Below are 72089 nucleotides of genomic sequence, written 5' to 3' on the forward strand. Positions count from 1 at the left end.
AGGAAAAATTGGGAACACTACTCAAACTTATTAAAACCCTACAAAAAACCAACAAACTTAGTTCAAAGATCATTTTGGGAGACTTTAATTGTAACCTACTCAGCCCCGACAAGGGTAGACCAAACAGGAAAAAAAGTTCAGCACAAGGGTCCTAGCTAGAACAACGGGACAACATAAACTAAATGGGCCTAACAATTCTAAACAGCAGGAAAAATAGACACCCTCAGCCGTGCCCCACTTACATGAGCGGCAAAGTTAAATCGACCATAGACTTCACAATCGTCAGTGCGAGCATGATAAAATCTATACTGGAATACTCTATAGTTCAGCGTTTGGAAAGTGATAATTTCCCACAAATTATACGGACGATTATCACAGTTCCAAGAGCAGAAACAATATGTTCATTTCAGCAACACCCAGAAAAATTTAACCTTCGGAAAATAAAATGGAGGGGAGGCGAAACAAAAAAAATCATGATTACAGCTATAACTTTATGACAAAAATAGGGAGCCTCGATAACGGAAATCATGAAAAGAACTGGGAAAATCAATGGAGGAACTAAAGGAAAAACACTCAGTCCAGTCGAGGGTGACTAGAGACGGAATAGGTAAGCCAGCACCATGGTTTAACGCGGAATTAAAATTAGAAAAGAGAAAATTAGCCAGGTACAGAGATTGGCTGCTAAGGGACACAACTTAAACAATATAGACATCAGAAGTATGAGAAAAAAATATCGGAATAAAATATGGATGGCGAAGGCACAATACAAAGAACGGACATGGGAAAAACTACTGATTACAAGTAAAAAAGCATCCTCCTGAGAGTTTTGGGCTACTATTAACAAATTAAATTCAGGAGCAACACTGAAACAGGACCCTGGAATCAGCCACAAGGCCTGGGGGAACCACGTGAAGAACCTCTACTTAAAAAAGGAACCACTTAGAAATAAAAACAAACAATGTTCACCCAATGACATCGAAGAAGACAGTTTTAAACTTATACTCGTCAGTCCAAGATTACACGATAACGTAAACCCAGAAACAAACGCCATTTATCAAGAAGTTTTGACCACTCGTGCCCAAATAAAAACACTGATTCAAAAACTAAAGCCAGAGGGGGCACCAGGTCCAAACGGTCTTCCAACAGCAGTTTATAAATCAAACAAAGACTTTTGGGCCGAACACTTAACAGTGTTATTTAGTCACATTTTTACAAAGGGTAACCTTCCGGCTACATGGTAAGGAAATATAATCCATCCAATTCACAAGAAAGGGGACCGAAACAATCCAGGGAATTATCGTCTAATCTCCTTAATAGATGTCGAAGCCAATCTGTATGCTTCATGCCTATTGAAAGAGCTAGCTGCAGGACTGGGAAAAATCAACCAATATAATACCTAGGTTTCAAAGCGGTTTTAGATAAGTGATGGGATCATCCACAAACCTAACCACCCTAGGCCTGCTAACGGAAAGCGCCAAAAAAAAGAAGCAACAACTATATGGTTGTTTCGTGGACATAAAATCAGCTTTCGACCACGTAAGCAGGTCAAGGCTTTGGAGCAAGTTAAGAAAGTGGGGGATGCCAGATAATTTAATAAACGCAATATCCAGCCTGTACAGTGAAACATGGGCAAAGGTTAAACAAGAGAACGCCTTACAAAAAAAATCGAGACACAGGATGGTTTAAAACAAGGCTGTGTCCTTGCCCCCAGTCTTTTTAATCTATACCTAGCAGATATCGGACGTAATTTCGAAGTAACGGAAAGCCATGCCCCAAAACTCTGCAACGTTTCTGTACCAATCATGCAGTACGCCGATGACATAGTTCTACTAAGCAAAACCCCAATAGGTTTGCAACGCTTAGTAAACATGTTATCGGCCTACCTAACACAAGAAAAACTGGAACTGAATAAAGATAAAACAAAAGTGCTCCGGCTTGTGGAGGGGAAGAAACTTAATTTCAGATGGTCAATCTACAACTCAGTCCTCGAAGAGCAGGCCTCATATAAATATATGGGGATGACCATTGAGCAGGGCAACACAAAAAAAGGCACATTCTGGTACTAAGAGGGAAGGCGCAATCATTAATTTACGCATACAGGCAACTGCAAAAAACAGTGGGCGGCCCAAATTACACGCACTTATTTAAAGTAATGGCCGCAAACTCTATCCCCACTTTATCATACGGATTAACTGCATGGCTAGGAGGGGAATCAACAATTTTCAACAATTTACAAAATAAAATATACAAGGAAGTCTTCAATCTGCCACCCTCAGCTGCGCCAGCCCAAGTTCGTTTAGAATTTGGCTTGAAGAACTAAGAAATTCGGTCAATGTCCACGTTCGAAAAATTGTGTCACAAGCTCCGCTCTGCCCCAAGTGAGTCAATGGACAACATCTGCTAGAAGGAAATACACCATCAGGAAGTCCAGCCAAACACAACTCAATGGGGAAAATATCTTAGTGCGAGTTTTACCACACTAACTCTGCATGAAGTATGGAGAAAAAAAAATCGACCACATACACTTCTGTAAAGTAGTAAATGGACTAGCAAAAAAGGCTTTCTTGCTAAAAGATAAAACAACCTTAACTAAACGACGACATGCTTGGACAGTAGTTAACTCCTATATCAACCAAAAACCGCAAGGATATATAGCTTCGTATTACAGTCAACATCTAAAAAAAGCTTTTATAGCGTACCGAATGGGCATGCATTTATCAAAAGATTTAACGCCCTCTTGGAATCAACAAACCGAAAATTTCAACTGCAGATTATGCGGACACCAGAAGGAAACATTGACGCACTTGTTAGGTACGTGTCCGGCCTTATTGGCTCTAAGAAGAAGGCATCTACGGGGAATTTTTATCACACTAAAGATCCGCACTTGCAGACAAGCGGTGATAAGAAAACAAGTTACTTACCTGTAACTACAGTTATCCAGTATTGGTATCTTTCATAGATTCACATGCCTGAATCATTCCCCGTCGTCGAGGCGGGAGTCCCACGGTAAATTATATATATATAGCAGTGCCTAAAAACCATTAGTAGTAGGCTAGAAAAGGATATAGGCCCAACTAGGCCCAAAACTTAGCAGCCTATCTACCTCATTATGTAAAAAGAACTGAAAAATGTAGCCTCAGCCAATCAGATAACCTCACCCTCTAGAACCTTCCCAGCCCAGGCAGTTCTCCTCAGATTTTCCCAGCACAAGTGAGAAGTAGCATCCATAATAAGAACTACCCAGCCGGGGAGGAGGGTGGGTGCATGTGAATCTATGAAAGATACCAATACTGGATAACTGTAGTTACAGGTAAGTAACTTGTTTTCTTATCCAGTATTGGGGTATCTTTCATAGATTCACATGCCTGAATCAGAATAGCAAGCAGTAATAACCATAAATGTCGGTAGAGGAAGGTGGGAGACAATCCAAACCATATATCCCCACACAACCTGGAAGGTACTAGAGCAATAACATATTTCAGTACATATGCATAATCATGACAATACCTTCATATAATATATATCTATATATAAAGCATTAAAACAGTATATTAGCACAAATGTAGCAATAGAAACAAGAAAACCATAAAAGGCTGACCTCAGTAAAGAAGATGCTGCAACACTGCTTCTCCCACTGACGTATCTTCATGTAGCACCGGCTGCAGGCAATAGTGCTTGGTAAAAGTATGCACACTTTTCCATGTAGCAGCACGGCAGATGTTTTCCAGGGTCACCCCTGCAAATAGGGCTGTAGACGCTGACATCATCCTGGTGGAATGCGCCTTAACCGTTCTTGTCAGGGGCTTGCTCGCTTTCTCATGACAGAAGACAATGACAGAGGAAAGCCATCTGGCTATAGTTGCCTTCGTCACTGCCTGACCACGTGTAGCTTGGCCATAAGCTACAAACAGTTGGGTAGATTTGCGCAAATCTTTTGTCTTTTGTAAATAGAATTTGAGGCATCTTTGGACATCCAAGGAATGCAGCATCCTTTCAGCTGGAGTCTTGGTGTCTGGAAAGAAAGTTTTGAGTTTCACCGGTTGATTGATGTGAAACTGGGTCGGAACTTTGGGAATAAACTTAGGATGAGTTCTAAGAGTCACACAATCTTTTGAAAAATGTAGGAAAGGTTCCGATATAGTGAACGCTTGTATCTCACTTACTCTCCGGGCTGAAGTGAGGGCCAACAAAATAGCCACTTTCCAAGTCAAGAATTTAAGTTCTGATTTATGAATTGGTTCAAAAGGCCTTTTCAGCAATTGAGATAACACAATATTGAGATCCCACTCAGGAGGAGGAGGCCGCACTGGGGGGAAAACTCGAAATAATCCTTTAAGGAACTGTTTAATTAAAGAGGAAGAGCACAAAGATGGTTTGTTGTAACTCTTTCTGAATCTGGATATGGCAGCAAGGTGAACTTTGATAGAAGAAAAAGCGAGACCTGATCTGGCTAGAGACAGCAGATAAGGCAGAATCTTCTCTGGAGGAGCCTGTAGTGGATGGACGTCATGCTCTCCGCACCATAAACAGAATCTCTTCCATTTGAAGCGATAGGTACTGATGGTAGACTGTGCACGAGCCTGAGATAGAACAGCTCTACTGTCTGGAGAAATCTCCAGGTCCTTAAACTCTAAGAAGTCAGGAGCCAGGCGTGCAAGTGCAGCGACTGAGGATCTGGATGAAGTATTTGTCCTTCCTCCCTTGTCAGCATTGAAAGTGTCGGCTTGAGGCACAGTGGAGGTTGATGGGAGAGTATCAGAAGCTCCTGGAACCAATACTGTCTCGGCCAGCGAGGAGCAATTAGGATTAGAGAGCAACGCTCTCTCTTCATTTTCTGTAGAACCTTTGGGATGAGAGGAATCGGTGGGAAGGCATACGCAAAGATTCCGGTCCACCTCATCAACAGGGCATTTCCTCTCGATCCTTGCTGGTGGAACCTGCTGGCAAAGTATATGCATTTGCTGTTCTGTTGCGTGGCAAACAGGTCCAGTGTTGGTGTGCCCCAGAGCTGGAAAATTGTTTCCACTTGGCGTTGTTCGAGTTCCCACTCGTGACATCCTGTGAACGACCTGCTGAGATCGTCGGCCAGAGAATTCTGAATTCCCTGAACATGCTCCGCTCTGAGGGAAATTTTGTGATGGAGTAACCATTCCCACATTTCCTGCGCTTGAAGAGACAGGGCTAGAGATTTTGTGCCCCCTTGCTTGTTTACGTAAAACATGCTGGTGGTGTTGTCCGTGCGCACCAGCACTGCAGAGCCTGCAATTCTTGGCAGGAAGGCTCGCAAGGACAGGAAAATGGCCCTCAACTCGAGGCAGTTGATGTGTTTGTGCTTGTACTGATGGGACCACCGTCCCTGCACTTGAAGGTCTTGGAGATGACCTCCCCATCCCTCCATGGAGGCATCTGTTGTTAGAGTAAATTCCGGTAGGGTCTGAAGAAAAGTGAGCCCCGGAGACAAATTGTTCTTCGCCGCCCACCATAGAAGAGCTTGTTTCATCTTGGGCGTGACCTTGATACGGTCCTCGAAAGATCCGTCTATCTGCCGCCACTGTCGATGCAATTCCTCTTGGAGAGGCCTCATTCTGAGTCGAGCCAGTGGAACTAGATGGAGTGCGGAGGAACACATCCCTAGCAGGGAAACAAACTGTCGGACCGAAAGAGACTTTTTTGACCGTATTTGACTTGCCAGCTTTGTGATCTTGTCCTGACGAATTTGGGTCAAGAAGGCCTTGCACTGAGAAGTGTCTAGTACTGCTCCTAGGAACGTCAGAATTTGTTTGGGTTGAAGTTGAGATTTTTTGACGTTGAGTGTCAGGCCCAGATTCGAGAACATTGATAGAGCACTTTTGACCGATTGCCTTGTTGAAGTCTTTGTTGGACTCTTTATTAACCAATCGTCGAGGTACGGGAATACCTGGATTCCCTGTGACCTCAACGCAGCTGCAACTGGGACTAGAGTCTTGGTAAAGATTCTTGGTGCAGACTTCAGGCCGAAAGGGAGCACCTTGAATTGTAAATGGACACCAGCCACTGTGAATCTCAGATACTTGCGGTGGTTTGGATGAATTGGAATGTGGAAGTAAGCGTCTTCCATATCCAGGGAAGCCATGAAATCGCCTTCCATGAGGCAATTGAGGACATCCGTGAGCGTCACCATGCGGAAACTCTGCTTTTTCAGATATTTGTTTAAGTTTCGTAGATCCAAAATTGGACGCCATTCTCCTGAAACCTTTTCCACAAGGAAGAAGCGAGAGTAAAACCCCTGATTTTTCTGGGATGTTGGGACTTTCTCTATCGCATTTTTGTGTAGCATTTTCATGGCTTCCATGTATAACAAATGAAGATGAGGAGGGGAGGGACCCCTGGGCGGTGATGTTGGAGGTTTCTGCAAGAACTCCAGAGTGTGTCCGTGTTTGACTATGTCCAGAACCCACTGATCTGAAGTTATCTTCCGCCACTGTTGATAAAAGGCGGAGATCTTGGCGCCCACGGGGAGGGAAGGAAGGGAGGATGGTGTCCGACAAAACTCACTGGCGTTTATTTGAATCGCGTCCCTGGTAGTTAGAACGTCGTTTCCCTCCTTGACGAGAGAAACCCGCTGACGATGACTGCCGATAGGACTGTTGGTAGTACGGCTTATTCTGAGGTTGATACTGGCGGTTTTGCTGATTTTGATAATGTCCTCTGGAAGAAAAACCACGGCCCCTTGCTCCTCTGAAAAAACCTCGCTTATACTGTAGTGTACCAAGCGATTTGGCCGTATCAGTATCCGTTTTGATCGCAAGCAATGCCTCATCTATGTGCTTGCCAAACAATAACTCGCCATTATAGGCCATGTCAAGTATTTTGGTCTGGACTTCAGGTCTGAAAGAAGTCGCCTTGAGCCATCCCTGCCGTCTGAGAACTGCCGCTCCGGCCAATTGTCTAAAGGCTGTATTAGATACATCGAGGGCGCAATCGATAATCTCAGAAGCTGCCCGCTCGCCTTCCATGACAACCTTCCTGACCTCTTCAACACGGTCATCGGGAACCAAGTTGATGAACTCCGACAGATCTGACCACATTTGTCTGTCATAACGTGCTAAAATTGCCAAAGAATTAGCAATCTTGACAGTAGCAGCGGCATTAGCTGAGAACTTCTTCCCAATCGCATCCAATCTCCTACCCTCTTTGTCTGGAGGCGTTGAAATTGGTGCAACCGGATTCTTGGATCGTTGTTGAGCCGCTTGTGAAATCACTGAGTCAGGACGCGGATGACCAATCAAACATGAAGGAGTATCCGGTGGTGCTCGGTACTTCTTGTCGACTCTTGGAAGAACCACCGGGATGGAAGCTGGTGTCTTCATAATATCAATCCCTTCTTTCCAAATATAGTCAATGATAGGGATAGATCTGGACACCCTTCTATACCCTTCTTTGAAATCATGAAGAAAACAGTCAGCCTGCTCAACCGAAACTGTAATTGCAAATCGAGCAGCTGCCCTGTGCATGATGTTATGAAAACCTCCTATGTCTTCTGGCGGAGAATCTGAAGTATGTGGCAAATTAGGAGAGGGCATAGGAATGATGTAATCATTCCATGGTTCCGTAGGCGTGGAATCCGGAAGTTCCCCATCCTCTCTTTCATCCTCATCTGGAGAGGAGACGTCAACATCCTGACCTCCAGTCCCGGGGTCAACATCCTGCCTTGGAGAGTGCGAAGGATGTGGCGGGGGATTTACTGGTATGTCTACTGGCACAGGATTTGAAGTAGGCAGAGTTGATGGAAACCTCTGACGATAATCAGCCAGCATGGCCTGCAAATCCTGAATTAGAAAAGACGGAAGATGAGTCGTGTCTTCTGTGTGTTGTTGCTCCTGATGATAAGGAGTAGTTAAATTTTCCTGATAGTAATGAACTTCATCATCATCCTCATCCTCTTGATATTTTATGTGTAACGGGGAAGGGTGATGGGCCACTCCAAAAGGATCGTCATCATCCCCTTCATTATCAGAATCTGCCTCCACGTAGTTTTCCAAAATATGCGAAGGCAAGAGGGGAGACAAATGAGAGTAACTCTGTCTCTGAAATGATTTCATCTGAAAATGGGTATACTGTACCCTTACCGGAGATGTGGGTAATAAATGCGTAGACGGCACATTCAAAGATGCCAGCGCTGCTGTCGATGGTAGAAGTGAGACAGATGTGTGAGTTGCCGGTACTGTCGTCGACGGTATCGTCATTGGTGTTGTAATCGTGGACGAGGGCTTGTTTGAAGGCGTCCTAGTAGACGGATCCGTCGACGGACTCTTCGTCGTCGAGCTTGTCGTCGACGGTGCTGAAACCTTCGTCGACGGGTTTGTAGTCGACGGGCCTGTCGTCGACAGGGTCTTCGTCGACGGGCTCTCCGTCGACGGGCTCTCCGTCGACGGGGGCTTCGTCGACGGGGTCTTCGTCGACGGGGTCTTCGTCGACGGGATCTTCGTCGACGGGATCTTCGTCGACGGGGTCTTCGTCGACGGGATAGTGGAAGCCTTCGTCGACGGGGGAGCCGTCGACGAGAGCGTCGACGGAAGCGATGACGAACGCTTCGTAGATGGTGATTTGGTCGTCGACGGAAGACTCGTCGACGACGAGCTTTTCTTCGATGATTTTCCCTCAGAAGAAGAAACCATGACGGACATCACAGGAGAAGTAATTGCCGAGGTGGTAACAGTACTTGAAGAAGTAGAGGACGTAGAATAGGTGGTGACAGTGAGAGAGGACACCAAAGAGACAGCTTTAGTGCGGACTGTACTCACAGTAGAAGACTCTGTTGACGCAGCACTCCTTGTGGACTCAGAGGGTTTATGAGAGAATTTAGGTTTTTTCAATCTCTCAGGAGAACACCTCTCTTTGGAACTGGCTCTCTTACTTGAGGTAGAGGCTCTGTCCTCGTCATCTGTGGCAGACGACTTTAGCCACAAAAGAACTCTTGCCTCTCTATCCCTGGTGGTCTTAGGAGGGAAGGTTCGACATATCCTGCAATCCTTCACCACATGTGAAGGATGCAAACAATAAATACAGTCCGAGTGCTGGTCGTCCACATGGACCCTCTTCTTGAAGCATGAAGCACAAGCTTTGAATAAAGCCTTCTTTTCCGACATCTTGAGAGAAAAGAAAGAAATTTTGAAGAAAACTGAGTAGGCACTCAGGGAGACTCCCTTACACACGAAGTGCGGTGAAAATCTGAGGAGAACTGCCTGGGCTGGGAAGGTTCTAGAGGGTGAGGTTATCTGATTGGCTGAGGCTACATTTTTCAGTTCTTTTTACATAATGAGGTAGATAGGCTGCTAAGTTTTGGGCCTAGTTGGGCCTATATCCTTTTCTAGCCTACTACTAATGGTTTTTAGGCACTGCTATATATATATAATTTACCGTGGGACTCCCGCCTCGACGACGGGGAATGATTCAGGCATGTGAATCTATGAAAGATACCCCAATACTGGATAAGCTGGCTAGGACGTGCCTCATCCATTCTGTCATGCCGGGAAGTAAAATGTATGACCAAGGTAACAAAACTGCTACAGGAAACTGAACAGACAAAGGCACCCACCACCTAGTGCAAACAGTGTCCAGGGAAAGAAGTACGTGGTTGTAGAAACGCCATTTAGCGAAAATTTCGCCCCGGATACATATTTTATTTGTTTGAATTTATATGGTGCACAGCTACCCAACAAAGGGTTTCCCGGCGCGACAGATCCCAGTGTCAATGGGGTTACAGGAATTAGATGTTGAATAGCCATGCTTTTAGGGCTTTCCTGAATTTGATGTAGCTTGGTTCAGACCGCAATGTGTGTGGCATTGAATTCCAAAGTGTGGGTCCTAGAAAAGAAAAGGACTTACTGTGTTTAAACGAAAGAAACATGTCCAGGGAGGTCCTTTTTGGGTCAGAACATTTTGACTTTTTATCGTCTAAGAACACGTCATTTTATTTTCATCTAAATCTCTCTCTTCTTCTTTTCTGTTTTTATCTATTCAAATATTAGAAAGATTTTTATTAATCAAACAATAAACTATTGATGATGATGATATTGCAAAATTGGCACAGTCTCAAAGAGGGGTTTGGTCCATGTGAAGATATGTAATAGTTAGATAATCCAAAAGTGGCCTCTGACTAGAGCCTTGACACTTATTATTTATTTATTTTTTACAAATTAAGCACTGCCCCTGTTTGCACTGTAGTAGGGGCATGTTACACCCCTTGACTATTAACAGGCGGAAGAACAGGTAAGTAGTGTCCCCCCTCTCGGGATTTTCTGGACTCATCAGTGGGTAATGTTTTGTCTGCAGCTTAAGGTGCCCGTCCTTCCTAAAAAATCCAAGTGAGTGGAGCTGGAATAAACATGAATGTTGTCCTCTTCGTCTTCGCGGTGGCCGGAGTTGTGCTTTAGGAATGAGTAGTAGCACTACACATTTTGGTCAGTGCCTCTCAAGCGTCTGCACCGAGCAGCCATTGTTCGAGGCTCCGCTGTGCATTGCATGTCCAGCCTCTCTGCCTGTGTAATTATTTATAATGCTCGGGGTGTGCGGACCATGTCGGTGTCATTGTTTCCAGGTATGTGCCTCTCAGTCGGACCTATCACTGCCTTGCGGCCGGTGAGAGATGACACCTAGCGCCCGATGGCAGGGGAGGGGGAGGAAGTACAGTCCACTTCCTCGCTCTCAGCTGCCCCATTACTCCTCCCCGAGCCTCTCTATCTCTTATGCTGCCCCCACCGTCACCCAGCCCCAATCTCTGCTTGATGCGCGTGGTCCCCTCCCCTCTACGTACTGCATCTTCGGCTCCCTCCTCCCCGCCCCCTCCGCGCTCGTCCATCACCGCGTCTAGTCTCTGTGCCTTGTCTCGCCTCCGAGATGCTGGACATTTTCATCTTGATGTTTTTCGCCATCATCGGGCTGGTGCTGCTGTCTTACATCATCTACATGCTGTGACCGGCGATGAGTGGCCCGGGGGCCCCCGGCCCCGGGCACACAGGGCCACGGAGGGCTTCTTTCTAGCGGCACCTAGGTGAGTGGGCACTCAGACTGACTCGCTGGCTCTCTGTTCAGGAGGAGGCAGCCGTGCAGTGATCTTGTGTTTTTTCTCCTTATTTGGAGTGACGCCTGTTAGGCTGTATGTTTACTACTGTATGTTTTTTGTGACGTCACCAGCTCGGATGGGCGCCATATATTTGGGGTTGACGCAGATCGGTACGGGATCAGATGTGAAAGGATATATATGTTTGGGGTGTGAGAGGCGCTGGGTGATGGATCTGTTACGGGTGCGTGGCGAATGCAGGCACATATTGTGTTTCGTGGAATTGCAGCAGGCATGACTCGTGCGGGATTTCAAGTGGATGGCTGTATCTGGGGGGTGCAGCAGGCCCCAACGGCTACATGTGTAGTTGATGATATCCTGGTGGCGGGTGTGAGTAGTTTGGGCTGAAATGGATGTGGGCGCGGTGGACTAGTGCATGTGAGTGTTTTTCAGGTGTCGGTGGCATGAATGGCTGCGTGTGAGTGGGTCAGACCTAGCAATGAATGGCTGTATATGGTGGGTGTGCATGCTGGACGTGCCTGGTTTTAATTGTTCCGGTGATACATGCCCTGGGTGTGCTAATGAGTCTTGTTGGGGTCACACAAGGTGGTACTAGATGTGCCTGTCTGTATTTGTGTTTGATATACCGCAGGACATTAAGGGAACCGGTTCCTGCCTGCGCTCGGACCTGCAGTACTCAAAGGCTGATTTTGAAACTGGTTTCTACGAGGGAGCAGTGCACGTTTTGGGATGGCATGGCTGCTAGTAATATGCTGTAATACATGCCTGGAAGTGGGTGTTAATGGGCTGCAGCTGGCGATGAAGGCCGGAACAGGGATGTGAATGGTGACAGCCTATGAGGGAAGCGAATGGCTGCATTTGTGGGTAATTTAGGCCTATAAAACATGTACATTACAGGCGCTTGGAGTGAAGCATGCCTGGCAGGGTTGTGAATGGCTGACTTTGGGAACGATACAAGACTAGGAGGGATGTACGTAGTTCTTTTGTGGGGGGATGCGCCCCAGGATTAGATGCAAATAGCTGTATTTGCAAGCGATGTAGACCATGTTGGACAGGATGTGAATGGCTAAATTCAGGGTGAAGTTTATCTAGGATATTTTGGATATCTGCATTTGGGGACATATGGTTTAAATCTAGAGCAATTATTGGACTTTCAAACCCCAGGTCATATGGTACAGCATATTTTATGTAAAATATTGTCTGACAGAAGTTTTGAGTCTTAAATATAATTAAAAAAAATATTGCCTCATTGGAATTCGTAAAATAACATTATACCTATTTGTTGAGAGATGTATCAGTCCTTAGCTCAACCCACTACAGTCCGACCATAGACGAGAGCTTATAACCAAATAGAGGGCCTTTATCAACATGCAGAGCCCAAGACAAAAGTGATATTAAGCTATTATAAAGTTCGCCCACTGTAAGCAGAAAGATCTAAATGAACAAGCATTGGCAAGTCTTGACTCTAACATTTTGACTCCAACATACCAGGCTCTTGGATTTGCCAGTGCTTTTTTCCTTGAGCGCGTGCAAACACATGCAAAAAGACACATGTGCACGTATGACTGGCTTTATAGTAATGGGGTTTCTATAGAATGGCAGTCGTTTTTAATTTACCTGAACAGTCCAGTTAGAGCCCGGACTAGTCCTGAGTGTGAAGTGGCCAAAAAGGATGTGAGTGACCAAACAGAACTTTGAAGCTGCCAGGCACTTGTAAAGAAAAAAAATAATAAAACAAAAGCAATAAAACAAACCGAAGCAGGAGTGGGAAGCATCAGGAAACAGAAGAGATGGTAAGCAAAAGAAAGTTTGTGGCAGAAGGAAAGACAGGGAGAGTTCAAGGAAAAAATACATAACCTTGGCAGTGAAGCAGGTAGCATCAGAGAGCAAAAAAGTCCTCAAGTGTGCAGGGGAAGGATACAAATCACCCAATCAGAACATTGTGAGAGACTGGAATGCCCCCTAGGTGGGACAAACTCAAGAATAGGGAAGAAACCCATCAAATTAGGACTAAGGGAATAAGATAGACAATTTAAAGATCCAATTCTGAACAAGGACCTGACCAAAACCTCCGTCTATGTAAATGTAATGAATTGGAAACAATAGGTTTGTCGACAAACAGCTAAAGCTGTCAGTAGCTGAGACCTAAAAAGGGAGAAACAATAAGACCAATATTGGAATGTTGGAGCAGAAGATCCATACCAGTCATGATCACACTTTTGCACTCAATTGTTTTCCACGGAGCTTCGAACATTCCAATATTCCAATAGAAAATCTACATACAAGGTAACAATATTTTTGTAAATGGTATTTAGGACACAATATTTCTATGAGAGAATGTATTTGCTAATTCTAACAAAGAACCATCTAGGTGAGCCTCCCTGGGCAGGTCGTTTTGGCCATCATTTTCTTTCGGCTAAAGCAAAAAGTTCTCATAGGAGGAAAGTCCATCGTTAGGTCTCGCCTGTCGATGCGCATGCGCATCGAGCAAGGCGAGAGTATTGGGACTTATCCGCTCTTTATCCACACTGCAAGGAATCATGGCGATTCCTTGCAGTGCACGAGAAATTTAAGCTCAATGCGCATGCGCATTGAGCTTAAATGCGCGTGCACATGCCCCCAGCCGCCTGCCTTGCCTACTCTCTCTCACAGCCTCCCCCAGCTCCGCCCCTCACTACTTGATTGCACGGCCGCTAGGCCGTGCCTCCCCTACTCTCCTCCCCCCTCCTCCTCTCCTCCCCTGCCTGCCTGCCGCTAGGCCGTGCCTCCCCTACTCTCCTCCCCCCTCCTCCTCCTACTCTCCTCCCCTGCCTGCCTGCCGTGTCGCACCTCTCCCCTCTCCGCCCCCTCCCCTGCCCGCCGTGTTACGGTGAAAGGCTTGTTTGTTTATTTTACCCGCCGTGTCGCCGTGTCTCTGCTGCTTGCCCCTGTCCTGTCTCTCCTCCTCTCCCTCTCTATACCCTCCCCCTCCCCCCCACCACTCCCATCAAGTCCCTCTGGCCCTTCCCTCCTCCCCGGACCACACAGTCCAAGGATGCGCCAGCAGCAGCTCGGATTCCCGAAATACTTCCACTTTTTTCTCTTTAAACATAAAGCAGCTCGTGGCGTCCTTGGGGGTTTGGGGTCTTGGTGGAATTTTTCTCTTTAAACGCTGTCGTGTGAGCTTTTGTTATTCCGACCTCCCCCCGCCTGCTCCTTCCATGGCACAGGCCGAGGTCTCGAGCACAGGGAGGGGGGGCGCAGGCGGGTCCGACCAGGCCCTTACAGATGTTTAGAATGTTGTGCAAAACTAGAAATCGTGCAAAGGGGGTTATTGATTTAAACAAGTTTCAAGTCTATTTTTTTCCTCTCAAAGTTCGATACAAGATTTTATAAAAAGATAATCAAACACACCCCCTCCCCCCCACCACTCCCATCAAGTCCCTCTGGCCCTTCCCTCCTCCCCGGACCCCTCCTCCCCTGCCCCCTCCACCCTTTCTTGGTGCTCTGCAGCCCGCGGGGCCGACAGAGGTACCTCTTCTTTCGGTTTCCGCTCAACAACAAGGACCCGTTCCCTTCAGTCCCGGGCGCCGCTGCGTCTCTCCGTGTGATCTTGCTCCCGTGCCCCTTGCAGCTGGCAGTGCCAGGGTTTCTCCGTGCCTCTCTCGCGCCTGCTCTGCTCGCACCACAACAAAGGAGGCAGAGTTGTATGGATGTCTGGAGCGGCGGGCAGGGCAGGATGTGACCTCAGCTGCAGGCAGAGAGGAGACCCCCGTGCAGGGAAGCCGGAATCCTACACACGCTGGAGCCCAGCCAAGCCCCTCCCGCCTCACGCCCCCAGGCCGGGGGGCTCAATGTGCATTCCATCATAACACTCTATTTAAGAGTAACAGCATAACTCTTTGCCTGATGTCTGTTTTGCAAAGGGGCTCTACCGTCAGGTAGCACCGTTTACAGGTTTTATCTTCCTTGATGTGGGTGGGGAAGGCTCTCTCCTAAGTTGTTACAGCTAAATGTGGAACGAGCTATTTAAAGAAAATCTTCCCAGACAATGAAGCAGGGTTTTCCGCCAAGGCTATTCAACTAACCCTTGTATGGTCCTGACTACACTTATAGAAACATATACATTGGTCTGGCCCAGTCCTACCAAACTGTGACTTTGGACATATATTAGGGTGTTATCAGGGTCAATAGTACTTACTATCGACAGTGGTTGTAATTTAAACAGTCTATAAGCAGTCCTCTGAAGTCATTAGATGTAGCTCACTCACCCTCACCCTCACTCACCCTCACCCACACTCACCCTCACTCACCCTCACTCACCCTCAACCCCTCACCCTCACTCACCCTCACCCTCACTCACCCTCACTCACCCTCACTCACCCTCAACCCCTCACTCACCCTCACCCACACTCACCCTCACCCACACTCACCCTCACCCACACTCACCCTCACCCTCACTCACCCTCAACCCCTCACTCACCCTCACTCACCCTCACCCTCACTCACCCTCACTCACCCTCAACCCCTCACCTACCCTCACCCTCACTCACCCTCAACCCCTCACCCTCACCCTCAACACCTCACCCTCACTCACCCTCAACACCTCACCCTCACTCACCCTCAACCCCTCACCCTCACTCACCCTCAACCCCTCACCCTCACTCACCCTCAACACCTCACCCTCACTCACCCTCAACCCCTCACCCCCACTCACCCTCAACCCCTCACCCTCAACCCCTCACCCTCCCTCACCCTCATTCACCCTCAACCCCTCACCCTCACTCACCCTCAACCCCTCACCCTCACTCACCCTCAACCTCATGCTAAAGATTTACAAAAAAACCCATTAACAATTCTAAAAGCACTAACTCTAATGCTGCGAGACCTATTGCATTTCTAATGCTTGTTTTTTTCATGTGTCTCTGTACAGTTCTGTCCTTAGGCACTATCGTTGTTTGGAGAAGGGCAGTAAGTGAAGGATGAGCCATTGCTGGACCCAAGTGACTGCTAAAGATCATACCCTGATACTGAGCCTTCCAGCAGAGTGCAACACCCTTTAAGACAATGGAACAAGCAGCAGGGAGAGCCAAGTCAATTGTAAAGTGTTAATACCCTGGAAGTAACATCGGATAGAAGTCTGATGAAGGCATTCCATTCTTGAGAAGGAACTGCCTGGATTGTGTTTGAACTGCTGGATAACTGAGGTAAGGAGAGTCCAGTGCCCAACATACCTCTCCGAGTTTAAAATGATTTCCTAAGCTGATCAATGCACAATACTGTCTTCTACCTCCTACAGTTCTGTTGTCACAAAAGGATAAAACAGCAGTTATTTGATCTAGCCATAAAACAACTTGTATCTGTGTTGTGTTTGAGCTGCATCGCTTTTACTGCCTACTGTGTTTACAGTCACATATGTTTCCAGGTTGTTAGTGGGAAATACCTGAGGGATAATCGCTAAGCAAGATGGCAGATACATTGTAAAGCTTTCTTAACCCCTTCGATGCTGCGGACTGCCCCCGCCCGTCCCGCGTGACGGTGGTCGTGTGCGGAGGACGGCAGTCCGAACCCCGCCCACTGATTAGAATTCCAGCACCGGGGCGGAATTCGCGCCGCGATCAAGAAAAAATTTCGGGGGGGTGCTGAAGCATTAAGCAGTAGGTAGAGTGGCGCTGAAGGGGCTCTTAGAAGGGGTGAAACATCAAGAAAGCCTCTTTAACATGCACATGGTCTTTTAAAGACCTCTGAAGTGCTCGGGTGCGGCTGTGTGTGTGCCCGGGAGCTGTCTGAGCCCGGGCTGCCATACAAGACTGGGGGTGGGGGTGGGGCTTGGGGGGGGGGGGGGTTAGGACGGGGGCTGATGCCCTTTGATTCCAATGGGTGTTGCGCGCCTGGAGTAAAATGTAATAAACAAAAGAGCACCAAAACAACAGCAATCTAAACCGGAGATATGAGTTTTTAAGTTTTAGGTGAAGATAGCACCAAAAAACACAAAGCTTAATGATTGGATATACTAGTACCTAGGCAGAATTGTAGGCTGGCCATGATGAAGCCTGGGTCAGATACACCAAGTCGATTGGAATTGAACATTTTGGAATAAAAAAGTTTCGATGTTCCGCTTCAGAAAGGGACTGTCACTTTCTTAAAGAAAAACATTGACTTTTTGTCTAAGCCCCAGGGCAGAAGGGACATTGTCACTTTTTGAGAAGACGAATCCTCCCTGTGAGAGATGCTGTTGAAATTGCAGTCGCCACGTGAAATCCAAGAATGGAGAACAGAAGCAGGTTAGACCCGCTGAAGCTTTAGAGATTTCCAGATGAATACCTTCAAGGCCCCAACACAGAATGGGACTTTGTAACTTATTCAAAGATGCAAAAGTCTCCATGTGGGACAAAGCTGGAATTCAGTCTGATGCTGTGGAACTGCCGGTCAGGTACTTCTGCTGGCAGGTCCCCTCTTAAGCTCTAGAGGCAAAGTTTTCAAAATTTCAAAACTTTCCTTTTGTGCCCAAAGAACAACAGGAATACTTTTTTAAGGCCCCCAGAACTTCAGGAAACGGCACATAGAAACTCTCAGGGTGTCAATCAGAGGCCAGTAACAAAGTCCAGTCACGGTCAGCTGGTTAGCTGGACACTTCAGAGAAATGCCCTTTTTTGATGCTTAAGTGTCCCTGTGGACATGACATGAGGTCAGCCAACTGACCCTTTGAGCCCACTTTTGTGTCCTGGTTACAAGAGAGACCCCGTTCAGACCTGCAGGGCTCTTCCAAAGTCACAGACTGTAGATCCAGGCCTCTTCTGATCTTCCGTTGATTCAGAAAGTGTTCTGACACAAGTGCCTTGGAGTATCACATTTATGGTTGGCACTAGTTAGTAGGTGGGGTGACTCTTGGGCACTCTCTAACCAATGGGATAAAAGTTCTGAGGCTCTAGCATACCTACTTTTTCGGGAGTTCCTGTTGCTTTACTGCAAACTGTTCCAAAATGCAGTGGGTCAAGGCAATTCCAAGATGGCCTAAGTGTTCAGCCACATTAAACCTGGTCTCTGAACTGGGGGAATGTAGCAGAGTGTAGTTTGGAAATGACCAGTGTCCTCACACATTTAACTCTAAAATCTAGTTTGAAATAGGCCCTAAACCCACAACAAAAAATGAGACATAAATCTGGTAAGAGAAAGCAAGGCCATTCAGCAGCTAGATATGGGGACACACAAGAATTGTGATCTGGTCCTGTTTGATCCCTTTCAAGAGCACACACGTTTCTCATGTGCCTCACAGACCTTTTAGGCAGGAGTTTATATTGTTGTGCCAAAAGGAGAGGCAGCAGCCCCCACCCTGAATGTCTAGATGGGCTCAGAGAAACATCCCAGTGCATTTAGGTTGACCTGTCAATCTAAGTGGTCTATGGTGTGACTCCAGGAAGGAATTTTACACCTCCTTAAAAGCTAACCACAGACTAGGTAGCTGCTGGAAAGCTAATACAAACTATGCTCATCGAGGCAGAATAATTACTATTGTTAAAATGAGGCTTCACCATTGAATTTGACTTTCCATAACTATAAAAAATATAAGTTGCATTATTTTTCTCGCTGGTCCTAAACTTGGGATATCAAAATTGATATTTTACTCGGTACTTTTTCCATTGTAGGACAGCCAGGCCTACCACAGTAAAAATATCACTGTAAGGACATGGTGCAATTAATTTTCTACTGTGTGGGCTATGCCAATAAGACCTACAGAGGGGGTGATTTAGTAATATTTATTTGTGTCAAAAAGTGTTCTTTTGACAGCTTGCACTGCAGGTTCTACACTTCAATAGTCAGGCTACAATGGTAGGTCTGAAGGCATGTTTTGTAGGCCCACTCTATGGATAGCATAATAGGTGCTGCAGTCTACTTGTGATATTTAATTTCCAGGCTCTGGGTATATTTTCTACAGCATACACTAGGGAATTATAGGCAAGATACATGTTTTAATTAGGAATACGCCAATGTAACCATTTATAAAGGGGGAGAACAGGCCCTTTGTACCTGTTTAGCAGAGCTAACAGTGCACAGTCTTTTAAGTCCAGCAACAATAGGGTCCAAAAAAAGCGACAAATATGGGGTGAGCACACAGAAAAGGCTGGTTTCCTACAGTTGCACTCCACTATGAGTACAACAAAACCTAGGGACCTGAAAAAATAGCATAGCACCTTTTCTGATGGATGCTAATAATTGCAGATTCTTCACCAAAGAATACTTCTCAGTTGCCGGACAAGACCCAGAAAAAATGTCTCCATAGCAATGCTCCTACACATCGCTACGTGGCACCATGCTGCAGCACACTGAATCTACACTGCGCAGCAGAGCCGCATATAAGGGCCACCTCCGCTGTGCACTGATGTCAGTAACTTTCTTTCCTCACCTTCCAACGTGGATCCAGAGCTCTGCTCCTAACTCTGTCAGTTTTTTCCAATAACTACTAAACGGTTCACGCTTGTGCTAATGAACAATGTCCCAACCCAAAACAACTGATTTCATGTAATGCCACAACTACAGGAAGCAGATGTTGGTCACAGACCTGTAAAAGGTGTGTCTTTGGTGTGTGGACTTGGGCCATGACTCTTAAGTTATGCGTTAAGTCCATCTTCATGCACTCAAAGGCAGTCCGTGACCAGGGTTTGAAGCTTTATGTCGTTGAACATAAGGAGGAGCCATTGCCTTCAAATGGGTCACAGTCCCACGTAAGCTCATCAGCACGGACCCAGTGCTGGTCCTGAGTCTGTTCCCACAACTGCTCAACTTCACACTTAAAGTCCTCTGGTAAGTCCAAGCATAAGAAAGCGAAGCAAGCCTTGACCCCATCTCACCACTGAAGACTCCAGAAACAAGGCACAAGGACATCACAATGTTAGTTTCACCTTTTTAAGGTCTCTGGCCGCAGAACCATCTCCTCAGCTGGTCTCGATGTGCCATGAGTTTCCCATGTCACCATGGATCCTGCAGCAGATAGAGGCATTCAACAAAGACATGCTGCAAAGTTTCGGTGCACTTCCATCTCTCTCTGGTGCACCTTTGGGCCCAATGTCACCACAGGGGTCCACAGTCAGGTTACTATGAGCGGGTTCATCCCTATTGCCGTCCGTAACCCTGGACCCATTAGTGCGCCCATACTGTCTCCTGTGCTGACTTCTACTCTGGCTCTGTTACACCAGGGCTGGTGTTGATGCCAGTGGGCATGATACCTCACTTGAGACAGAGATTATCTCACCACTTGCCTCACCAATGGAAGAGAGTGCTTCATTTGCGATGGTGGTCCAGTGAGCAGCTGAGGCACTAGATTTACTGCTACTCTCCATTGACATCAAAACAAATTTGCTTACAGAGATCTTACAACCGGGGCCAGCTACGTCTGTGTCTTTGCTTTCCTTTAACTATGCTTTCACTGATACTTTGATGGCTACTTAGTTGAAGCCTTATTCTTGCCCACACGTGAATACTCAGGTGGCCAGACATCACAGACCGATACTCAGTGACACGGATTTCCTCATCAAGTATCCCACACCCAAGAGCCCTTATTATGTACCTCAAACAGTAATGTGAATCTCAACTCATTTTCAATCACTTCTCCAAACAGAGAATTGAGGCTTTTGGAAAAGGCATTTTTTCTTATGCCAGCCTATCATTACGATCTGTGAATGCTGTTTGTTTGCCGAGTCGTTGGATACATGTCCTGGAGGGTTTTAGGGTCTCTATGGCTCAGATGATTCATGATAGATATGGAATGGCCAAATATGTTATCTGCTTGGGTATGGATCCCATTGATTGCCTAGAAAGGGCAATCAATGGGATCCAGACCCAAGTGGGAAAGTGTTATACTTCATCAACATGCATGGATACATTCCACAGAATTCTCCAGTGACATACAGGCTTCCCTCATGGATATGCCCTTTGATGGGTCTCGCCTTTTCTGTGAAAAGCGCTTTAGGAACAGTAGAGCTGTGGCATCCTCTTTGGTGATTTTGACCCATGCTAAACAGGTACCACATCAGTTCAGAATGTTTATAGGCTATTCCAGAGCACATGCAAATAGACAAAAACATCCTTCACAAACAGAGTAGCAGGCACTCCACTCCACGCTGCAGAGGGCCAGCAAAGGCATCAGTCCAGCAATTCCTGTTCCCTTGCTACAATTGTCACTAAACCACTTTAGGTTGCCCTTGGTGGGGAAAGCCCAACCGGTGGGGGACAGAAGTAGATTTGTTTCCCCGAATTAGATTTGTTTCATCAGACTGATCGGTATTACGAATAGTTTGAAATGACTACGTGCTACCTTTTCTTTCTGCCCTGTCCAATATTTCTCCAAGAGAAGCAGCATTTACACCCCAAAGATGCTACTGAGAGGGTTCCTGACTTGGAAAGACAAGGGAGTTGTTGCTCTCTCTATTTCCTAAGCGTATTTTAGACAACTATCCTTTAAATGCCTTCCTGGGGTAAGACAAATTTCAAATGCGTGTGCTGGCTCAGATCCTGTCTGTCTACACATTTTTAGAAACCTTGCTGTGGTTTCGCAGACACTATCTGTGGTTCAAGGTAAACCAGGAGAGTTTTCAGTTTGCTCAGCTCAGTTTTGGCTACAGCAGCATCCCTCAGGTTTTCACAAAAGTGATGGCGATAGTCGTGGCCCAACTTTGGAGGTCAGGGATACCAGAATTCCAGTACCTCATTGAATGGCTGTTAAAAGTAGGCTCACCACAGCTAATTGTGGGCCATCTCCGGACTATGGCGAACCTCTGGACATTAATGGAGCTCGCTATCAATGAGCCGAAGTCCCACCTGGCTCCTTTGCAGCGGCTTCCATTTATTGGAGCAGTCTTGTGTTCATTATAGTCAGGGCTTTCCCTCCAGAGCAACAAGTGTAGGCCATGCATGGTAGATCTTTGATAAAAGAGAGGGCAGCTCTGAATGGAATTTCAAGTTGCAATGGGGTTAGCATCAAGGCAGTCTGACCGATACCATCCAGGTTTCGTCGGAGATAACTTAAAATCTGTAGTGGTAGCTGCACAATCGCAATTGGTCCCGTTGCAGGTCCCGCTCCCTTCCTCACCCACAGCTTATAGTGGTGACTGACGTGCCCAGGCTGGGCTGGGGAGAAGTGGAGATCAGGGGACTCTGGTTTCCAGTGGCGAGTCGGCTCCATGTCAATTTGCTAGAGCTGTAGACTATTTATCTGGCTTTGAAGGCCTGCTTGCAATCCATCAATGGGAGGCTGATACATGTTCTCAAAGACAACACCACTGCCATGTGGTACTGCAACAAGCAGGGTAGACGGGTCCGGAGTCCTGTGCCGGGAGGCTCCATGTCTCTGAAGGTGATTTCCAGAGCGGATGAGCTGAGCAGAGGGTGTCTGGTGGATAACAAGTAGCACCTACAGCCGTAGGTTGAGCAGGGCATTTTTCCAACAGTGAGGAAAACCCAGACAATTTTTTTTGCAAAGGTCGATTATGTTCAGTGTTTAACTTTTTAGTTCTTTGAGTTTCCTCAAAAATCTCATTAGGAGATACATTAAGACTGAAATGGAACACAGGACTTCTGTGTGTCTTTCAGCCTCTGCCTCTCCTGCAGAGAGTCCTAAAAAAGATCAGGAATGCCCGAGCACTGGTCATCTGAGTTCCTTCAGATTGAGCTAGGAGAGTGTAGCTCCTGGACCGTCTGGGCTTGAGCATCTGCCCTCCGACCAGACTACCACATCATGAGGACCTTCTGTCTCAGTATCATGGCAAGGCCCTCCATCTAAATCTGCACAATCTACACCTACACTAGTGGAGATTGAACAACAGCAACTGGGACAAATTTATGGCGTGGTTTTGCATTCACAAGACTGAAAAAGGTACCCCCTAAATATTCGTTATATGTCTGGCAAAGGGTAGAAAAACAAGAAAAGTTGGTGGTCGAGACGTTGGGCACTAAGAGTCAGTTTTGAAATTATACAGGTCTAGTGGGAATCTTTGTACAATTTTCATTCAGTCAGGAGACTGACCCTTACAATCAAAGCTGTTGGGCTGCCTTTTGTTTGATTTATCTTTGGCCAAGCAAGGTCTTGCAGTAGGCACTATTAAAGATTATTTTTTGCACCCTTCCATCTTTCTGCATTTGCTAGTCCAATTGTCCTTCCTTAAATCATGAGATGTGACGAGATTTATTAAAAGTTTGATATGTTTCCTCCCAAACATTTTGTTATGCCAAAGAGGTATTTTAACTTGGTCTTGAAGTTTGTCATATGTATATACTTCGAGACGATGCCTAGCTGCACCCACCATCTCCTAATCTGGGGAGTATTCGAAGCTGAGGAAACAGCAGTTAGAGTATCCACCCGAAACAGAATTACCAATGGTAAGTAACTTGTTCATCTAAGCAATCTGGTGGAATGTATTGTCAAGCCTTGGAAAATAAAGATTTTGGAGCGTTATTGTAAAAGGCTCAGTGAACACTACAAAGAGCCTTAAGTTGAATTCTGCTATTGACTGGCAGACAATGGAGAGTGCATTGCGATTCCGACACAAGGTGAAACTTCCTGAGGCCGGTATACTCTGTAGCGTATTGTAGTCTGCACAGCCATGGTACAGGGCACTGCCATATCCAAGGGAAGATAGTATGTAGTATTTATTAAGAGAGTCCAGAAGTCCTGAGAGAGGAAAGAGAGCATTTTCTGTACTATCCTCAACAGGGCAAAGCAAGATGGGCACGTTTTCTGTATTTGGTGTTCAGAAATAGTTCATGTTTAAACCATAAGGCCAATTTTGTTTTTACTACTTTGGCTGGGCCAGGAAGAGTGCCAAGTGAGACAGGCCAGATAGTTTGGTTCCAGACTGACAGGGTGTCTTTGAACAGAAGAATTTCCATGTTATGCCTGTTCAACTTGTGAAAGATAGCTGCCATCCAGTCCTAGAATGTAAGAAGTAAACCCTAATGGGGTAACATTGGATCTGTGACAGATTTTTGAAATTTAAGTAGTGGATGTAATCAGCATATGACATCAGTTGAAAACTAAAACTCCATATCAGTTCTTGAAGGGACTGGACATAGCTATTAAAAAGGACAAGAGAAAGACCTGTGGGGCACCCTACAGTTAACATGCCACTCTTTAAGACTGAAAAGAAAGAAGTAAAACAGAATGAGTCTGGTCTGAGACAAAGGAGAAGAGAGTGGCTCACCATGGTTAGAGAGGTCCAGCCATAGAAGGCCTACTGCAGCATCCTAATCCCAGGTGGAAATTAGGGAGTCAAGGATTACCCCTAATGCACCCTCAGTGCTATAGCCTCATTTAAAGCCAATCTGATCCCATCATTGAATACAAGAATGTCTAGCCTCTTGGCCAGCTATCTAGCTATAGGAGTAAGGTCTAGGCTGACAGGTTTTGCTCCATCTGTCAAGGATCATGCAGATGTAGTTTGTGGAGGCGTGCTATTTCTGTATTATAGTTGGGCCTAAACCGGAACTGGATAGTAAGGAGCTGGTGATTGCTCAATCAATCAATCAAGTATAGCACAGATAATCACCCCTGGGGGTATCCAGGTGCTTTGCTGCAGGTATCAGTTGAAGAGCCAGGCCTTGAGTCCCTTTCTGGAGAAGTTCAATGAGGGCAAGGTGCGTGAGAGGGCGTTCCAAGCTTTGGCAGCGAGGTGAGAGAAGGATCGTCCTCTGGAGGGGCTGTGGAGGATATGTGGTGTGAGAGCAAGGGTGAGGTGTGCAGAGCGGAGGTTTCTTGTGTGTTGGTGGAAGGTCAGGCGAAGGTTCATGTAGTCTGGTCTTTTGGTTGTGGAGGGTATTATAGGCGTGGGTCAGGAGCTTGAACTGGCATCTCTTCTGGACGGGGAGCCAGTCGAGGTCTTTCAGGTGCCAGGTGATGTGTGTCCTCTTGGGCAGGTTGAGGATAGTCTGGCTACTGCGTTCTGGATAGTATGGAGTTTTTGCATGAGTTCGGTGGAGGTGCTGGCATTGAGTGTGTTGCTGGAGTCGAGCTGGATGGTGTGGCGGGCCTGCATCACAGTCTTCCTTGTGCTTGTAGGGTAGCCATTTGAAGTTTTTATGGAGCATTTGGGTCGTGTGGAAGCAGGCTGTGGCAATGGCGTTGAAATGACATATCATGAAGAGTTTGCTGTCCAACATGATGCCAAGTTTGCGGGCATGGTCTTTCAGCATGGGGGTAGGTCCGAGCTCTGCTGGCCACCAGGAGTTGCTCCAAAGAGTGGTGTGTCTACCAAAGATCAGAACTTCTGTTTTGTCGGTGTTAAGTTTCAACCAGTTGTCCTTCATCCATTTTGTGAAGTTCTACATACAGTTGTGGAAGTTGGACCTAGTGAAGGTGAGGTTCGCTGAGTGTGAAAGGACAAGCTGAGTGTTGTCGGCGTAGGAAATGATGTTGATGTCATACGATCGGACGATGTCTGTGAGTTGTGTCATGTAGATGTTGAAGAGAGTAGTGCTTTGGAATGAGCCATTTGATACTCCGCAGATGTTGTGATTGGGTTGCGAGGTGAAGGGTAGGAGGCGGTCTCTCTTTGGGCGTCCCGTGAGGAAGGATGCCATCCATCTGAGTGTATCGTCTGTGATTACAGTTTGGCCTAGTCGACCGAAGAGTGTGTGGAGGGAGACGGTTTCAAAAGCTGCGAAGCGATCCAGGAGGATGAGAGCGGATGATTCTCCGCTGTCAAATAGGGCTTGGATTTTGTCTGTTGCTGTGATCAGGGCTCTTTGTGCTGTGGTTGGCTCTGAACCCCGATTGGGATGGGTCCATCATTTTGTTTATTTCCAGATGATCAGTTAGTTGGAAGTTGATTGCCTCCAGGAGTTTGGCAGGGAACTGGGGAAGGGAGATGGAATGGTAGTTCTGAAACTCTCTGGGGTCTACCAAAGGTTTCTGGAGGAGGAGCCTGACCTCTGCGTGTTTTAATGCTTCGGGTAAGGTGGCTGTAGTTATGGAGACATTGAGGATGGCGGTGTGCTGGTGGCTATCTCATTGCTTCAGAGGTTTCAGAGTCGATGAGGCATGGGCCGGTGGGTGCTCCTGAGTGGATGGATTTCATCAGGGTGGTAGTTGTTGGTGTGTTAAGTTGATTCCATGTGGTGATTGGGTGGTTGGTGGCTGTGGTTGATGGATTGCTGAGGAGGTCACAGGGTTGTTGATTGACATTTCTGTAGATGGTTGCTATCTTGTTGTGGAATTGGTCAGCGAGGGAGTCGCACAGTTCCTGTGAGGGAGCATCGAGTTTTTAGTGGCTGATGGGCAGGTGAACTCTGACGATGGTGATGAGTTCCTTGGTTTGGTTGATGCTAGTTTCAATCCGGCGTGTCAGGGCCTACTTTATTGCGGCTTTGACCTGGCGGTGGTAGTTGTTGAGTGGGGGTTGATTTGAAGGCAGTTCAGTCGGCATCGTTGCTGCTGGTTCGCCATCTTCCTTCCAGTTGTTTACACCCGTGTTTAGATGCTCTGAGTTCTGGCGTGTACCAGCTGGCTTTTTGGTGGGCCTGTGCATTTTGGCTGGTTTGGTGGGGGTGACTTGGTTGGCAGCACTGGTGATCCAGGTGTTGAAATTCTCTACTATCTTGTTCAGGTTGGTGGTGATGTCAGGCTGAGCTGTGCTGAGGGCATCGGTCCATTGCTCTTGAGTTACCTTGGTCCAGCTGTGGTAGGGAGCTCTGTTTCGGTTGAGGGTGGTGCGCGTTAGTGCGGTGAGGGTGATGTGTACGATGGAATGGTCTGTCCAGGTGAGTTGCACTGTGTGGCTGTATCTGATTTTTTTGCTGGATGAGAAGACAGGGTCTAGCGTGTGTCCTGCTTTGTCTAGGGTCGGTGACAGTCTGCTTGAGGCAGATGTTGTATAGTCTTTCCAGGAGGTCGGTGGTGTTGGTGGAGTCTTTGAGGTAAACGTTGAGGTCTCCCAGGAAGATGTAGTGTTTGAATTTGACGAAGAGAGGGGTGATGAATTTGGGGATGGCGTCACTGAGGCCGGTTTGTGGTCCTGGCAGTTTGTATGTGAGGGTGCCTTTGATGCTAATTTTGCCACTGGCATGGATCTGGAAATTCATGTGGTCCATAGTCTGCATGGTGTTGCAGTTGGTGATGTTGCAGGTGATCAATTCTTTGTGTATGATAGCGATGCCTCCACTGTGTTTGTTGGTGTGATCTCGGGGTTCTCTTCTTGTTGCCACTGGGGGCTGCTGTGGCAATGTCTGGGGCAAATGGGGTGAGCCAGGTCTCTGTGATGAAAGTCACATAGGGGCTTTATGGTGGAGATAGTGTCCCACACTTTGGTGGCGTGTTTGCAGAGTGATCTGGCATTGATTGGGAGGCCGAAGTGTTGATCTGGTGGAGTGTCAGCATCTGGGGTTGGCATTGCTCTGTTCAGTGAGGTGGTGGTTGGAGGAGGTGTGGTGGTGAAGCAGCAGTGGATGCGGGTGAAGGGTCCCACTGTGGATGTGGTGATGCGAGGCAGTAGTTGTTGTGTGCAGGGTCCAGGGCACTAAGTTCTGCTACAGTGTACCTGTGGGAGTGCGTTGGGCCAGGGTTCCTGGAGCTGGGCACGGTCCAGGCGCAGATAGGCTTACCTTTAGCACCCCTTCAGCTGCGGTGGTCAGTGAGGTGCTGTTTGGATCAGTTTCTAAAGGATCTTTGCCGAATATGGTAGGAGAGATAAGGGTCTGTTGAAAAGCATGGCTGGGTTAGCGGATGGTTTCATGAGCAGGGGCATGATGATGGCATGTTTCCAAGTGTCCAGGCATGTGCATGAGTCGAAGATGAAACCTTGGGTAAAAAAAAAAAAGGATAATGTCTCAAGAAAACCTTATCCTCTAAAAACCTTACAAAAGATTTATGGAAAAAGTACCCAAATTTTCAGAAAATATCGCCATCAGAAAAAACCCTTAAATGCCATGACCTTTAGGGAAACCTGTGAACATTAATTTGTGATGTGAAAAGGGTGTGCGATTTGTCCTATTCTAAGCATGAATATACAAGTTTAGCCACCACATGTCTGTAGTTACAATGCATATGTGTATAAAAAAAATAATAATCTGATAGTCTAAAACATTACTATTCTTGTACAATTTTCCACACCTAGACCATTACTCCCATGCAAATACTGGTGTTTGAAAATAAAAATAGAAGTTGTAGTTCTCTATTTTCTTATGTAATTGCACTTTACAATTGACAGTATAGTTGCAGTGCAGAGAAGTGCTATTACTCACCCATCAAATAACATAACAACGCTGATGCAAAACAATGTCATTATACAAAAAGCAGTTATTCTCTTATTAAAAATATAGGAAACCCTCTGACAGTTCTGCTGTGTTCCTGTTAAAAGAAATGTAAACTTTCCATAACTGCATTCCTCTATTCTGGAGATGGGACCCTATAGTTACAAAAAAAGCATCATAAAACAGCAATCAACCATAAATAGATATACAAAAAGCAATCAATTTAGTAGTGCATCAGTATCATTAGAAAAGGCCCATTCTTCAACTAACGTGGAAGTGCACTGAACTCCACTCCCGGAGGTAACCACAGTTCATATTTTGGGTTCATGTTTGAGCAGGGTAAATTAACAGGTGACCCCCCCCCCCCCCCCCCCCCCCCCCAAGCGAGAAGTAGGGAGTCTCCCATGTGAATCAATGAAGTATGATAATACTTGAGAACTGTAGTTATAGCTAAGTAACCTTTAACCTCTGCAGCATTATATCATTCATGGATTCACATGCTTGAAACAGAGTAGCAAGCAGTTTACAACATAAGAAATAAGGAAGGAGGGAGAAAAAGGCCCACCTTACCAAAGGAGGTTATGAAGAACAGCTTGTCAAAACACAGATATCCTCAATGTAAATAGGCAGTACAGCCTGTTGCAGTACCAGAACAGGAGTTACCCTGAATGTAGTGTGCACTGTGCCTTATGAACCATAAAGTTCAATACATTTTATCACAATTTCACAATCATCATGTTATACAAAAACCAAATGTAAATTATTTATAACCACAATAAACCTGACGGTATGATTTTTTGAAAAAAAATATATATAGATTATATATGAACATTTATTTTTCTTTATCATATATGACATTAATGTGTTCTCTCTTCACATATTAATGTACTCTACATTCAATGTAAATAAATCAAATTGTTAAACCATTCTAATGAATACATTTTTCAGTTTCAGTTTTTAACATCTTTATTTCGAAGTTTTCTTCATAAAAGACAACATATAAAACATTTACTAAATAGAATTTTTAGAAAATACAAGTCTTTAAAAAAAGTACATTATAAACAAACATTTTCTTTAAAAAAGACGATTAAATTACATTACATCAAAAAGAAGACGTTTTAAATTCATGTGAATTAAAAAATATTCAGGTTTTCGTATCATATCATACATTGTACAACTCAAGTTGGGATGGCTCAGCTATAGCTAATGCCTCTTTTGTCAATGTTAATGCGCCTGGCTCTAATGGTCCAGGCCCAAACGAGGTATTTTGCCATGCCAATAGACAACCACTCAGCAATATTAGATCTTAAAATGTGCAGCGCTTCTTCGCACACCCGTACATTTACTCTTCTACATATGGGTTTGAGCCATTTCCGACGTGGTGCGCAATAAGCTGGGCAGGCAAATAGGAAGTGGCCCAATGATTCCTTATGCTCACTGCAAAAGGGACAATACAAAACCAAGTATTTTTGCCATTTGTTGGTATATTCTCTTATAGGTAATGTACCAACTCTAAATTGGTGATAGAGTTTCTTATCTATACTTTTCGTAATAATGTCCCAGTAGGTCTCCGTTTGTGAAACTACTTTATGGAGCAAGAAGGTACCAGTCAGATTAGAATTCTTAGAAAGCAAAACCAGGTCTTCCTTTACTGTGGCCCAGAATAACAATTTAAATTCTTTTTTTGACGGGAATACCTGGTTTCCCGGATCAGACCATTGCATCTGGAGACCCATTCTAAAAAGTGTAGCCTTCACAGTTTTAAACCAGGATATATTCCCTGATCCATGTAACGATCGTACATCAAAAATCTCATTAGCAAACATCGACAATTCTGGTGTAGACCAGATTCGTCTCCATAAGGCTACCATCCTATATTGTGCCTGGTTTTTAATGGATTGGCAGCCCATATCAAGCATAAGGGGAAGTGATGGTGTTGATGGAGGGAGACCTACCAAACTACGGAAGAACTTATTCTGGATTTTGTCCAGGGGGGCAAGATCTACGTTTCCCCATAAATCCGAACTGTAAAGGATGGCTGAACTAATTTTTACTTTGTAGATTTTTAATGCTGGCTGTATTCTTTTCGTTAGTGAGCAGCGCTGTTCTTTAACAAGACAGCCCGATAGACGCACACATTTTAGGCAAAATGTCTCGATCTACTCCCTCCAGCGTAATCTGTAGTCTATAGTCACCCCTAGGTAGGTCATTACCCCTACTTGTTCCAAGGTTGTACCGTCCATGGTCCATGGTCACATTACCCCTTAATGGTTTATGCTTGGTCAAAACCATAAATTTAGTTTTCGAGACATTGATTTCTAGATCGTTTATACTGCAGAACTCCACAAATTTATTAATAGCAGTCTGCAGACCCACCTGCGTTTTTGCCAAAATTAAGGTGTCGTTGGCAAAGATTAAAAGTGGGAACTTAGTCCCACCCAAAACTCGGGCATCTGTTGGTGTGGTGGAAAGAAACTGTACTACCTGGTTAATGAAGAGTAGAAACAGGGATGGTGCCAGGACACACCCCTGTCGAACTCCTCGGGTCACAGGGAAAGATTCTGTCACCTGACCCTGGCTACCCCATCTCACTCTGGCAAAGTTTTGTTCGTGTAGCCTAATTGTTAGCTCAAGAAGTTCAGGGGGCATTCCCATTCCCATTTTGCTAAGAGCTACCCACATCTTTTCTCTGGGGACCAGATCGAACGCAGATTTAAGATCTACGAACGCTGCGTATATTGTGCCTTCTCCTATGTGCACTGTCAACAAAACGATTGATGTCGGGATACTTACGGTCAGCAATGCAAGTAGCTTATTTAAACTCCTGTGTTTTGTTGACTTGTAGATATCGGGATTTTGCGCGCAAAATAAGTTTTTGGTGAACTTGGATAGGAGGACTTGTTTTGAAAACAGTCACGATCGGTGAGTGCACTGGGGCGCTTTTTTGAAGGCATGCTTTTTGAAGGTATGCCGTTTGTAGGTGGAAAATACCGACGTTTGTAATATTTGTTGTTGCAGAGAATTTATTTCACCCCATACTACATTGTGAAGGATACAGCTGTAGGTTTACCTCAGTTTAGCCTCGAGTGGTGAGTGAATTTCATTCAGGTTTAAACGAGCAATTGATCACGGCTAGTTATTACAGAATTGCATAGGTTGTGATTATGTATTTTCAGGACATCTACGCTTTGATAGTGGCATCAGAATTTGATTGGAGTTTGACTACAAAACATATTAGGGATCAGTTTTCTTTATTTAACACACTGTAGGGCTCTGGTTACCGCACCACCATTTGATACAAGGAACCCCTGATGGTATATAAGGTAATACACGGGTGGCAAATATCACCTACACTCTATATTAACATCCCAATAATAATTTTTTCTGCCTTTTTTATTAACAACGGGTGACGACTATAAGGCTTTCATACACGGTGACCCCCTTAATTTACATGGCAAGGTAGTGATTATCAAGTGCATCTATTATACATCAGGGTAATGTTTAATTTTGTTCACAGAACACTGCCCGTAAAGAAGGAACCGATGTGTTCCGAAATGCATTGGACCAGCCTCGACATATGTTTCAAACTCAAAAATTGATAAATTTGAAAAATGTATTCATTAGAATGGTTTAACAATTTGATTTATTTACATTGAGTGTAGAATACATTATTATGTGAAGAGAGAACACATTAATGTCATATATGATAAAGAAAAATAAATGTTCATATATAAAATATATATATTTTTTTCAAAAAATCATACCGTCAGGTTTATTGTGGTTATAAATAATTTACATTTGTTTTTTGTATAACAAGATAATTTTGATAAAATGTATTGAACTTTATGGTTCATAAGGCACACTGCACACTACATTCAGGGTAACTCCTGTTCTGGTACTGTTATTGAATTGTGTGTGCAGCCATCACACTTTAGTATTGTAGCACCCTTGTACAAACATTGTTTAACCAACTCAAATGAAAAGAATTGAGTGCTCCTCTTTCCCGTAGGGATTTCTTTCCTGTACAGCCTGTTGAAATTGTGCCCAGTTGTTGGCATGGAGATGTCAGCCAGTGGGTCTCCAGCATACAGCATACAACACTAGTTATGGCGCGCACCCTGTCTCCTTCTTACAGAAGACGGTTAGTAATTGGGTGCCCCAAAGAAACAAAGAGTTGATCCACTTGCCAAAATGAGTGTGTCCTGGCTAAGTAGAATCCAAAATACCAAAGGCATATGATGCCCATTTGGAGTAAAGTAGCTGGACCTCATGTAGAATTATTTAAGAGAAGTCCTGTGCTTTGAGTACGACAGAGCTCACTTAATTTTTTTTTTTTTAATATGTTTATTGCATTTTTAGTTTTGACATATCACAACATTACACATATGAGGAGGAAAATAATCAATCTTGCCATATCACAGAAGACGTGTCGAGGGCCACCGCATACACTTATTGACATGTAGGTGATCTTGTTAAAGGAGCCAACTTATCAGCAGCCCAGGTTAGAGCGCGTGTTTACATCATTAGCGACAGGCAGACCCAAGAGAGATTAATGATCAACACAGGTGGCGTTAAAGCAAGCGTTTTTTCCCCCCAATTTCACATCAGATACGTGCTCAGTATGTAGCTTTAGCTATACCACGGCAATGAAGCTAAATAGGATGGGCACGTCAGCAATACATCACATATCCAAGGCTTTAATACAAAACAAACAATTGTAGAGAACAATCTGAAAGGGTGTAGCAACGAGGGACTGGGCGGTGTTCAATAGTGCGTGTGTGTGTATGTGTGTCGCGCTCGGGTCAGGCAGGTGGAAGAGGGCATGCACCATGTCATAACATCAGTAAGGATCCAGTCATGCGGTCCACCAAGTGCGCAGCTAAAAAGGGGGGGGGGCAAGGGGGAGCCAGGACCAGGCAATGGGAGGCATCAGCGTTCAAATAATGCCACTCTGTAGGCACACCTGATGGTAGGCTCTCAAGGTGCTATCCCAGTCTGTCGCTATGGGATACTTGCGAAGTCCCGCTGTCTCTTCTCTATGCAACGCTACACTCTCCGCCCGTGCCCAATTGTCAAACGAATTACGGCAGTGTATCGCCTGAGGGGGCGCATTGCTCTTCCAGCGCTTGGTAATGAGGCACTTCGCAGTAACCAGCCCTAGGTCCCAAAATCTTTCCCGGACTTTTGTGTGTTTCGTTCTCTTGAACAGGCCTAGTAAGCAGGCTTCCCATGTGAGTGGCAAGCTGCCTCCCGTCGCTCTCGTCAAGGTGTCCGATACCGCAAACCAGTAGGTATGCAGGGATGGGCACGTCCAGAGCGCATGTAAGAGCTGGGCATCTACAAGTCTGCATCTGGGGCACGCTGTTGTAGTAAGTCCGAAGTATCTATTAATTTTGTCAGGGGACATATAGGCACGGTGCACGATGTAGTAGTGTATAATCTTGAAACGTGCATTGCGAGGAATGTGTAGCATCCCGGCAAGTATCTGTGTCCATTCCCTGTCAGTCCAGTCCCGGCCTCTATCAGCCAATCATCTGTCTCGCAGCCGCTGAGATGAGAACTGTTTGTGTGTATGTAGTGCCTGGGCGAGCCAGTGTACCATGTGAGAGCCGTTCCCCATCACATGGAGATACTGAATCAGCAAATGTGTGGGGGGTTCCTCCTGTAACGGTCCCCATGCAAGTGTCAATGTACGCAGAAGTGCCGCATGTGTCAGAAATTGCCTAGCCGGTAGGCCCGTGTTATCCGCTAGCGTCGCGAAAGGAAGTAGGGCACCATCTTCAAACAAATCTTCTAGGCTCTCCAAATCCACCGTCACCCAGCTGTTCAATATAGGCCCCATGAGTGTCCCCCCTTCCCAGGGTCACTGCTTTTAAGGTAACTTCAAGGAGACTCATGTTTTAGTTTTATAGACCCAAACTTGGAGCAAACACGAGCCCTGGTACATTACACTAGGACATGTTTATGTTGTGAATCCCTCTACCGGCTCCCATCGCCGCTGGCCACGCCCACTTCTTGGCCACGCCCCCTTCCCGCCCTAACGGTCTACTATTTAAATGTGCATCCCCAGAACGCGCAGCGGACGTGCGCAGCGGGCGCGCCGTTTGCGCACCGAAGGCGCGCCTAGGGCAAGCCCGTCTGCGCCCGTCCGCGACCAGACCGCGGCCGGGGCCAGACATGCTGCCGGTAGTGGACCACAAGGTGGAAGGATAGCGTGGTCAGGTGAGGACCTAAAGGCGCTCGATCCCCCATCTAAATGCTGCCCTCACTCTTTAGACCCTATGATCTTCGACCCCCCTCAGATCTGCAACAACTGCGGGATAGCTATTGGCAGCGTTGCCTCTGTGCTACCCCCTAATCCCAAATCCCCACTTCAAACAAGCCTTAGGGCGGGCCTACCTAACTGCAGATCCCTAGCCAAACACGCAGATGCTGTATGGCTTTTACTAGAAGAGCAGGAATGGGATATCCTGTTTTTAACTGAAACTTGGATCAAGGAGGACAACTTGACCTCCATTGCTCTGGCAGTCCCTCTGGGATTTAAAATATGCCTCGCCAACCGCCCTGGGACAAAAAGAGGCGGTGGTGTAGCCATTATTTTTAAAGAGCATTTAGTATTGACATCCTCAGCCCCCACTGCTATTCAAGGAATCGAAGGCCTTCACTTTTGCTTCCAAGTGAGCCCTCAGCTATCATTAGCAGGACTAGTGATATATCGCCCCCCGGTCGGCACGGACCCCTACCTAACTACTTTACTAGACACGATTGTCCAGAGTTCGCTCCTCCATCCCCTTTTTATTGTGGTAGGCGACTTCAACATCCACATGGATAAACCCGACTGCGCCATGGCAGAGCTGCTTAGAACCACGTTAAATACGGCCGGTCTCAGAATGATCATTGAGGGCCCTACACACACAGGGGGCCACACTATTGATCTTATCTTTTCTAATATTAAGAATGCACTATCGGAGACACCTCTCCCCCTGACATGGTCAGACCACTCACTCGTCCCATTCACACTGAACATTGTGAATGACATCCCTGCGTCGAGTAAATGCTATTTCCTGAAGAGGCAATGGAGAAAACTGACCCCTGATACTATGTGCCCGGTCCTTGCGCAAACCACCCCTTCCCTGACAAACAATGCCAATACGGATGCTATACTGCTCAATGAATGGATCGGAAAGATGGTTTCCTCCATTGCTCCAGCCTCTCGGGCGCTATCAAAAAGAGACTCCCCCTCAGCTCCCTGGTTCTCGCAGGAACTTAGGAATGAGAAAGCGGCCTGTAAAAAACTGGAGAGGCGCTGGCGAGTAAACTTCGGTCTGGAAGAAAAAGCTAGGTATAAAGAAGCTTCCAAAAAACTCCGGAAAGCCATCAGAAAAAGTAAAAAGCGTTTCTATGCGGACTCGATTCTTCAGGCAGAACAGTCCAGCAAACAAGTCTTCAAAGTGGTACAGTCGTTTTTCAAACCAAAATGCATTGAAAGAGAGGTTGTACCCACAGCTACGCTATGCGAGCAAATTTCAGAGTTTTTTGATCATAAAATTAAAAAAGTGTACAACTCTTTTGGTCCAGTAATAAAAACAGTGAAGCAGGACCTAGCGAATAATGGCGAGCTAGGAGAGACCCTCACCCAGTTCATGCATATCCCCCTGAATGAGGTAAGGCAAGGACTTAGCCGCTGCAAATCCGGCTCCCCTGACGACCCCTGCCCAGCCAAACTATGGAGTGCCATAGCGGACTCGGTAGCTCCCACACTTCAATGTATTTGGAACTCTTCCATCACCTCGGGCACTTTCCCGGACGTCTGGAAGCATGCCACTCTCCTACCCCTAAAGAAAAAACCTAATGGAGACCCAGATGACCTTACGAATCTCCGACCAATATCCCTATTAGCTGCCCCGGGAAAAATGCTGGAAAAAGCTATACAGCGCCAACTGAGTAAATTTGTGGAAACCAACAACATTCTACATGAAACTCAATCTGGCTTCCGTCCCGGATTTAGCACAGAAACAGCACTCATAGAGGTAGCCGAGTCAGTGAGGTGGTCGATGGATGCAGGAAATTCGGCAATGCTGGTACTCCTGGATCTGTCGGCCGCCTTCGATACGGTGGACCACGCCAGACTACTCAGCCGGCTGGCAGAGATAGGCATTCAGGACAGAGCGCTGGGGTGGATAAACTCCTACCTATCTTTGAGAACGCAGAAGGTGGCACTTGGGACGATTTCCTCCACACCCAAAACCCTCAGCTGTGGAGTCCCGCAGGGATCGGCCCTCAGCCCCCTTTTGTTCAACATCTACCTGGCTCCTCTCTTTACGCTAATTGCCAACTGGGTCGTCAAGGCAATCTCATATGCCGACGACACCCAGTTGGTATTTCCGTACTCGGAGATGACGCAGGATTCTTTCTCAAATTTCAAAGGCTGTCTCCAGGACATAGCACACTGGATGAACACTAATAAATTAAAACTAAATGCCAATAAAACCGAAGTCATCTTCTTCGGCAAGGGTCCCACCCCCGCCCCAGAACTCTGGTGGCCTACGGAGATGGGCCCGCCCCCTGTACCCAGTCACTCGGCAAAAAATCTTGGAGTGAGATGGGATGATAACATGTCCTTCACATCCCATATCCAACAAGTGGCCGGATGCTGCCTGAGCAAGCTGAGAAACCTCCGAAAAATCCTAAAACTTCTACCGGTGGGTTGCAGAAAAACGGTAGTCCATGCAACTGTCACCTCACGGCTGGATTATGCCAATGGTTTGTACCTTGGCCTCCCAAAATACCTGACTCACAAGCTTCAGGTAGTTCAGAATGCGGCTGCGAGACTGCTACTGCGTATTCCTTTCAAGCAGTCAGTCTCTCCGCATCTTCGAACCCTGCATTGGCTGCCAGTCGCCAACAGAATAAAATTCAAAGCTCTGACGCTTGCGTTCAGATCTCTACATGGCTCCTGCCCACAATACCTGAAAAACCGCCTTCCAAGATACTCCCAAAGCCGCGCACTACGGTCCAATGACCGTGTTCTACTGGTTGTCCCGCGCGCAAAAAAGGCCCGACTGGGCGGGCGGACCTTCTCAGCAAACGTCTCTGCTCTGTGGAACTCTCTACCACAAGCAATCCAACAGGCACCCTCCGAACCCTGTTTTAAGAAACTGCTAAAGACCTGGCTTTTCATCCAGCCACGCTAGCTCCCCTATCTTTGGCCCAGGTTACCTGTGAACTACTAGCGCCGGGACACCTCCTCGAGAGGTAGCTGTTCGCGCTGTATAAAATCCAGTATTATTATTATTATTATTACCCAGTAGTGGCAGGTTGGGTGCGTATGGTTTGGTAGCGCTCATGAGTTTCAAACTCCTTACATAGCACCGTCTCGCTACCCCGAGGTGAAGTTGGTCAGGGCAATGGGTCTTGGTTAAGGGATGGAATAACGCGTGTATTTGTTGCACCGTCATAACTGCATCGTCCGAGGCCGTGTCTCCCAAGTTCTTCCCGCTCAGCCAGTAAGTGACCCACTGCAATTGCGCTGCTAGATAGTAGAGTTCGTGATTAGGTACCGCCAACCCACCACAGTCCGTTGCAGCATATAGAGTCTTCAACGCAACTCTAGGGCGTCCCTTGTTCCATATCAGGCGTCTGGTTAAAGTTTCCAGTTCGCGGAAAACACGAGCAGGGACGTATATCGGTAGATTTGCATAAAAGTATAGCAACCGGGGCAGAGCGATCATCTTCGCCAGTGCAATGCGACTGGGGACGTTTAATGGGAGAGAGGTCCAAAAGGACACCTGAGCTGTAAGTGACGAGATCGTTCTCGTGAGATTCCCGTCTAATAGATCTGCAGGGTCGCGATGAACCTGGATCCCCAGATATCGAAACACAGTTGGGTACCAAAGGAGCCGCTCGCCCATTACCACCATGTCACATTCCGGGGTTTCCGCGGCGAAAGCGTACGCTCCCGACTTTGCCCAATTAACGCGAAGTCCTGACACGTCCGCAAAGCCTCCAAAGATGTCAGTGAGCGCACCCGGAAATCGGGTCAAGTCTCGTACGTAGATTAGTAGATCGTCAGCGTATAATGACACCGAGTACATTCCATCTGCCAGAGGAATGCCCCAGTCCGCGCCGGAAGTACGCAACCGCGCCGCCAAGGGTTCCATCATTAGTGCAAAAATCAGGGGGGAGAGGGGACACCCCTGCCTGGTGCCCCTGCGCACTCGGATCGGGTCCGAGAAGAGTCTTCCCGTTCGCACCCGTACCACAGGGTCAGAGTAGAGGAGTTCCATCATATGGAGGTAGGCTGCTCCCAACTCGAATTTGCCCAGTACCTGCTTGAGATAAGGCCATTCCACTGAATCAAACGCTTTCTCGAGATCCAGAATTACACACCCCGATCGCGGCCACCGGGATAAGGCCTGACTCTGCACACGAAACAGCCGCCTGATATTATAAGACGTGCTACGGGTGGGGACAAAGCCGTTCCGGTCGGCATGTACCAGTGTGGGAACCAGAGGAGCCAGTCTTTGAGCCAGCGCAGATGCCAGGATCTTGTAGTCCGTGTTAAGGAGAGCAAGTGGCCTGTAAGACCCCATATTCAGCACAACTCTACCAGGCTTCAGAAGTGATATCACGTTCGCCTCATTAAGAGTGGGTGGGAGAGTGGCGTCCTCTATCGCCACCTTAAATATTCGTATAAGTTTGGGAATAAGAACAGTTGAGTAGGCCTTGTAGAACTCCGCAGGCAAGCCATCAGGGCCCGGGGATTTACAATTCGAAAGGGAGAAAATAACAGCTCGGAGTTCTTCCGCCGCAAACGGCGCGCCGAGGTCCTCTCGCTGTGCATTAGTGGCCGTGGGCAGCAGCAATTCCGATAAGTACTCAGAGATATCATCATCAGTGACTCGCAATCGGGAGCGATACAGATCCGCATAGTGATTTGTAAAAGCCTCATGTATGGCTCTCTGCGTATATACCACAGTGCCCTGTGTGGTACGGATCGACATCACCGGCAATGTCTGGGTGTCCCTTCGTATCAGCCAAGTCAAGAGCCTTCCCGGATTGTCCACAGCGTGATGCGTGCGCGCCGAGTGTGCGGCACAATTCAAGTTCTTTAATCTGTCCAGTAGTTGCGCATGGCGTGCGCGGGTCGCGACTAGTCTCGTATCGTCGCCCTCCGCTGCCTCCCGCTCGTCATCCAGCAGAGTGGATTCCACCCTCGTCAAATCCCTATCTACCTGTCGCCTCATGCCCGCCTGTGTGCCCAGACAACGACCGCGCACAACCACCTTCAACGCATCCCACTCGGTCTGCGGTGTGGACGCTGTGCCAGTATTGTCCTCAAAGTATTGTAGAATGTGAGACGAGAGGGATTCCCGGAATGGGGCGTCTAGTAACACATCCGGCTGGAGTCGCCACGTGGGGATCGGGGTGTGTGGGTGTTCCCAGGTAAAGTCAAGAGTGTGAGGGTTATGGTCTGAGTGAGTGCGACCCAAGTAGCTGGAGTCGGTGACATGAGGCAGCAGGTCGCTGGACAGCATGAATCTGTCAAGTCTGACGTGTAGTGTATGTGCACCCGAATAGTATGAATACATCCTCGTGTTGGGGTTACGAGTACGCCAGGCATCATGGAGATCCCTTGCGCTGCCCAGTCAGTTAACGCTCGCGAAGCTTCGATCATCGGTGCTCCCGGTAAGGGGGGAGACGACCGGTCCAGTCGGACATCTAGCACACAGTTGTAGTCGCCCCCAAGTAAGAGTGGGACGCCTGGCCAGGGCGCTAGGGCTGTTGATAATCGTGCAAGGAAACGTCCTTGTTCAGTGTTAGGGGCATATACAGAGGCCAGGACTATTTGTTGTCCATCCAGTTGACCCTGAAGTATTAAATATCTGCCTTCAGCGTCTAGCGTGCTTTGAGTGAGTGCAAAGGGACCCCCCGGACGAACCCATATCAAAGACCCATGCGCATAAGCCGAAAAGCCAGTAGCATACAGTTGGCCCCTCCACCTGCGCCTCAGTGTGAGCGTCTCCTGTTCTGTCAAGTGTGTCTCTTGTAGCAGCGCTACCTGCACTTGGTGTCGTTTGAGATATGAATAGACCTGGTAGCGGCGCGAGGGGGTGTGCACGCCACGCACGTTCCAGGTGCAAAATTTAACAGTAGCCATTACAACTCCGAGTGCCCATCCTCTGCCCCCACCACCCGCCCGCAATATCCCCGGCAGTAGCACAACAGATCAAATTACCATACCACGCCCATTTCAACGTTTGCATTGATCCACTGCCCCTCAAGTACACATTAAAAGGTAAGGAGAAGAACAACAGTCCCAGAAACTTGGGAAACATAATCTTAATTCCAAAAGGACAACAGCGGAACATGCTGTCGTCCAAACGCTCAAGTGAGCACAGATGGTCCGTAAGTTCAAGGGGGATGCACTGAGGCTATAGTATTAAATGTACCAAGGGTTCATGCACATAGGGTGAGGGTATAGACTCCCCACCACAGGCAATTATTGTTAGTTAGCCTAGGAACAGAGAAAAAGGTCCAGCGTTTGGGGCAACCAGCCTGAGTAGTGCAAAAGTCAAGTTGTCAGCAGTAGTGGCAGGCAGTGCGCACACAGGAACTCACCTCTGGGGGAATACGTCCACCCCCTTTGCACAGTCTTGGGACTCACCAATGGTGCGACCAGCTGTGGCCGAGTACACGTGAGAAGCTCGCCACCCAGGCTCGCAGTGAGCAAATCTGCGTCCTGCTGTCGTACCCATGCAGCTTCCCCAGCAGTAGCTCCGCAAACTAAGGATTCTGCAGATCAACAGCTGCAGATGGGGCCGTGTGTCAATTGTATTCCGCATGAAAGAAAGCAATGTCAATGGAGCAGGTCAGCGGTCTGTGGCGTAACATCTGGGAGGTCTCCCGAGACCTGGGAGTCCGGCAATTCGTAGAGGTACTCATCATCGCTCACCTGATGGTCAGGACTAGTTCCCGGGGCGGGGTCGCCCGACAACGATCCACTGATTTCCGCCACCATGCGGAGGGCTTCCTGTTGTTCAGTGTGTCGGTGTGCGGGAGTAGGGGCCACATCCGTTTCCGCGTGTGATGAGTGTGTCATGGAGGGTCTCCTGCGCTGTCGCCTTCGAGGTCCCCTATCACGGCGCGTCATCGGGGGCATTCTACCAGGTTCGGTGTCAACGCAGGAGTCTAGCCAGGCCTCAACCGCCTCCGGGGTGGTGAAAAAGTGTGTTTTGTCCTGAGCCACGACTCGTAAGCGGGCAGGGAACAATAGGGAATATTTAAGGTCTAGGCGACGGAGGCGTTGTTTCGCCACCAAGAATGAATGTCGCTGACGTTGCACCTGGATTGTGTAGTCCGTGAAGAACATAATTTTCGCATTGTCAACTCTGACTCCAGACAACTTCCTGACTTTGCGTAGGATAGTGTCGCGATCACGGTAGTTCAGCACACGGATGAGCAGTGGCCTCGGGTTGGAGCCCTCAGGGGGAGGACGGTTCGGCACGCGATGAGCTCGTTCCACAACAAAGTGCTGCGAGAGGGTGTCTTTCAGAAGAATGGCCCTGAGCCATCGCTCCACGTGTTCTGGCGCTTCCCTTGGCTCCCATCGCTCCGGCAGGCCCACTATGCGGATGTTGTTTCTTCTGGTCCGGCCTTCCGCATCCTCCGCGCGGTCTTCTAGGAACTCCACTCTATTCAGAAGATCCTGGACATGCTTGTCCATCTGGGTGATCTTGGGAGTCAGATCTGACACCGCAGTCTCCAGGGTGGTCGTCCATTCAGAGAGCTTTTTGTTGTCAGCTCGGAGGTGCGTTAGATCTATGGCCACGCTATCGATTTTAGTCTCTAACGAGGTGTGGGTCTGTTGCATCGACTCCTCCAGTCTCTCCATCGCTGCCAACATCGTGTCCAGTTTAGAGGCCGTGTGGTCCTGTTCCACCTGTTTCGCCATTTTGCCCTTCACCTGTGTGCCACCGGTCACAGCTCTTGTTTTAGGTCCCGTAGACATGGAAGGCTCCGCGGTGTGCAGTCGTGCGTGGGTGTGAAGGAGTCCGTTTACACAATGCACGGGGGAGCAGCTCACCGAGCGGGTGATACTATGTATTGGTAACGAACACAAGCCGCCCGTGCCTCGCAGGAGCACCGCGGACGAGGCCCACAGAGGGAGCGGAAACGCCACTGGGGGTCAAGTATGTAGTTCCACGCACCCCTCTCCCTGCCTTTAGGGCACACAGCAGTCTCCTTGGGCGTCTCGCAGTCCTGCCCACGCTCGGGTGTGCGAGTGTCAGCGTCGCAAGAGAAACCTCGTGTAGGTGGGTAAGCGCCCCGTCCAAGTGAAAGTCACCACAGGGCTGCGCGCAGCAGATGCAGCGCTCAGGGCACATCCGTGACTCAGTGCCTGGGCGGTTCGTCAGTGGTCATCAGGGCATAGGGCGGGGGGTGGTCCATGTATTGTGGTGTCTCAAAAAGTGCGCAGGAGCGCCAAGGTAAAGCATCCAGCCAGGCAAAGCAGTCTGTGGCCCCAACGCTGTCCACTCAGCCCCTCCGCCGACCTTAACCACTACGCACGTGGGAGCCGAGCTCCGTGGTTCCCTACCAGGGGGCCAGAAAGGGGGGGGGGGAGCAGGCGTAACACTCCTCGCAATATGTCACCTCAGGCACAGTGCATAGATGCAGCACGGGGGGCCAGTGGTCGCCCACTGTCGAGCGTAGGTTTCAGCAACGTCTCGGCCGAGACGGCGGGCGTTCTCCGATCCCTCGGCGCACTATGCCTTCACAGGGCTCAGGGAGCAGATCGCGTCCCCGGCCTCAGATGGCCTCCAGCCGCAACCAATCCCCGGGGGGTCGCAACCACAGTCCAGCCTCGGAGCGCGAATTCAGCAGGCCGATCCGGCCCCCATCAGGGAAGGGGGGCGCAGTGCGGGTCGCTCCGTCCCCGTCCTCGGCTCCCAATCCTCCGCACCGGTGCTCCGGGGACTCACGGTTATTAGTCTCCTACTGCAGGGTCGACCGCACAGCGGCCCATCGAGTGATGGTCTCGCCTCGGCTCTGCAGGTCCCACGCCAGGCATCAAGTGTGGGCTCAGTTGCTCGCCACCACTGGGCCTATTCGGCCGGCAGGATCCCCGGCCTCGGGTACTTCTCCTCGCCGGCTGGAAGCGTCCACAGACGGGGCAGTCGGCGGTTCTCTTCGTCGGAGCGGCGCGGATGGGGCCAGCAGTCCCAAACTTGATCAGCGGAGAGATGGGCTCTTCCCTCACACTCGCCAGCAATTACAGGCAGTAACGGGCAATTGTACCAGAGAAATGGCCTGTGGTAGGGGAGTCCTTCACGGAGCTCTACCCAGGCACGTCCGCCACCATTGTGTGCTCAGCCACGTCCCCACAACAGTGCTCACTCATGCAGAGGTCTCACACTTCATCATTTGGCCCCTCCTCCCATTGGTGGAAGTGTTCACCAATGTAGGCTTATACCCTGAACAAGCAGGACAGCTCCTAAGGATGAAGGACAAGACATCTACACCTGTGGACCATGGAGACTCAATGATCTGTTGCAGGTGTAGTTTATCAGTGAGGTAGAGAGGGAGACGGTTAAGACTACCCCCTGGTGTACTGTGATACTTTATTGGTGTCCCCAGGGGGTTGAGTTTAAGTAATCAGGGGAATAATTCAACCCTTGCAAGGTAAGTTATTTAAAAAGGATATGTCCTGGCAGTATCCCCTTAGAGTTATTAGATAAGTAGAACTTAAGACATCAATGTACAAGGAAAAGAGACCATCCTTTGCTCTGCTTGGGGGATTTCGAAAGAGAAGAATCACAGGCTCATTTATACGAAAGTCAGACTGGATTTGGGAATGTACGTGGGTCTGGTGCATAGAATGATCTGTAGCGAACTTCACGTAAGGCTCCTTTATCATGAGCACGTGTTTCACTTATTCTTCTAGTTAATGTGAGGTCTTCCATGAAAAAAATATTAAGTCTGAACTATGCATTGGCTCTAACAGACTTTTTATCAGGTGTGATAGGATTGTGTCAGTTTCCACTCTATCGGAGGTCTTCATAAATGTGCAAAGGCTCAGGTGAGGCCCATAACATACTCCTTGTCAAGCCTGTAGGCAATAATGAGGTTGCAGAGTGTGAGCAACAATGCCTGAAGATCACTGCAAGGTTTACTTTTATAGAAGTACATTTAAGTCCGGATTCTGCTAGTTACAACATGTAGGGAAGCAATTGACGTGGTTGAAAATGGATGGCATGCAGGTTCTTTGATGCACGTTAAACGCACAAGCATTTCCATTTGGGTCTCTAGCTTTATAGGTGAACTGTGCCCTTGCTGAGCAACTAGCCACCTACATCCTCTGGAATGTCTAGATCTGCAAATTTGTTACACACTGGAGCCTGCCATCAAAGTGAAAGAAGATAGATCTCTGTTAAGTATTTGTCCTATGTGGTGGGATAACTGAATTCGGCTCTTGCCCAGAGTAATGGGAACTGTGATAGATAATGTAGTTGATTTAGTTATCAGTATTGTCTGTGCTATTCTGGAACTAGGCAATCATCAAATGAGGAGAAACCGTGGTACCTTTCTTCTGCTCCAAGTCAATTAAAATAAACCCTACCCTGTACTGTGCTACCAGTGTGCGCTGGGTATGAACTGGCATTTTTTTTCTTGTGCTTCATTGTTAGCTTGGGTTCTTCCCACTGAAATGCCATGCAGAATTGCCCAGGCCCATAAGAGCTGGGATTCCGGTGACAGTGCTTGCAATCTTTTTCCTCCTTGATTGTCTGCATACACCATGGATATGTTGTTGTCTATAAGAATGTGTATCAATGATTGATGAATCCTGGGAAGGAAGGAAGTCAGACCTTTGAATATAGCTCCTTATTTCTACCTTATTTATGTTAATCTTTGTGTCTGTTTGGGTCCTTAGAGCAAAAGTCCCCTCGTTGGACATCTTTGAAGTTACACTCGCCAGCATTGTTATTACAAAAGTACCGATTTGTGGTGCGAAAAGAAGACCTATAGAGATCTGTTTCCTGTTGGTCCATCACCCGAGACACATTGAGATTGTCTATGAAGGAGCATTAAAATGCACCCACTGTGCATCTAAAGCGGCTTATAAAGGCTTCATTTCTAGGCATCAGTTTGGAATCAAAAGGATACACGTGCATATCATACCTAGTATTTACTTGAAGGTGCGACTTTTATTTTCTTTATGTGCTGGAAATGACAGGTGGTATTTTGAAAATACTACAAAGCTTTCCTCTGATTGAAAGTACTTCCCATTTTGATGTCTAGGATAGGGCCCAAAAATCTGAATTCTGATTTGGGGAAATTGTTGCCGGGTTCAGCGTCAACCAGAGGCTATAAAACAACTGCATGCAAGCTTTGGTGGATGCTGATGCCTTGAGCCATGGCCTTCCTTTTATGAGCCAAAGGAAATATTTGAATGATATCACAGGGGTGCCGCCACTGGGGCCACCCACCCTGCACAGATGCAGTGGGTGAGTTTGAGTCCAAAGGACAGAATGCAATATTGGTTGGATGCCTTTCTCAACTTGGAAAGAGAGGTACGTTCGAGGCTTGTAAGGTCCAGAGATATTTTATGTCGTTTATTTGTAGAGCGCTACTAATAACCAAAGGGTGTTTTGGTGCTATGACTAATTATCAATAATAAGGCATGAACTCTGTATGAAAAGAAATGGCGTCTGATAAAGCAGGGCCATAAGAGCTTTTTTAAACACCAATTGATTGAATGTCTGTCTGAGAGAATTCATATCATGGCAGCCTGGACAGAAAAAGTACATTTGCCAGAGAGTTTCCTCTTATATCGAGAGATACAAGTTTGGCCTCTTGGTGAATAGCAACAGAGGCCAAACTTTCCTTGCAGCAGCAGTAATTTTAATCTATCATGTTGGAACTTGGCTTGTAAATAGAGCGGTCTGCCTTGATAGAATGCCTAATGTATGAAAAAAGGGCTTTTGAGTAACATTTTTTCAGCCTTTGTTAGCCACTGTAACTTGGCTAAAATGTTCAAGTCTCTGGAGTCCACGAATGTTTTATGCTGCCAGGTTCTGTATCAACTGGAATTGGAAGAGTAATTATTTGAACATCATAATAAAAGATCATTTCAATGATCATGTCTAGATAATACTGTCACCTGGATAATCATTGTCCTACTGATCTGAAGCAAGAGAGGACACTCTTTCTAAAGAAAAAGTAAGTTGTTAGATAGTCCAGAGCTCAGAGAAACATCAAGAGTTACCCCCCAAGTTCCTCAATGTGGAGACAGGCACCTGAGCTGCACCTATGTCAGAGGGTTACTAATTATGGGAACAGATGTTCTTTACCTTACCCAGGATAAGGACCTCAGACTAAGCTGAATTTAACTTTAGAACATTATTTCTCATCCACAAGGTCACTTCTGTAAAATAGTCCTTAAAGTTATCCCTGGCCCCACCAGATCATCCACGCAGATGATCAATCATCAGCATACATCATAAACGAGCAGTCATATGGCCAGATCAAGCTAACTAGAGAGGCCATATATATACTAAACAAGGCGAGGCTAAGCAATGAGACTTGAAGAAGTGCCTGCAGAATGGGCTTAAATTTAGAATATTAGGATGACATTTTCTCTGCGCAGCGCCTTGCAAATAGAAGGTGATCCAACCCAAAGCAGAATCTCTGATGTCAATCTCATGCAGCTTAATTAGCAAGATATCATGGAAGATGGTATCATATGCTGCAGAGAGGGCCTAAAGAATCAGAGGAACCCTGCCTCCTTCATCAAGCATCATCCATAACTCGTTCACCCAAGCAACTGTTTGATGTATCCTGCAAATCCAGAGATGTCATCTATTCTCATTTCTGGGGTAGTCTATCTGAAGAAAGCGCCCCCTCTAAGAAACTAAACTTATATGGTCTGGGAGTAAGGGGGAAATAAACCAATTTATAATGAACAACCTCCCACTTGACCCTAAATCTTTAGTGCTTGCTACTATGGGGCATATGTAGGTAGCCGTTTGCGATTCGCAAACGCCGAAATTCGGCGAATTTCGGCATTTGCGAATCGCAAACGGCGTTTTGATATGTAGGTGCCCCTTAGCAAAATAAGGAATCGCAAAAATTGAGATTCCTTATTTTGCTTATAGCATTTATGGAATCGCAATTTTGTGATTCCTTAAACGCTATGTAGGGGTGCTTAAAAAATTGCGATTTTTGCATAAGGAATCGCAAAATACCACCTACTTCAAGTAGATGGTATTTTGTGAATTCCTTCAAAAATGCATTTTTTTTTTAAATTCAAAGTGCCATGTGGCGCACAGACATGCCCTTAGGGCATGTATGTGCGCCACATGTACTTACAGGCACATTTCAGGGGTGCAACAGGTGTCCTTTGGACACCCTGACACCCTTGAAATTGCGATTCTCAAATTGCAAATTTCTCATAGTAAATCGCAATTTGAGAATGTATCCCCATTCATTCCTATGGGCCTCTTAGCCCATAGGATCATCACTCAGCCCGACCCTCTTCAACGTCTACATGAGCCCCCTCGCAGCCATCGCACGACAACACAACCTCAACATCATCTCCCATGCCGACGATACCCAGCGGATCCTCTCCCTCACCAACGACCCCGCCACCGCCAGAACCAGCCTACACAAAGGGATGAAAGACGTCGCCGAGTGGATGAAGAACAGCCGCCTGAAACTGAACTCAGACAAAACGGAAGTCCTCATCCTGGGATCATCGCCCTCCGCCTGGGACGACTCCTGGTGGCCCCCGGCCCTGGGCACCACTCCCAAGCCAACAGACCATGCACACAACCTGGGCTTCATCCTGGACTCTTCCCTCTCGATGACCAGACAAGTCAACGCCGTCTCCTCATCGTGCTTCAACACCCTGCGTATGCTCCGTAAGGTCTTCCACTGGATCCCCACCGAGACCAGGAAGACCATCACCCAGGCACTCGTCACCAGCCGACTGGACTACGGGAACACCCTCTACGCCGAAACCACAGCCAAACTGCAGAAAAGACTCCAACGCATCCAGAACGCCTCCGCACGTCTCGTCCTGGACATCCCTCGACGCAGCCACATCTCCGGCCACCTGAGAGACCTGCACTGGCTCCCCATCAGCAAGAGGATCACGTTCAGGCTCCTCACCCACGCACACAAGGCTCTCCACGACCTGGGCCCCAAGTACCTCAACGACCGCCTGACCTTCTACGCACCCACCCGCCAGCTACGATCGACCAACCTCGCCTTCGCCGCCGTTCCACGCATCCACAGAGCCACCGCCGGAGGAAGATCCTTCTCCTACCTGGCAGCCAAGACCTGGAACTCTCTCCCCATCCACCTGCGGATGACCCAGGACCATCTTTTCTTCAGGAAGCAACTCAAGACCTGGCTGTTCACGCAGTAACGTACCCCTCTCCCCCAGCGCCTTGAGACCCTTTTGGGTGAGTAGTGCGCTATACAAATGCTATGATTGATTGATTGATTGGACACTCATACCTTAAATGCGATTCGCAATTTGTGAATCGCAATTAAGGAATGTTAGAGATTCGCAAAAAAATTGCGAATTTTTACCTACATTCCATTTTGCTATTCTCAAATAGCGAGTCCTTAAAATCGCTATTTGGGAATCGCAAAATGGAAATTACCTACATATGCCCCAAAATAGCATAGAAATGGGTCATAAGCTCATAATTTCTCAACACCACGATATGATTTCCGCAAAACAATATTTTATTAATATTATTGTTATTATTTCATTTCATTGTTCACTTATTTAAAAAAATAACATGAATATTTTAGCTTATATTGTCACATTATTTTCAAACAGTTATTTCTTTACAATGTAACATTAAATTTCAATAATACATAGTTCCACAAAAATCTAAATCTATGTAAGAAGAACACATGATCTATACAGAGTTTTCAATAGACTAGCATAGGTTTACTGGAACAAAATTATCTAGCCCACACAGACACCTTATTCACCATTCAACACTCATATCACTGACACATATTACATACATTCATACCCCCCAGTACAGCGTCGCATATGCAGATGAACACAACTCTGGGCGAAAACCTCAGATGCTATGCTGATAGCTTGGACATCATACTCTCAGGTCGACATACGATTCAATGGACATGCACTTAGGGGCCGATTCCGATTCGGGAAAGAAAGCGCCGTCTGAATCGTATCCAGAGGCCTCTCCGTACAAATCGTACACGTCCGTCCGAATCGCGTAGTACGATCCGTATCTCGTCAATCCGTCCGAATCGTCACAAACCGTATGAATTGCAAGAGAGAAACCGCACGACACGGACCCTCACAGTGAACCGTACGATTGGTAATCATGCTGTACGACCCGACGAGTACGAACCAGACCGGGGTATGAGGACGCGATTCGTACGGTCCACGTCCGGTAAGGCCGATTCGTACGGACAACCAATCACATACACACCGTACGGTGTGTACACCCCATGATCGCAGGGGTACGGTGCGTACCCCTGCGAACATGGGGTGTATGCACCGTACCCCATGATCGCAGGGTGTACGCACCGTACACCCTGCGATCATGGGGTACGGAGCATATACCCCATGATTGCAGGGGTATGCACCGAACCCCTGCAGACATGGGGTGTACGCACTGTACCCGGGGGGGGGGGGCGTTCCGTACCTGTTTCGAGGCGAACTCTGCTTCTCCGAACGTTTTGGGCTCCCGTAAAAAAAAGCGTCAGACGGTGCGTACCCAACACAAATCGTACTTGCTGGGTCGGAAAAACCTGCTTCAAACCGTACGGATGTCACGTACAGCAGGTTCAGAGGGAGAATCGTACGGAGATTAGAGTCGTAAGGTCTTTGTACGATTCGTACGGAGTCCTGCTCCTGGTACGAATCGTACTTCATCGTACGTACGGGCACGTTGCAGGGTACGATTCGTACGGGATAACCGCTCTGTATGGCTATTCGGAGTGGGTTTTCCCGATTCGGAATCGGACCCTTGGTCTCCATCTTCATCAGGACTATGGAAGCGAAATAAAATTTCATAATGAGTTTGACCCGGGAGCTTTCCTATTTTGCCCCATAAAAACATTTTTGTTAAAAAAGTAATTTCAAGAATACTTTTCACCCTTAAACATTGGAAAAACCTTCACCAGTGGTGTTCAAGTGACGAGAAAAAGAAACATGTGGTAGGATAAAACTATTAGCTTCTCATCACATCTGCTACTTACCAAGCAGGAAAAATCAAGAAGCCAATTATTGCCCGAAAAAGGTGAAAGGAGAACCCAGGCAGTTCTCTAAAAAAAGGAAAGTGGGACAAGGAAAGAACCAAGTGCCCTTTTTCCTCCCTGTCTGTAAGCAATTCTTTACATACAGATATTGTTGTCTTTTTGGTTATTCTCCAGCCGGAGTAATAACAACCACTGTGCCTTTAGAGGTTACTCAGTGGTGGGTGTCTGCAGCCATGAGCTAATATTATCTGCAAATATTTCGTTTTTTGGGGGGGAAAAGACAAAGAAAGACGCAATAATTACTAAACTGTGTGGCTAGTAATGCTTACTATACTGTAATAACTATCTGTGTTCATATTATTTACCCAATTTTACTCTACGGGCGCCTCATTCTTATTATGAGTGTGAAATTTTAACTTCTCCCTGTGGCGCCATGATTTTCAATCATTCCTACGTCGGGGCAAGCAGTATCCGCTATCTTATTGTATTTCGCTTTTGTAACTGTAAAACAAAATAAAGAGATGTTCTTCTCTGTGTTTTAAATAAAGATTGTCACAGACACAGTCTGTGTATACCAAATTTGTGCTGACTTACTCTTTAGTCTAGTTAATCCTTATCAGTAATATCTGTAGGTGTCCTGAACTCCAGGTCACTCTGGCTGCGTCCAGGTATTTCATCACAAAGCTAAAAACGGGAGAAATGAACTCGTGTTTACATCCATTCCTACATGGGAAGTTAAAATACAGCCGGCTGCCTAGTTTTCAAAGGCCCCAAAAAAAGAAGACGATAACAGGTCTAGTGTTGCAACCGTTTTGCGCGCGTGTGTGCGTACCTCTTGCTTTTTCTTTTGCTTATCTGGGTGCCATCTTAGTGATGTCTATATATATTGGTTCTTATTCTTTTATACATAGTGTTGATCTTCTCACGCCTGTTGCTAAGTGGTCTGAATATTTGGGATGCTAAGTTGAACGTTAGTATTCTTCATATTTTTCGTTTCAAATAAGACTTCAATCTCTCCCATATTGTAATATTTGTATTGTACTTACAAACTAGAAGGGGAAAATACTTCTAATTATGTTATGCCATAATCTAAGAATGGGTCACATGATATGCAATTAAAGTCTCTTCGATTCAAACCTGACGAAAGAATTTGACATGTGATTAATCCCTTGGGAACATGACTCAATAGGTTTTTTCTAACATGCAGAGGAAAATGGCTTATATAGCTCCGGTTTTGGAATTCAATGGCTGAGTTAATATCTCCAGATCATGTGACCTGCCAAGTAATTTCCTCGTTGAGTCCTTCTTTTACAGTATCCAGTTTAAAAATCCAAGAAGTTCCGCTGCGCTTCCGTATCTGCGTGCTGTCTTGTTCAGGGTGAGTTCTCACTTTTTCAAGTAGGAGCCATCTCAAATCACCTTCCTCATGATTCAAATTAATAAAATGTTGGATCATAGGTAATCTTTTTGGTTCTGAAGGCCGATTTGTGTTCAGAGTACCATACTCTAAACTCACGGCCTGTTTCACCTACATATCCTGAAAGGCAAGGGCAGAGAATAAGATATACTATGTTCTTACTCCTACAATTAGTGAAATCCTTTAGTGTTCCACTTTTGCCTTTGTATTGCCATTGATTGGTTACCAATGCAAAATTTCAGGCCACACAGGTACCACATCTGTGGTTCCAATTTACAGCAGGAAGTCCTGTGATAGTTTTCTGAGTATTATTTGATCTGCTTCTCGCATGAACCAATTTGTCTGTTAAATTAGCATTCCTACGATATGCCACAATAGGTTTTTGCAGAATGTTTGGATCTTCATGCACATTCAGGATATGCCAATTTTTGTCCAAAATTCTCTTAACCTTATAGTTCAAGGTCGAGTGATTGATGACACAAACTAGGTTTTCTTTTTCAGGTCGGTTGGTACCTTTCAAAAGGGCATCGCAATCATAGTATTGTGCCCTCTTAAATGCTTCTAATTGAAATCTTATCTCAGGCTGCTTATGTGTCTTAGTTTCTGACTATCTGGAAATGTTCTACAAAAGGCTCTTTCAGACCTATATCTACCGTCGAAGATGACTTAAAAGGCAGCATACTTTGCCAGAGTTTAATTTTTGTGCCATTCTAGAGGTCGACGGCGTGGCACTTTTGCTAATTTCCTCAACTAAAAAAAGCGCCTCTTTGTTTTTCAAGTTATAGCGCTCCTGCTTTCTGAGTCATGAAGGTCTTTTTTGAGAATTTCCTATAGAATTTGCACCCCTGCGGCTTGTGATAAGGTATAGTTTACGTATACACATGTCAAGCGGATCCTCCACATACAGCCACTTTATGCCACAAGCCCCAAGGTCCTGATGACAGTTTTCTTCAGGTATTCAACATGCTGGAATTTAACAAGGCACAATCACCTGAGACAACTATTCGAAGGGAAAAGCTTCCAATTGAGATGAAATAAGTGCAATCTCAATGAAGGCAAAAGAGCAAACCTTAATGGAGACTCCCTACACACAACACGCAGAAGAAGTCTGAATTATAGCGGCTTACGGTCAGGCTCATTTTCAGTGATGTGAATGTGCTACTAGATTAATGGGTGTTTGTACATCTACCTACTGAGGACTGACATTCTATGCAACCAAAGGGCCCTACCTCGACAACAAGGAGTGATTCAACAATGTGAATCCATGAAAGATACAATGCTGGAGAAGTTTGGGATAGCTGCAGAAAAATGATACCATTATCTCATTAAAGATAAAGCCATCCTGGTGAGTAATGCTATCACGTAAACACCAGAGCTGCTAAAATGTCTGGGGGTTCAACTCATAAATGTTTCTCTAACTTACTCATAGTATTTCTGGCTTACTAATGAATTCGAAACATGATACAGGAGTACCCCAGTTCTGGAAGTACTCCTGGCTCAAACCTGGAAGATATTAGTAAGCCTTATGTGCTACAACTGCAAGTCACAACAACTCACAACAAAATTGAATAAGGACAGATGACTCAAGTACTGCTTAACTAGAAGCACTGGAAGTAAGCTAAAAATCAACTTTGTTTGTTGCAAATCTTTCAAACACATTAAATGAAATTACTAATTACTCCAAAATTGCTTAAAATGAGACATAGCAATGCTCTAGCACTTCTGATTTGTGAACTACCCTAAAACGAATTAACTATTGATATCTAAATTACATCTCCGTGACAAGCTATGTTACAAATCTTATGATGAGTTATATTGACTTTGTCATACATTTCCTACATGTTTAAATTAAACAATTTTAATCAACATTTCTGGAGAAATATTGATGGTACAAGGGCTTGCAGTAATCATCATTTAGTTTGGGGTTTAACATTTATACAAACAAAAATCTAATTTTACTATTAGACAAGAGACTTCATGGGTCTATTACAGCATCTTTATGAAAAAACATCAATGGATGGCATATGCCTAGTTATATTTAATCAGGTCCACAACTGCCATCACTCTAACCTTATCTTTTGTATTTATCTAGGTTTGTATCCCACCACATCAATGTTACCTGCTACCTGTGTCTTCACAATGTAATAATGAAAGATAATGGAGCTGACACCTGGATTGCTTCCTGCCAGCATTGCCATGTATGCTGCAAATTATGTAGAAACGTTTTCTTATCTTTGTGCACTACTTCGACGTAAACAATAAAGTCACATTTCATTGTATCTGATGTTGTGTGCCTGACTTTCTTAGCACTAACGTTTTTCAGAAATGTTGCCACTGGCTCATGTTGATATGTAACATTGCCATGTCACACGAAGATACTCTTGTTTCACATGCTTAATGCCATGCCACGCCAACAGATTATTTATTATTAAACATACTATTTTAGGCAACTGTGGTATTCAGGATCTGCAGGATTTTCTGTGTAGGGGCCGAGCTGTACTACATATATATTAGAAGTCTTTCTGAACGCACCTGCACTCAACAAGTAAATGACGCAAGCAGCCTAGGATTCAGGGCAAAGATGTCAAGTTGTTGCACCTCAAGCTTAGATGTTTACCGAGATCAGATGTTTTAACTTGCATCTCCTTGAATTCTAACCGTTAATTCTACCATCCTCTTAATAAATAAGGCTCTACAAGAATGGGAATGCAAATGGGGTGGTATGCAAAGTTGTATCCTGCTGATCATTTCAGAAACAGTGCCATCACCCAGGCAAAATAGGGTAAATAGTTCAAGCTCAATCATCTTTATTCAGTTTTACGCCATACAATATAATGCAATCATAATCAGATAAAAAACAATAAAACTTCATCATATAGGCTGACTACACAAAAAATAGAATCAGATAGAAGAAAACCCTTGGGTCTGCCTTCGATAGATTTCCTACATCTAACTGCCTCTTTGAGGAAGGAACATACTCTAGAACATACATCTAGGCTACCTAAAAGCTGTAAATAAAATAAGGCATCGCAACACTTTCTTAATTCCAAACACTTTCAAATTGGCTTCAAATAAAAAACAACAATAGCTCTATAAAAATCTGCAGTAAAACATAAAGTGCATCAAAGTTTGAGGCAATGACCATTCACAAGGACAGGTGATATTAGATTTATTAGGGACAGTGGGCCAGATTCACAGAACTAACTAACGACAAAATCCTAAACGTACTACTTTTGGTATTCACAGAAGGCATTTTGTACTATTAAATTAGGATTTTGTCTTAAATTAGGATTTTGTCTTAAATAAGGATTCTGTTTTAAATTAGGATTTTGTCCTAAATTAGGATTTTGTCTTAAGTTAGGATTTTGTCTTAAATTAAACTTAAGTTTGTCTTAAGTTTAATTTAAGACAAAATCCTAATGTAAGACAAAATCTTAATTTAAGACAAAATCCTAATGTAAAACAAAATCCTAACTTAAGACAAAATCCGAACTTACTACTTTTGGTATTCACAGAAGGCATTTAGTAGTCTTAAATTAGGTTTCTGTTTTAAATTAGGATTTTGTCCTGAGTTAGGATTTTGTCTTAAATTAGGATTTTGTCTTAAGTTAAACTTAAGTTTAACTTAAGTTTGTCTTAAGTTTAACTTAAGACAAAATCCTAATTTAAGACAAAATCCTAACTTAAGACTAAATCCTAACTTAAGACAAAATCCTAACTTAGGACAAAATCCTACCTTAAGACAAAATCCTAATTTAAGACAAAATCCTAATTTAAGACTACTAAATGCCTTCTGTGAATACCAAAAGTAGTAAGTTTAGGATTCTGTTTTAAATTAGGATTTTGTCCTAAATTAGGATTTTGTCTTAAGTTAGGATTTTGTCTTAAATTAAACTTAAGTTTGTCTTAAGTTTAATTTAAGACAAAATCCTAATGTAAGACAAAATCTTAATTTAAGACAAAATCCTAATGTAAAACAAAATCCTAACTTAAGACAAAATCCGAACTTACTACTTTTGGTATTCACAGAAGGCATTTAGTAGTCTTAAATTAGGTTTCTGTTTTAAATTAGGATTTTGTCCTGAGTTAGGATTTTGTCTTAAATTAGGATTTTGTCTTAAGTTAAACTTAAGTTTAACTTAAGTTTGTCTTAAGTTTAACTTAAGACAAAATCCTAATTTAAGACAAAATCCTAACTTAAGACTAAATCCTATCTTAAGACAAAATCCTAACTTAGGACAAAATCCTACCTTAAGACAAAATCCTAATTTAAGACAAAATCCTAATTTAAGACTACTAAATGCCTTCTGTGAATACCAAAAGTAGTAAGTTTAGGATGTTGTTGTAAGTTAGAATTGGGGGTAGGGGGTATTTACTATTGAGTGCCAAAAAATGTCACTAGGCAAATCAGCAAACAACAGGTAAAAGGAAATCTGGTGAGCCTGAGTAAACGATAACCTTAAAAAATAAACATAGTCTTAGAAGAAGGGGAACAGAAATATCCATTGACAAAAACAGAACAGAAAGCAGATTGTCAGATGACTTAAGGTCTAAAAAGGAGACCAATTAAAAAAACTCTCAAACCTAGAGGTAAAACATGTTTAAAATTAATTATAGGAGGAGGTGCATGGATGTACCTGTATGGTTGAAGAGAGAAAGGAAAAATAGGTGTTCGAAATATTGTTTGAAAGATAACTTTGGGAATTATCCAAAACAGAAGAAACTGATGTTTGTGGAAAACTGAATGACGAAAGTACAAGTGGAAACAAGATGGATAGAAGGCCATTCATGCAAGAAAAAAGGGAAACGGCCTTTGCAACGAAGTCTTTGCCACACAATGCCTTTACTGTGCAGTACCTTACAACACATGCAGTTGTCACGCAGGTAAATATTTTAAAAATAAATGATTACGTTATTTAATTAAAAAAAAGGGTTTAGGTGCAGGTAGTGGTAAAGGGAGGTCAGAGTTATTTTAGGATGTAGGGAAGGGTCGTGGTAAAGGAATGTAAGGGTTATTTGAGGATTTAGGGGTTGGGTAGTGGCAAAGAGAGGTAGGGTTATTTTAGGATTTAGGTGTGAGTAGTGGTAAAAGGAGGTAAGGGCAAATTAGGGGTTAGAGGTGGGCGGTGGTAAAGGGAGGTAAGGCTCATTTTAGGGTTTAAGTGTGGGCAGTGGTAAAGGTACTTTTAGGGGTGGGCAGTGGTAAAGGGAGATTAGGAGTAAAATCCAAACATGGCAGTTTGAGGGAGGCTTCCCCCAGAAACCACAGTGCTCCATTACCTCCCAGCTAGCTTTTTGACATACAAGAAACATACTTATTTATGACCATACGTACATGGCCACTAATTTTTGGGGTGCTAGAAGACGAGAATATTTTACAAATTCCCACGCCATAAATGTAGTAGCAGTAATGCCTAGGACCTTAGTTGTAAATTCCATTTATGTGGTAGTGCTTTCAGTCAAATGTACCGTACTCTCTCTGATTTGTTTTAATTGGTTAAAAAGAGAAAATGTTGCCTCCCATGGCTATAGTCCAGTAATAAATGTATTTAAGGAAATTAAAAGTCTATTTATAAACGTGCTCTCCTATCCTGCAGATAAGAGGAGTCATTCTACTGTTTATAAATTCAGTAAAAGTGGGCTGGGGGGACGTGGTCAAGATGGCGGAGTGGTGAAACGCTCCGCCCCTTTGCTCTCACCAGCCACAACTACTACGCAAACTCAGCACTGCAGCAGACACCTCAAGTCTCTCATCGGCATGATACCGAGGAGGTGCTGCTGTCCTTGAGCTGCTTTTGGGTCACCCACGGAGGTTAAAGGAGCCGTCGAGTTGTTTAAGCGCGGGGGCCGCCTTCAAGATGGCAGTCGCACTGGATGCGTCCCTTGGGCCCTGACTGGCCTGTGACAGGTGGTCTCTGCGCAGTGGGCAGCCACTGGGTGGCACAGCAGCATTGTGGGGAGGCATCCAGGGGCCTGGAACAGACGGATTGCTGCTCACATGAGGTGATGAGCGGGTGGAAACCCGGCCTGCTCCCTTGGGGTTCTGGAGATGGAGCACCGCTTTGCCTTCCTAAGGATTGCCTACCAGGCCTCCTGGGTGCCCTACCCCTGAAGTGTGACACCGGGACTCCATGGAGGAAGTGAAGGGGAGAAACACCCAGTACTGCCAACTGAGTCGCTGTGAGACATTTACTGGCTGGGGCTGGGGGGACAAGTGCCCTCAAGCAGATAGCAGAGGCACTCCTGGTGCTCATTCAATGAAGGAATAGTGCACACGGCCCTGAGCTGGTGTATAGAGGGCTAGCCCGGAATTGTGTTGCAGGACCCAGCTGTGGAGCGAAGCTCCACCCTACTTTGTGAGCAATGAATGGGCTCCCTCCCCATGCCCCCTAAAATGAAACCAGCGCTACAGAGTGCTCTCTTGCAGTATATGGACCGCCTGCAGTTATACACAGCAACGCTGTTGACTGACACCTTGAGAGTCCAGAGAAGGCACTGACAAAGTCAGAACTACTGGATAGTTTTGTATCTTAAAGACTGAACCACAGGACGAACTTAAGCAGGACCTCACTAAGAGTTTAGCATATCTCCGAGCCGATTTAGGTACCCAAATCATGACCCTTGAAGCCAACGTCTACTCAGTTGGACAGCGAGTACTGGATGTGCAGACCTATTGGGATTTACTAGTGGAGCTCCTATGCACAGCACTCGTCCCTCCGGGAGTGGCACTGGACCGCTTCATTGAGGCGGAAGAAATAAGTGACCTCTATGAGGCCTCTGATTTGGGTGTCTCCCGCATGCTAAGCAGGTCCAATGACATGTGCCTATTCCCCCCTTTTTCAGCCATCTATGGCTAACCCGACCGGATCTGTTCAAGGGGGTCAATGCACTGGACACCTGGAGAGACCCCCAGGAGCTCAAGATTGGCTTTGGTCCCACCATCTGCTGACAGGTGGGAGTCAGCTGAAGTGAACTTGTTGCTAAGCATGGACTTGAATGCAGCCCAGACCTTTGGACTGCAGCGGACTTGCTTGCCCATGAGATGGATGTGCTCAGGTCTTGGATTGTTCTATCCCCCCCACTAATAAGGGGCGCCCGGGAAACCCCATGCTCTGTGGACACTACTAGGAGTAGAGATGTCTTTGCCTGCAGAGGGACCTTGATAGGTCTTTCTCATCACATTGGGCACATACTCGTTCAGCCCTTTGGTCAGGAAGGACGGGAGGGAGATCCAGAAACTTTCTGTAGCAGTTTGTGTCAGATTAGGCAGGAACCCTGGCTGTGGAGAAAGACCTCCTGCCCCTCAACGGGGTGTCCATGGGGGGCCACCGCCCTCTGCTCACTGGGGGGATAGTGTTTCCCGGTGGGTGCGCCCTGTGGTAGAGAAATCCTTTTTTTTCTCTAGTTCTTTCCATGTTTGAGGTTTTCTCGGGGGAGGGGAGGTGGTAGAAGGGAGAGGTTTCTACTGGGTCCGCCACACTGACAGCCTTTCCTCGACCATTACCGCCCTCACAACGATTCACACACCATTCCCATGATGCAATGCTGCAGACTGTCTCAATAGGTGTGGTGTGAACTCCCCAAATGAACTGGGGGATATTTGGCGTGCGCTGGGGAGCAACATGCAGGATATAATCTGTTTGCAGGAAAGTCATCTAATATGTGCAGACCCGGGCAAGCTGAAGAACAGGCCATACCCTACAAGCTATCACTCCTCAGCTGCCACCAAACAGTGAGGGGTGACGATATACCTAAAGCGCCACTTACCCTTGATGGTGCATTATGTTTGGACAGATGGAGAAGGGTGGGGCGTTAGTTTCTGCCCAAGATTCGTACATCGAAAACTTCTTGTAAATGCTGGCATGGGTAGCCCAGGGTGACATTATTTTGAGGGGAGACTTTAATGCGGTTTGGGATCCACACAATGACAGGGAGGGAGGTCAAGCTGCTCACTCGGGCACTTTCTTCAAGCACCTCAAGGGGCTACTGGGAGAGCAGGGACTACGAGACATGACTGGAGGTACACCCCACCTTGACGACCTTTAATTTCTACTTGCATGTTCACCGTACACATTCATGTGATTTATTATGTACTGTTAAGCAATGTCTTGGTAGGGCTGATGAGGCAGATATAATGGCAATCTTAGTCTCGGAACATGCTCCTGTCACAGCGCGACTCCACCCCCCCCTTCTGAGAAACCCAGCCAATAAAACTGAAATTGGAGAAAACATTGGTGAATACTTTGAACATAATGAGGCGGGGTGAGGTCTTGACTCCCGAGGTTTAGGACGCATTTAAAGCAGTTATTAGGGATCACTTCGTAGTGGCAGCAACAGAGCACAGGAGTGTCAAGACCTTGGCGGTCCAGAAACTGGGGAGTGAGATCTGGGATTTAGAATCAGAATATCATCGGCATTCATCGCACCGCTTCACCTGGGCACTCATGAAGGCAAGGGGTAAACTTTGCTTGCACTACACCAACAAAGCATATCTCTCTTTACTCTATCTTCAAAATCACTCTTATATCTGGAGTGACAACGTAGCAATCCCTCTGGCTTGGTTCTTCTTACGGGTAAAGTGAGAACGGGAACATGTTGAAGAAATTCTTATCTCTGCCGGTGGCCCTGACCAAGAAGATATGGCTAAAGTTGAAAATTCTACTTCTTCTATGAATGCCTCTACACGCAGGAGACGAATTCTAGAATCGACGGGGAGACTTTCTTGGCTAGCATCCACCTCCCTAAACACACAGACGATCAGCATGACTCTCTGGAGGGCCCGATCCTTCCCAAAGAATTCAAGGAGGCGATCAAAACCCTGAAACCAAACAAAACTCCGGGGCCAGGCGGACTTACTGCCCATTCTATAAAACCTTCGCTCCTCAATTGATCCCCAAACTTACTGCAATTTTTAATAACAGTGCCCCCAGAGGTGCAGTCATGCTGACAATGAAAGAGGCTGTGATAGCTGTGATCCCCAAACCTCATAACGACATCAGGAGCCTATAGCCTTTCTGAATATGGATGCCAATATCTACACAAATATATGGGTGACTGGATTAAATTAGGTCCTTCCTATGCGAATAAAATTGGACCACAGCAGTTTCATTCCGGGCGGGCAGGCTCATGATAACATATGTACAGCCATCTGTTCGAGAAGGCCACCATTAAACAGATCACAGCGATACTGTTATCCCTCGATGTTGAGAAGGCTTTTGATCGGATGGACTGTACCTTCCTGCATATTATGCTTCAAAAAATGGGTATGGGCATGCTTTCCCTTCTAACTGCCACTACATACGTCACTCTCAGTGGATATCTATCCTGTTCCTTTCTTACCTTCAGAGGCACCAGACAAGGCTGATGCCTGTGACTCATTCTCTTTGAGCTCTTTATAGTGCTGCTGGTATGCGCTGTCTGGCAATTTGTTGATTGCCTGGAATCTGATTTGACCAAGAGAACACTGGGTGTCCCATGTACATCGCTCCCTACTGTACTGATGTTACTTGAGACCTTCCGAAAAATCTTGGGTTATAAGATTTCCCTCGACAAGTCAGAGATTCTCAACTTGACACTGGATGATGGCTAGATTGCTGACCTGTCTCCCCACTTCCCCTTCCGGTGGGCCAGTGCATCACTCCGATACCTCGGAGTCAACTCACTCCTCGGGTTGCCGAACTATATCAGTCTAACTACCCCTCTCGCCTTACAGCTATCACGAAAGACCTCATGCCATGGGGCCGGTTCATAGTTTGGCAAAAACAGTGCTCTCAAAAGGAATATACTTCTGCACCTTCTCTACTTATTTAAGGCACTCCTGATCTGGGTAGATCCCCTGTACCTTCAGCATATCTATGAAAATGTATGTCATTTATATAGGGGGAGAGCCCCGTGGCTATCTCCCACACTTATGACCCAACCTAGACAGGCACATGGGCTGATGGCCCCAAGTATCCCTCACTGTTATGCTTCTGCCTAACTGCGGTAGTTGTAGAATGAACCACCATGTTTTCTGAGAAACCCTGGTGGCAAAAAAGACCATGCCATTGTCCGCAGTCCGTTATGGGACTTGGTCCGGCGACATAGACTTCCTAATGCTTACCATAGCACCCCAGTAGTTACCACACTGAGGGCGCGGGATAGGTACGTGGCCCTACGTGGGAAGTATCCTTCCCCATCCCATATACACCAATTCACTTTAACCCTGCTGTTAAAGTGAATTAACAGCAGGGGCTAGATGAGCAGGCCTTCCTTCACTGGAGGGAAGGTGTAAAATGATAGCTGCCTTCTACAAGGCAACTGTCCCTAAAACCTTCCCCCAATGCCAGCACACTTATGACTTACCAGACACGGAGCGGCTTCACTATATGCAACTCCGCCACTGGATTACCCAAACCCGGATACGCACTGGAGCCATTAGACTCAAAACCGCCTTCTAGCTGCAGTTCCCCAAACTAATAGGCATGTGAGGCACAAAATCGTCACTATATATGCTCCTGCTCACACACAAGGTCCCACAAGCATGGTGACCCAACGCAGAGTGGGAAAGGGTGGTTGGTGCTCCTATAGGCTCTAAGGGGTGGGATAGACTGTGCAGAGGCATACAATCCTCTTCTGTGTCTACTTATAGTTGGGAGATTCGTTATAAGGTATGGCTTGGCTGGCATTATATTCCTCAGCTTTCAGAGTTTACATGGCATGTATCGTAATGCATCCCCTCAATTCTAGAGGGGATGTGGCGCAATAGGTGATGTGTTACACAAATGATGGGGCTGCCCAAAAATACAGTCCTTTTGAGGGAAGGTGGCCATGCTGCCCCACCGGGTTCTGGCCTTTCTTGTCCCTGTCAACCCAGAAACAATGCTTCTAGGACTGAAGCCCCCCCTTACCTGGCAAGCCGGACAAAGGCAGAGTAGACTATGTATTTACAGTGTTTAGGGCCAGCAAAACTCACAATAGCACATAATTGGAAAATACCTGATTGCCCCCCCCCCTTATTCAGCAGTATCAATGACTACTATGCTAGCCATGGAGAGCTTAATTAGCAACATGCAGGGCTATTACATGGTATTCGATCATCAAAGGAAACCCTCGATCATGTGGTTGTATGGAGGGGAATCCAGTCTGGCACTCCCACCACGATGAAAGGAGCTGGACTAACTGAAGGGGTCTGGTGGTGCCCACCTTGGTGCAGCAAGTTGGTGACTGTTTCCTCCACAGCAGTGAGACGACAAAGACTACTTTAGGCTTACGTTGCTTTGAGGGACGGAGGCTCGTGGAATGGGTACTCTTCTGTAGTGGGGGAAGGCAAAAGGGATGGGTGGAGCAGGGGCGGCTCTAGGCTCATGGCAGCCCTGGGCAGGGAGCATAGGTAGGGTGCCCCGGAAGAAGGGGTCCAGGCAGGGCGGAGCACGGAGGCCAGTGAAGAGGGGGGGTCAGGGTGTTTGGAAGTGGAACAGACCCGGACGCCGCCAAATCCCTGTCAGGGGCCGCCACGCAAATATGTATCCATCCTCCGAGGATTATTATATTAAGGATATATATTGGTGTGGTGGCCCCTGGGGTTTGGTGGCCCTGTGCAGGTGCACAGCTTGCACATGCCTAAGGCCGCCCCTGGGTGGAGGGAGGGTGGGGGCGTTAACCATGTGGCCCTTTCTGTTATGGCATGTGCTGGACTCATCTTACATCCTGACTGTTTGAGCCTGCTGGGACTGTCCATGTTGATTGCATTGTATTGGCTGGACCGTAGCCATGGTATTGTATTATTATATTATTATATCTGATTTTGTAGAGCGCTCAGCTACCCGTGGGTTTACCGGCGCTAAGAGAACAGAAGTAAAAGAGGGCAACGGAAGTGTAAGGAACATGTTACAGAGAAAACAGCCATGTTTTCACAACCTTTGCAGAACTTGTGATAAGATGTTTCAGACCGCAAAGGGATGGGAAGCGAGTTCCAGAGCGCGGGTACCAGGTAGGAGAACGAGCGTCCACCGATTCTGGCACGCTTGAAACGGGGAACAGAGAATCTGCAGTGAGTAGAGGACCTAAGGGTGCGGGAGGGACAGTATTGCTGGACTAAGGTGGATAAATAGTGGGGGGCTTTTCCAGCTTTGATACGGTGCATAAAGCATAGTGCTTTAAATTTAGTCCTAGATTCTATGCGCAGCCAGTGTAGGCTACGCAGGGAAGAAGAGACTGAGGTTGTTCTAGGCAAATTACAAAGTAGACGGGCAGCCATGTTCTGAACTACTTGGAACTTCCGGGTGACCTCCTTACAGGCACCCAGAAGAAGTACGTTACCGTAGTCCAGCCGCGATGTCACTAGGGCCTGGACCACTGACTTCTGGGTATCTGGAGGCAACATCCATGTGATCTTCCTCAGCCACCTGATGATGGTGGTACAGGTGGCCGAGGCCTTGACCACATGTTGTCTCATGGATAACTGATTGTCAAAGAGGACCCCCAGATTGCGTGCTGAAGTTGCTGGGGCCGGTAAAGGTCCCATTTGCTGAGGCCAATGTTGCGGGCCCCAGAGAGCGGAATCCGGCCCAAACAGGAGAAGCTCTGTTTTATCGCCGTTCAGCTTTAGTTTGTTAGTCAACATCCAGTTGGCGATGTCAGTGAGTCCAGAACAGAGAGAAGCGGAAGGGGAGTGTTGATTAGAAGAAAGAGAGAAAATAATTTGAGTATCATCAGCATAGGAAAAAATAGAAAGTCCAGCCTGTTCAGCAAGAAAAGCAAGAGGTCTAACATAAAGGTTGAAAAATAAAGGACTGAGAATAGAACCTTGGGGAACACCATACGGAGAATTGTGAACAGTGGACACAGAAGAGGGGGAAAAGACCTGAAAAGTGCGATGAGAAAGAAAATCAGAGATCCAAGCAAGAGCGGGGCCGCAGATACCAACAGACTTCAAGGCAGACAGAAGGATGTTATGGGAGACGGTGTCAAAAGCGGCACTCAAATCCAAAAGGATGAGTGCCACTGTCTCCCCTTTGTCTACCTGGCGCCTGACTGTCTCCGAGACTCCCAAAAGGGTGGACTCCGTAGAGAAGCCCGCCCGGAAACCAGACTGAGAAGGGTGGAGGACGTTCGCTGATTCAATGTAGGTAGTGAGGTGACGATTAACATGTTTCTCCAACACCTTTGAGAGGCAGGGAAGCAGGGAAATGGGCCGGAAGTTGGCTGGGTTGCTAACATCCGCATTAGCTTTCTTCAGCAGTGGAACCACCATCGCATGCTTCCAGATGTTAGGAACCACTGCCTCGGTGAGAGATGCATTCAAAAGAGCCAAGATGCAGTCCAGAGGGACAGTGTCTAAAGTACAGAGAATATGGGGGGGGCATGGGATCCAAGGGGTACTTGTTATTCTTGAAAATGCCAATACAAACGTTTTACAATAAATTCAGAGAAAATAACCAGGATGACGAAGTAGGATTACAAGTTGTAACTTTTATACTGGTGTGTGTTTATGAGGAATCTGAAGGCACAGTGTGAAATGAATAGTGTCCATAAAGGACATTATATTGGCATGCACAAAACGGTGGTTCTCTGGAGTCAGCCTTTGGACTGCTAGTAAGCATGCTGTATCAATATCTGTTATAATATTTTGTAAGGTGGGGTCCACATGCTTGGTCAATAGGATTTGGCTACCAAAATGGATGTGGAGGATCTTAGCCTACACTTCGGGATGGAATGCCGTGAACCTGAGCTAGCCTCCTTTTCTCCGTATCACTGCTCCTACAATCTGACGAAAACCAACATTCCAAACATTCTATGTTGCCTCTGATGCATTTGTTCACAGCAGCATTAGCCTCTTCTCACCTATCCTCAACAATTAGGTCTATGCAAAGTGAAATATCATACCAAGTTTGGAGGTCATAGTTGCCTAGGATGGTCAATGTATTTGCTGCTTTGATGGATGTCCCTGCCATGGAACTGACTTTGCGGCCTAAGTTAGCAATATGTCTCAAATCTCTATATGGAGGAGTGGAAGCCAGAGTTATAAGATTCTTTCACTGCCTCTGAGTTGCTGCTGCAGAAAAGGATTGTAGCTTACAATGACCAGTTAAACATGCTGGTGCAGACTAGGTGCTCAGTATTTCTTCTTAAGGTATGGTACCACTGCTTGTTCCGTGGCCTGAGTCTGAGTGCCTCTTTCCAAATATAATTTTAATAGGAATGGAATTAGTGATCTTTTGGGCTGTTCTTTGAAATCAAACAAGAAGCACTGCTCCTCCAATTGGACATCTGAAGGTCAAACTAACTTCTCTGCACATTTCTAGTAGGACAATGTTGTCTGGTGGAGAGTCTGATTGTGGAGGGATCTTGTTGCCTTCTTTGGCTATGATTAATCTACTCCATTCTGCCTTGTGAAGTGGGTCTTTGCAGAACTCTGCAGATGAGGTTGCGGGTGTCCCAGGTGTACGGTGCCTGAAGGACTGACTAGGTTCTTCCAATCGGGAAGGAGCAGATCAATCAGAGTATGTATCCTTGGAGTTTGAAGTCATGTAGGCGCTGGAGGAGGATGGGGTGGAAGACTGTGTCAAATGCTGCAGAGATACTTGAGGATGAGGGCCGCCCTATCTCCTCCATCCAGGGTCATGCAGATGTCTTCTGTGATTGCAGTGGTTGGGTCTGAAACCAGACTGGATGGTATCGAGGAGCTGGTGGTCTTTGACATTTTATAAAAAAAAACTGGAGACCTACTCTGTAGTGTGGGCTAAACCTCCTACAGAGAAAAAAAGCCCAGGCTTTTTTGTATAACCCCATCCACCAGGGTTACCCATTGGTGATATGCTTCGGCTTCTTCCACCTATGACAGGGCGTGCTGCAACCTGTGCTATACACGGGAGCACTGTAGGGCATACACGAAAAGATGGTAAATGGAATTTGGAGGGTTTTTATTGTGAACTATAAATACCTGCCAGGTAGGAAAGCTATGCTTTATTCCGTCCTCAAGATGGTATGAATAAAAAGGGAACACATGTAAAAAGTATGTGTGGTTTTGATGACCCTTCTTTCTGCATGGTCTACATGTTTTGAGGCACCCTTTCCTGTGGCTTTCATCAAGAAAAAGAATTACACTCCCTGATACCACTCCTAGTTAGACAATCCAATAACAAAGTATAGTGACTTCACACACTCTGCATGCGCAAATACACTTTTTATCTACTTGGTACTATATTCTTTGATACCTGTAACATAGAAGGCGAGAATTAGTCTGCCATATTACATGACACATTTATGTGAAACAAAACGCTTCACACCAGTATGATAGGCATAGAGTGTCATGCATTTTACTTAAAAATATCCTGAAGTGGTTATTATAGCCCATGCAGGCAGGTAGGGATAATTCATAAAGTGTATATGTGAGCACATCTACTATAACAGTGATGACCCCAGTGATTGGGTCCTCAATTGCAACAGACATACAACACAATATAATACATGGATGGGACACACATAAAAAGCAAGAATTCTGCTCCATAGGTCCTCCTGTGGCAAGGCGATCCTGTAGTCACACTTTGTGCATAAGTAAAGGTAGAGCAGTCAATGTAAGCAAGAAAAACGTTGTTCTGCATTTAGGTAACGTATCGGCTATGCCATACTTACTGCATCAAGATCTCGTCTTGGCACATTATTCTGAAAGGGCATCACCATGGCCTTGATGTTACCGGTTTTGTCCCTCTACCCCCTACTTCTATACCGTTCCCAAATGTCATAAAAACCTGGACCCCCCTCCCCCCATGGAGTGTGGCAAATAGGATCTGACAAAAAACTTCTTTGAGTTTGAGGGGTCCCTCTTTCTGCAGACGCATGAGGCTAGCATGGGAAGTACCTTTGCACCCATTATTGCTGGCCTATACGCACATCATCTAGAAACCCAAAAATGATATTCCCCAATAACCCTTTCTTGAATAATATCAAACTCTGGAAGAGGTACGTAGATAACGTCCTGGTCCTATAGGAATGCAACGAGAGGACAGATAATAGCTTTGTGATCTGCCAAACACACAAAATGAATTCCTCAAGTTCACCTACAGTATAAATAACACCGAACTGACTGGTGTTTCTTGACCCTAATATCATTGTAGACCAAGGTAAATTAAAAACAACCACACATGAAAAACCTACAGCCCGAAACTGCCAGTTGCTGCATGACAGTTTCCATCCACAGCACCTGAGGGAGAATCTCCCCTTTGGCCAATTTCTGGGGTTAACACTCAACTGCTAAGACATATCTGACTACAAAACACAAGTGGCAGGATTAGCCACTAAACTGAAGGCCAGAAAGCAAGGGTAGTGAATAAAGCAATGAAACAGACCCGCAACAATAACAAATGCAAAAACCACAGTTTGTATTTTGTATTTGTATGTGGGTATTTGTAAAGCGCAACCTGTCGCTCCGGAAGGGGCATCCTGGCGCTGTGCATGTGTATATTAGTGGGTGTAGCTCTAGATTGCCGCCATTACAAAGCTGTCGGATAGCTGGCAGATCCATGTTTTAAGATGTTTCCTGAAAATGCTCTCCTTGTCAATCAGTCTAAGATCTATAGGCATGATGTTCCACGCCCTTGATGCTAGGACCGTAAATGTTTTGCCTCCCTTGGTTTTGTATTTGTACCTCGGGATCCTGGTTAGGTTACCTCCCGAGGACCTCAGGCAACATGATGGGTCATAGCGAACAAAACGCTTAACGAGGTACTTTGGACCTATGTTGTTTAAAGCTCTGAAAGCAGTCAATAAGAGCTTGTATAAAATCCTCTTGTGAAGGGGCAGCCAATGTAGGGTTTGTAGTGACGCAGAAGCAGAGGATTTTCTTGGCAGTTTGAGAACTAATCTTGCAGCAGCGTGTTGTACGCTCTGCAATTTTCTCAATGTGGACCTTTTCACTCTAGCCATCAGACCATTGCAATAATCTAGCCGTGATAGTATTAACGCTACCACGACTGATTTTCTGGACGCAATGGGCAGGAAGTCGAAAAACTTCTTGAGTGACTTGATTAGGCCAAAGCAGCATCCTGCTGTAATCCTGACATGCTCATCAAAGGATAGAGCCGAGTCAAATTGGACTCCCAAATTACGTGCAGAGTCCACTGAACTAGGCGGGGCCGGTGAATCATTTGGCCACCAATCCTTAGGACAGAATAGATGATCCTTACCTAGTGGTTATTACTCATCCACTGAAAAACTTCCTTCAGGCATGTCTGAAACTTCTGTTCTGCATCTATATCATTTTTGTCAATCGAGACGACAAGTTGTGTGTCGTCAGCGTATGACATGACTAGGATCCCATGGGATTCTATCACAGCTATTAGGGGGGCCATATAGATGTTGAAAAGTAATGGACTCAAAATGGACCCCTGAGGGACGCCAGATGAAATAGTTTTTTCGCTGGATAGGTAGGGGCCCAGGGATACAGTTTGAGACCTATTAGTCAGGAAAGATTTTATCCATGCCAAAGCTGTATCTGTCACACCAATATCTCTCATCCTATTAATCAGGATGTTGTGGGAGATGGTGTCAAACGCTGCCGTGAGGTCTAACAGGATGAGGACAGCTTTCCTTCCCTCATACTGTAGGAACTTGATGGAATCTGTAAGTTCAATGAGGGCAGTTTTGGTCGAATGTCTGGGACGGAAACCTGACTGTTGGGGATGTAGAATATTATGCCCATCGACAAAGTCTTTCAACTCACAGTAAACCATCTGTTCAGTAATTTTTCCCAATACTGGAAGGAGCGATATTGGGCGCATGTTCGACAAATCCGTAGTCGATTTATTAAGCTTCTTCATCAAAGGCTTGACAACAGCCTTTTTCCATTCTTGAGGGACTTCTCCTGAATCTAAGGACGCATTTACAATCGCGTTGATGTTAGGATTGACAACATCAATTAAATGATGCAATATTCGGGGGGGACAAGAGTCTGTCGGAGCTCCTGATTTACAGGCCAGAATCGCTTTACAAGTCTGTTGGAGGGAGACTGGTTGAAAATCACTCAAGATATGTTGGTTATTTACTCCCCACATTAGAGGCTCTAAGATCGAGGGGGCTGAAGATGGAAGAAATTCCTTCTGGATGAGTGCGATCTTTTCCTCAAAAAAGTCAGCAATTTGATTGCACAGAGTTGCAGAGGGGGGGATTTCAGGCTGAAGAACCTTGGGATGAGTGAAAGATTTTACAATGGAAAAAACCATGCTTTGTTTCTGTTGAGCATCATTGATGGCCTTAATATAGTAATCTTTCTTAGCGGATTTAATACTGGCCAGATATAATTTCCTCTGTTGTACGTAGAGGATTTTAGCTGAGTCATCATATGTTTTCCTCCATTTCCTTTCTTTTTTTCTACAGAGCAAATGGCTCTCTGCTAAGGTCTGTGAGTACCAAGGGGCACTTAATTACCTCCTTGTGGTCTTATCATGATAACCTTTAGGCGGGGTATTTTCCGCAATAATTTGATCCATCCAGGCATGGAAGTTAAGGGAGTCCGTAGACGCGTCCCCCGACAACTTGGGTGCTCTCGTCAATAAAGGAGAGTCAGGCTTAATACTGTCAATCACCTTTCTCCAATTTATATCAGTAATGGGTTGTTGTCTTATTTTTGATCAATCAATCAATCAATCAAGACATTTATATCGCGCACTACTCACCCGGAGGGTCTCAAGGCGCTTGGGGGGGGGGGGTCCGCTACTGCTCGAACAGCCAGGTCTTGAGCTGCTTCCTGAAGGCGAGGTGGTCTTGGGTCAGGCGGAGGTGGGTCGGGAGGGAGTTCCAGGTCTTGGCGGCCAGGTAGGAGAAGGACCTTCCTCCTGTAGTGACTCTTCGGATGCGGGGGACAGCGGCGAGGGCGTGGCTGGTCGATCGGAGATGGCGTGTGGGAGCGTAGAAGTTGAGGCGGCTGTTGAGGTAGCTCGGGCCTTGGTTGTGTAGGGCTTTGTGTGCGTGGCTGAGGAGACGGAAGGTGATTCACTTGTTGACCGGGAGCCAGTGCAGGTCTCTCAGGTGTCTGGAGATGTGGCCGTGTCTGGTGATGTCGAGGATGAGTCTCACTGAGGCGTTCTGGATTCGCTGGAGTCTCTTCTGGAGCTTGGCGGTTGTTCCGGCGTAGAGGGAGTTGCCGTAGTCCAGTCGGCTGGTGACGAGGGCCTAGGTGACCGTCTTCCTGGTCTCGGTGGGGATCCACCGGAAGATCTTACGTAGCATGCGCAGGATGTTGAAACAAGACGAGGAGACGGCGTTGACTTGTCTGGTCATGGAGAGGGAGGAGTCCAGGATGAAGCCCAGGTTGCGTGCGTGGTCTGTCGGTTTGGGTGCGGTGCCCAGGCCAGGGCGGGGGGCCACCAGGAGTCGTCCCAGGCGGAGGGTGAGGAGCCCAGGATGAGGACTTCCGTCTTGTCCGAGTTCAGTTTCAGGCGGCTGGTCATCATCCACTCGGCTACGTCTTTCATCCCTTCGTGTAGGTTGGCTCTGGCGGTGTCGGGGTCGTTGGTCAGGGAGAGGATCAGCTGTGTGTCGTCGGCGTAGGAGATGATGTTGAGGTTGTGTTGGCGTGCGATGGCCGCAAGGGGGCTCATGTAGATATTGAAGAGGGTGGGGCTGAGCGAGGAGCCCTGAGGGACGCCGCAGATGACTTCGGTGGCTTCTGATCTGAACGGTGGTAGGCGGACTCTCTGTGTCCTTCCAGCGAGGAAGGAGATGGTCCACTACAGTGCCTTTTCCTGAATTCCGACGTTGCTGAGGCACTGCACTAGGGTGCGGTGGCAGACAGTGTCGAATGCCGCGGAGAGGTCTAGGAGGATGAGGGCCGCTGTTTCTCCGTTGTCAAGCAGGGCTCGGATGTCATCGGTGGCAGCGATGAGGGCGGTCTCGGTGCTGTGGTTGGCCCTGAATCCCGACTGTGAGGGGTCGAGGGATCCGTTCGTCTCGAGGAAGGCGGCCAGTTGCTGGTTGACTGTCTTCTCAATGACTTTGGCTGGAAACGGGAGGAGCGAGATGGGGCGGTAATTCTTGAGGTCGGTGGGGTCCGCAGTAGGTTTCTTTAGTAGAGCGCTGAGTTCGGCATGCTTCCAGCTCTCGGGGAAGGTGGCGGTGTCGAAGGAGGTGTTGATGATGTCCCGCAGGTGGGGTGCGATGACG

General features: G+C 46.5%; 1 long non-coding RNA gene across 1 annotated transcript; it reads left to right on the forward strand.

The window, feature by feature from the left end:
- Positions 1 to 10890: 10890 nt before the first annotated feature.
- Positions 10891 to 54229, forward strand: LOC147717518 (uncharacterized). Its single transcript, XR_015295810.1, has 3 exons — positions 10891 to 11032; positions 15975 to 16248; positions 54043 to 54229. It is a non-coding gene; the product is annotated as an uncharacterized LOC147717518 (long non-coding RNA).
- Positions 54230 to 72089: the final 17860 nt, after the last annotated feature.

The sequence above is a fragment of the Lissotriton vulgaris genome, chromosome 5 (assembly GCF_964263255.1).
Source record: "Lissotriton vulgaris chromosome 5, aLisVul1.2, whole genome shotgun sequence".
Lineage (NCBI taxonomy): Eukaryota > Metazoa > Chordata > Amphibia > Caudata > Salamandridae > Lissotriton > Lissotriton vulgaris.